The sequence below is a fragment of the Chiloscyllium plagiosum genome, unplaced genomic scaffold, assembly GCF_037043375.1.
Source record: "Chiloscyllium plagiosum isolate Xiang-an unplaced genomic scaffold, Cpla_swu_hap1 HiC_scaffold_21, whole genome shotgun sequence".
Lineage (NCBI taxonomy): Eukaryota > Metazoa > Chordata > Chondrichthyes > Orectolobiformes > Hemiscylliidae > Chiloscyllium > Chiloscyllium plagiosum.
Genome location: NW_028270159.1, coordinates 92,879,892 through 92,951,980, shown reverse-complemented (window position 1 = coordinate 92,951,980; position 72,089 = coordinate 92,879,892). Strand labels below are relative to the sequence as shown.

The 72,089-nt window shown below is 41.3% G+C and overlaps 1 long non-coding RNA gene and 1 gene segment (V, D, J or C); both read left to right on the top strand.

The window, feature by feature from the left end:
* The first annotated feature begins 18,068 nt into the window (after positions 1–18,068).
* LOC148146499 (uncharacterized) lies at positions 18,069–30,188 on the top strand. The gene is made up of 4 exons (XR_015760843.1): positions 18,069–18,159; positions 18,288–18,671; positions 19,761–19,851; positions 30,039–30,188. It is a non-coding gene; the product is annotated as an uncharacterized LOC148146499 (long non-coding RNA).
* A 143-nt stretch (positions 30,189–30,331) lies between these two features.
* Positions 30,332–39,745, top strand: LOC148146498 (Ig heavy chain C region, membrane-bound form-like). The segment is given in 6 exon segments: positions 30,332–30,344; positions 33,423–33,734; positions 35,060–35,368; positions 35,825–36,154; positions 39,319–39,446; positions 39,586–39,745. Coding segments are annotated over 6 exon segments (1,101 nt in total).
* The last annotated feature ends 32,344 nt before the right edge of the window (positions 39,746–72,089 follow it).

Sequence of the window (72,089 nt, the reverse complement as noted above, 5' to 3'; positions counted from 1 at the left end):
TCTATTGGTTTAATAATAATGATGAGAAAGGATAACATTGATTTAAAAATGAAAGTTTCAAATTATAGTGTGGCCAGTTTTGATGGTATTAGACTTTGAGAAGTTGGTTGGGGGAGGTTATTCACAGGTAAAGGGATGGCTGACAAGTGGGAGGCCTTTAAGAATGAGACAATGAGAGTTCAGTGATGGTATGTTTCTGTTTGTGTGAAGGGCAAGGCGTGGGAAAAGCTCAATGATGAGGGAAATTGCAACTCCTGTCCAGAAAAAGAAGGGAGCAGTCATCAGATATAGACAGCTGGGATTGAGTGAGAAGGGGATAAGGGCAGTAGGAGTATACTTAAACAGGAAATCATGAGGGAAAAAAAGGGACATAAAATTGCTTTGGCAAATAGAATTAAGGAGAATCCGAAAAGATTCTAAAATTATTTTAAGGTTAAAAGAATAACTAAGGAGAGAATACAGGCCTTAAAGATCAACATGGCTTTCCTGCATGTCACCACAGGAGATGGCAGAGACACTAAGGAAATATTTTGCATCAACATTTACAGTAGACAGGAGCATGGAAGCTAAGAAACTTGGGAAATAAATAATATGATCTTAAAATGAGTTTATTTTACAGAAAAGGAGGTGTCGGAGGTCTTAAAGTAGAAAAATGGAAATAAATCCTGGAGACCTGATTAGGTATTTCCCAGAACTTTGTGGGAAGCTAGGGAAGAGATTCATGGTCCCCTTGCTGAGATATTTATATCGTTGATAATCATAGATGAGATGCCAGAAGACTGGAGAGTGACTAATGTGGCAGCATTATTGAAGAAAGTTGTATGGAAAAGCAAGGGAGCCTTTCACACCAGAGATGCTGCCAGACCTTCTGAGCATTTCCAGCAGTTTCTGCTTTTGTTTCTGATACACAGCATCCACAGTTCTTTCCGTTTTTATTTAGTAGTTAGAGAACATTACTTTTTGAATTGGAGGCCTGTTAAAACATAACAACATCCTAACATAAGAAATATAATCAGGAGTAGGCCATCTGACGCCATGAGTCAGCTCTGCCTTTCAATAACATCATGGATCATCTTTCAATGGACTGAGACTCCACTTACCCACTGCTCACGATAACCCTTCATTCCTTTACTCTTCACAAATCTATCTTCACCTTTGAATCATTCAACAGGTTAGCCTCAGCTGCTTCACTAGGCAGGGGATTCCAGAGATTCACAACCCTTTGAGTGAAGACGTTGGCTTGACCAGCTATCCTTAGTAGCCACACACGCAGATGACAAGCAACATGAGTTCGACCGCGACAACACTACTATTGGGACAAGCCAAACAGAGAACAGCCAGGGAATTCCTAGAGGCATGGCATTCATCCACAGATTCAATCAATAAGCACATAGACCTGGACCCAATAGACCGGCCACTGCAGCGGACAGCTGGAACTGACAACCGGAAGCGGCAGATACAAACCACTATAAATGCCAGAGGAAACATCACAGAAGCGCTTCACAGGAGGCTCCCAAGCCCTGAGGATGTCACCTAGACAGGGGACGAAACGTCTGCAACACAAATTCCCAGCTCGGCGAACAGAACCACAACAACGAGCACCCGAGGTACAAATCTTCTCACAAACTTTGAGCCTCCCTGCTTCTGCCTTATCTATCGCATTTATAATTTTACAATCCCCTCCCCCATTCTTCTGAATTCCAATGAGTATAATCCCAGTCTGTTCATAAGCCAACCCCCTCATTTCCAGAATCAACGTAGTCAAACTCCTCTGCAAATCCCACCCCAGTGCCATCTCATGTAAAGCGATGAAAAGTGTACAGAGTACTCCAGGCGTGGCCACACCAGCGCCCAATACAGCTCCAGCAGAAAGTCCTAATTTTAAACTATATCCACTGCCAATGAAGGACATTATTCCATTTGCCTTCCTAATTAGCTACTGGACTTGCAAACCAGACTTTTGTGTTTCATGCACAGGAACACCCAGGTCCCCCTGCACAGCAGCATTCTGTAATTTTTCACCATTTTAAAGTAGACCACTTTGTTATTATTCCTACCAAAATGGATGACCTCATGTTTACTAACATTGTACTCCATCTGCCAGACCCTTGCCCACTCCCTTTACCTGTCTATAACCTTCTGCACACTTTGCTCCATCACTCATTTAAGTGGCTTCTGCGAACTACAACACACTACACTTGGTCTCTAACTCGAAGCAATCTCTCTGAATTGTAAACAATTGCAGTCCCAACAATTGTAAACAGTTGCATTCTCAACACTGATCCCTGAGACACATCACTAGCCACTGATTGTCAACCAGAAAAACACCCATTTATCCCCAGTTTTTGGGTTCTGTTAGTTAACCATTCTTCTTTCCATGCTAATGCATTGCCCGTAATACTGTGCATCTTTATCTTATGCAGCAGCCTTTTGTGCAGCACCTTGCTGAATGCCTTTTGGAAATCTACATACACCACGTTCACCAGTTGCCCATTGTCTACCACGCTCATTATAACCTCAAAGAATTCCAATAATTCAGTTAAAGATGACCTGCCTTTGATGAACCCATGATTCATTAAATAAATGTAGGTGTTGCATTTTTGTAAGGCAAACCAGGACAGGACTATTACAATTAATGGCTGGGCCTTGGGGGGGGGGGAGGGGGTTGTTGCTGAGCAAAGAAACCAAAGGGTGCAGATGCATCATTCCTTGAAAGTGGAGTTGCAGGGAGACAGGGTGGGGAAAAATGTGTTTGGCACGCTTTCATTCATTGGTCATAATGTTCAGTGTAGGAGTCGAGATGTCATGTCTCAGCTGTACAGAACATTTGTGAGGCCACATTTAGAATTATTATAGACAAATCTGGCTGACCGTTTCTATGAAGGATTTTGTGAAACTTAAGAGGGTGTAGAAAAGATTTCCAAGAATGATGCTGGAACTGGAGTGTTTAAGGTATAAGCTGAGGCTGAATAGGCTGGGGCTTCTCTTTTCCCTGCAGTGAGAGAAATGGAGGCTAAGGAGTGGTCTGAACAAGACTTATAAAATCATGCGGGGCATTGATATGGTGAACTGCCAAGGCCTTTTTCCTCGAGCGGGAGAGTCCAAAACGAGAGGACAGCGGTTTAACGTGAGAGGAGATACGTTTGAAAAGAACCTGAGGGGTAACCTTTTCACGTGTATGTGTGGGAAAAGCTGCCAGCGGTAGTGGTGGAGGTGGGTTCAATTACTGCATTTAAAAGGTACCTGGATGGGTGTATGAACAGGTCACATTTAGAGGAAGATTGGCCAAATGTTTGGCAAATGGTACTCAGTCAGATTGGGATATCTGGTCAGTGCAGTTGGACCGAAGGGTCTGTTTCTGTGCTGGATATCTGTATGACTATAATGTTTGTTAAAACTGAAAAGAAGCTGTATTCTTACCACAGCAGGAATACTGTGACCTGTTCTTGGGACTCATATCGTAAAGAAAAGGTACATTGGACAGAGAGACAATCCACACGAGGTTCAGTCGACTGATCCTAAAGATGGAGGGACTGTCTTGAGAGTAGAGATTGAGTCGTTTGGGCCTATACTCATTAGAACATAGAAGATTCAGTACTGACATTCTGAAACATCTATTATTTTCAGGAAACTTGATGGTGTAAATGCAGAAATGTTGTTTCCCCTTGTGGGAGAGTTTCGGACCAGGGAGTAGAATCTCTGAATTAGAGGTCACAAATTTCGGGCAGAAGAGAATTTTGTCTCCCAGAATGTAGAGAATTTGTGGAATTCTTTACCACAGAAAACTGTCGAGGTTTGGTCATTCAGTATTTTGAAGGTGGAAATGGACAGATTTTGATTGGTAATTGAATCAATGTTGACAGTTAAAACACTGGAAAGTGGAGGTGAGGATGATCAGCTCAGCCATGATGTCATTGTTTGGAAGACCAAACCCCATTGGCTGAACAGGCTGCTTGTGGTTCCCTATCATTCATCTTTGCTCTAAGTTAGTCTTTTCAGAATTATCTCAGCCTCATTTAAATTAACCTCCATTTCATGTTTGAAGCCCGGCTGCTTCAATGCCTCCTCATCATGAAAAAAGACAGGGATCGCCTTTCTCCCTGTTTGATGGCATTGCATTCTGCCTCTAATGCAGTGACTGCATTTATAGTCCTCCAGTTCTGTTGAATATTTGTCAAACACAACCACAGCTATCACAGAAAAGGTTAAAGACAGATCAAAACTACATTTAAACTACCATATCAAACGCATTGTCGGTATGCATTGCATGGAATAGACACATTGCATATTAAAGGTCTCTCTGCACTTATCCATTAAACACTGCAAGGGTTGTTCATAGATGATTTGCTTATGTGTGTATGTATGTCTGTGCCTGTAGATGATAATCTACTTGTATAACAAAGTTTCGATGCATCGTGTTGTTCCCTTTTTATCCTGGTATCAAGCATTTCAAAATCAGAATGACAGTGGGTAGAAGTTCAAGCCCCTTTACACGGCTACATCAAATGTTTTCTGTGATGGTACAGCTCATGTAATGTGCTGGGTAAATCTCCCTCTATATTGTGCTGTACAATGCAAACATGTCAAATACATTTTGGTTTAGACACAGTATAGATCCGCATCCAGGATTCCCTAAAAAAACCCTCCCAGAGCAGGTACAACACAGAGTCGACACAGAATAAATCACCCTCTACAATATTAAACATTCCATGAGATGTGCAGTAAAAGTTAATTATAGACTAAATATGCATTGCACTGAACCATTAAACATTCCTCAGCCAAGAATAATACTGCTGAGTTACAATGAAAACACTATCACAGTAAAGTCTTTCCGATCAAGCATTTCCAGATCACTCAATACTCAGACAGATTTTTGAGAAAATCTGGTTGTACTGACTCAAATCTCTCGAAAGAAATGGATGAATTTGGCTGAGAGCATATGTTGGTGAGGTGTTGGCTTCATGTTATTAAGGAAAACGTTGCCCGATTGTGGAGAGGCAAAACAAGGCATCAGATATAAAGGAAAATGGGGGGAGGCAGGAGGGGAAGAGAGAAAAAGAGAGACAGAAATATTAGCTGTGCCAATGTATCACTTAATTATAGTTTTTTGTTTACTAAACATGACAATTGATACCTCTGTCATTCAACAATTATACAAATTATGTATTAAAAAGTCCTAACATCAATTAGTATTGGAATCCATTGAGTTATTTGCATTTTTTCCACAATTCGTGTGCTGTGCTTGTGGGGAAATATAAATTGCGGTTTTGTTGTTCTGTAATTTATTCTGAGAATTCTATTTCTGTGTTTATTTACATAAATGCTTAATTGGTTTCAATGAAGTGATGGGGACAGCAAAGCCAGATGAAAGAAGAGATTTGTTGGTAAGATTCAAATCGAAACAAGTTTATTTTAAGAATGGTGACCATTTTTAGAAGTGAATACCAATTTATGAAGACGAATTGCAACAGATTTTATTTATTTCTGAATGATAAACACAATTTAAAACTTTTATTTAGGTTAAATATTCAGTGCTGAAAATTCTGCAATTAAACTTCAATGTTGAACGGGATCTACTCTGAATGTCGCTGCTGAAAATGTGTTGCATATGCCTGAAATGTCGATTCTCCTGCTCCTTGGATGCTGCCTGACCTGCTGCGCTTTTCCAGCAACACATTTTCAGCTCTGATCTCCAGCATCTGCAGTCCTCACTTTCTCCTACTCTGAATGTCCCACTAATTTATATTGTAGTCCGTTTAGACGGTGCAACATCACTCAAAGTGCATTTTAGAATATTCACATGAAATACTTGAAATGACATCAGGAAGTGCGCAACAATTACATTTAATTGATATAGTTGTTGTGAGGTTTTGTTACACGTATTACTTTCTAGTAAGGGTCAGCAATGAGTCCCTATCCCCAACTGCCCATTCAATAGCTTGCTAAAGCCACTTCAGAACACAGTGGGTCTGGAATCTCATGTCGGCCAGATCATGGAAAGGTGACAGATGCCTTGTCATTCGTGAACCAGCTGTTTTTGTATTTTCCCATTGACTCGGGTTACATGGTCACCATTGGCTTTCTTTCCGATTCCAGGCTTCCTTTGAATTCAAATTTCACCCTGGGCAAACGATGGTATTCCAAACGCCGTCCATTCAGCATCAAACTGGAGTTTGGGAATATTGGTGTCATGGTGTCACCGCTGTGATCCTAATATTGGGAATGCACAGAAAGCGGTCACAAACAGAAATGCAATAAATCTGACACTTTACCTCATGAACAAATATTGGAGTGCAATACTGGCAAGAACTCTCCTGCTGTTCACAGCAACGTCACAGGAGACTTTGCATCCAATCATCAATCTAAACTGTGTACAGGACTCTGTCTGAAAAGCCTGACTCACCATAATTTGCATTTTTTGAATTCTTCACTGACTTATGAAAAAGTTAGTCACATATCCCAAGAAGGTGGTCATCAGCTACCTTTTTGAAGGCCTGCCATCTTGCTCGGCTAATTATGGTTGATCTTTCTTAAGAAGCTTTATTCCAACCAAATGGCTTCTCAGTCGAGACTGTAGTGCTGGAAAAGTACAGCAGGTTAGGCAGCGTCCGAGGAGCAGGAGAATCGACGTTTCGGGCATGAGGCCTTCATTCGGATACCTGATGAAGGAGTTATGCCTGGAACGTTGATTTTCCTGCTCCTCGGATGCTGCCTCATCTGCTGTGCTTTTCCAGCACCATACTCTCAACTTGATCTCCAGCACCTGCAGTCATCACTTTCTCCTGATGGGTTTCTTAGTCAGGTTCGGCACAGGAAAGGACCATCACCTTATTGTTGAAAGGGTAGTGCAGGCCAGGTAGGAAGGTCAGACGACCTCCTCTGAAGGACAATATTGAACCATGTAACATGCTTCAAACCTTTGGTAGGTCTGTGATTATCGTTCATTATTCCAGCATTTTCATTTCATACTCTTTTATTAATTAAAGCTACCATGGTAGGGACTGATTCTGGAACTTTACTCCAAACCTTTTAATTGCTTATTACATACTCATAATGCCTCCTCAACCACTTTATCAAACTGTCATGTTAGCTTCAATGAGTTTTTTATTGACTCTTGGAACATGGTGGTTGCTTTTACTTGTCCATAGTTGTCCTTCAGCTGATGGCAGTAAGCTGCCTTTCTGAAATAACATGTTCCAAAATGGCCTGAGGAAGGGAACTCCAGATTTTGACCCAATTACAGTAAAGGATCGGTGACATATTTCCATGTCAGGATGCCGAGTGTTTTAGAGAGGAGCTTACAGTGGTGCTGTTCCCTTGTATCTGCTGCTCCTGTCCTTCGAGATGCAAGTGGTAGTGGGAAGGTACTGTCTCAGGAAGTGGCTAAGTTTCTGCAGTGTAGTATTTTAGATAGTGCATATGGCAGGTACTAAGAATCAGATTTGGAGGCAATGGACGCTTGTGGATGTGCTACTGATCAAGTGGGATGCTTTGTCCTGGACAATGCCAAGCTTCTTGAGTGCAGTTGAAGCTGTTCCTATCCAGTCAAGGGGTGAGCTGTGCTATTAGCCTCCTGACCTCTGTCTCTTAGACAGTCAATTGGCTTTGCGAGTCAGGAGGGTGAGTTACTCGCTGCAGTATTCCTAGCCTCCGGCCTGCTCGTACAACCATTGTATTTATATGGAGTGTCCAGCTCAATTTCTAATGAACAATAAAACCCAGGGTATCGATGGTGAGGGATTCAGTGATGGTAACACTATTGAATGTCAAGGGGTTTTGGTTATGTTGTCTCTTATTGTCAATGGTCATTGTCTCGCAGCTTTGTGGTGTGAATGCTATGTGCCACTTGTCAGCTCAAGTCTGGAAATTGTCCAAATTTTGTTGTGTTTGAATGTGGACTGAGGAGTCACAAAAAAGTGCGAGATTAATGCAGATTTCACTTCTGACCTTCTGATGGAGGAAAGGTCATTGCTGAAGCAGCTGAACAGGATCGTGCCAAGGACACTTTTTTCAGGAACTCCAACAGGGATTTGCTTTGGCTGAGACGACTGCCCTCTAACAAGCAGAGCTATCTTTCAATGTGTGACGTATGACTGCAGGCAGCAGGGAGGTTGTCACCTGATACCCATTGAACCCAGTTTTGCTAGGCTCCATAATATCACCCTCTGTCGAATGTGACCTTAATGTGAAGGGCTGTCACTCTCCCCTCATTTCTGGAATTCAGTTCTTTGTCCATGTTTAAATCAAGTCTGTAATTCAGACATGAGCTGAGGAGGCCTTGCGTAACCCACATTTACACAGGTTATTGCTGAGCTAGTGCTGCTTGATAGCACCTCCCTACATCTAACTCATGATTGAGCATGGACTGATGGGGCAGTAATTCGCCAGGGTGGTTTGACCTATTTTCTGTGCACAGGACGTGCCTGGCCTATTTTCCACATTGTCCATGCTCGTGTTTTAGCTGTACCGGGATTGCTTGGCTAGCACAAGTCATCAGTATTATTGCCAGAATTTTGTCAGGCTCCATAGCATTTGCAGTAACCCCTGCCCCCCTCCCCCTCCCCCCAACGGCCAACAGTGCCTTGATTTCACATGGAGAGAGGCGAATTCCTGCTGACAGGTATCTGTGATATTGGTGATCTATGGAAGATGCCGAGATGGATCACACAATTGGCACTTCTGGCTGAAGATTGCTGTGAATGCTTCAGCCTTAACTTTTGTGCTGATGTGTTGTGCTCTCCAAAGCAGAGCAAGGAAATATCTGTGGAGCTTATTCCTTCAATGAGTTGTTTAATTATCAACTTTAATTCACGACTTGATGTGGCAGCACTGTGGGCTCAGACCCCTGTTTCCTGAAAGAATGGTCTAGCCACAATATCTCCAGACTATAATTCCAACCCCCACTCCATAATGTGGATATTCACAACAGAAGATTGCATATCCTTTGTATTGTGTAGATTCCAACAATGCATCGTATATTCGCTTAAATTGTTAGTCTCGAAAATACTTTACTTCACAGACTTTAGGATATAATGTTCTGTTTTCAATTCGTCTCTCCGACAGACAAGGCCATCGATGTCACACTGGCTTTCCTCCTCACTAATTGCAAAACCAAACGTTTTTCACCTCATCTTTGAACGTACTGATGAAAATTGCTACATTCTTGACTAGACCGTTCATATACGCTGCAAACATCAAAGGATCCAGCAACCAGTCATGCAGTAGGCCACTGGACACAAGATGTCTTCTCAATGACTACCTTCGACCATTACCTTCTGCCAACAAATAAACCTTCGAATCATTTGCCAAACTGCACCAGATCCCATGAACCCTTACCATATTAAAGATGCAAGATCTGGTCAAAAACCTGATTGAAGTCAAGAAGCATTGCATCCACTTTTTACACCCGATGTTACATCTCATTGCCTCTCCGGAATACAGAATCAACCACTTCCGATATGATATCACTTCCACCAAAGCCATGCTGAATTTTATTGCTTAAACCTTACAATTCCAACTTTTAATGAATGCTGTCTCTTAGATTTACTTATTTACTTCCCCCAAGCTTTCTACTTTTAAACATAGGTTTATGAGTGAAACTACACATTGTCACTTAGCTCCTTTCACCCGATGACAACTATAGAACATAGAAGAATACAGCGCAGTACAGGCCCTTTGGCCCTCGATGTTGCGCCGATCCAAGCCCACCTAACCTATACTAACCCACTATCCTCCATATACCTATCCAATGCCCGCTTAAATGCCCATAAAGAGGGAGAGTCCACCACTGCTACTGGCAGGGCATTCCATGAACTTACGACTCGCTGAGTGAAGAACCTACCCCTAACTTCAGTCCTATATCTACCCCCCCTTAATTTAAAGCTATGCCCCCTTGTAATACCCGACTCCATGCGCGGGAAAAGGTTCACACTGTCAACCCTATCTAACCCCCTAATCATCTTGTACACCTCAATCAAGTCACCCCTAAACCTTCTTTTCTCTAATGAAAACAGCCCCAAGTGTCTCAGTCTTTCCTCATACGATCTTCCTTCCATACCAGGCAACATCCTGGTAAACCTCCTCTGCACCCGTTCCAGTGCCTCCACATCCTTCCTATAGTATGGCGACCAAAACTGCACACAATATTCCAGATGCGGCCGCACCAGAGTCTGATACAACTGCATCATGACCTCAGGACTCCGGAACTCAATTCCTCTACCAATAAAAGCCAGTACGCCATATGCCTTCCTCACCGCACTATTTACCTGGGTGGCAACTTTCAGAGATCTGTGTACATGGACACCAAGATCCCTCTGCTCATCCACACTACCAAGTATCCGACCATTAGCCCAGTACCCCATCTTTTTGTTATTCTTCCCAAAGTGAATCACCTCACACTTAGCTACATTGAATTCCATTTGCCACCTTTCTGCCCAGCTCTGCAGCTTCTCTATATCCTGCTGTAACCTGCCACATCCTTCCTCACTGTCAACAACTCCTCCGACTTTCGTATCATCCGCAAACTTGCTCACCCAACCTTCTAACCCCTCTTCCAGGTCATTTATAAAAATGACAAACAGCAATGGTCCCAAAACAGATCCTTGCAGAACACCGCTAGTGACGGCACTCCATGAAGAAACTTTGCCATCAACTACTACCCTCTGTCTTCTTCCATCCAACCAATTCCTAATCCAAACCTCCAACTCACCCTCAATGCCATATCTCCGTATTTTCTGCAGTAGCCAGTAGCCTACCATGGGGGGCTACTGGCTACTGTATACAACTCTTCTTATCTTTCTGACAGATAATTTACTCCAGCTGAAATAATCTTGTATCTCTTCTGTTTCATTCTGGGAAATGGGAATGGAATTGAATACAGTGTTGAAACCAACAGCAATCTGTCCGTTTGTTCTTGACACTGTCAGTGTGTGTTCCCCCTCAGAGGCAGGAAGACTTTGTGCTGATAATACGGAAAGTAACGCCTGATGTATCATTCTCAGCTGGCACACAACTTCCTGTTTCTATGTGCCAGCAGCAAGCCACACATCTCACTTCTGATCAGAAAATAAACCCAGGGGATGCAGTCTGGCGGAAACATCTGCCAATGGGGCCTATATCAGGACACAGAGTATGAAGCGATCACATTGAAGTGACATTTGCAAATTGACCTTTTGATCTCTGTTTCGCGGTCTGATTCCAGGACAATATTGGACGAGTCTCTCGACCATCTAACAAGCTCATTCGATTCACTAACGTCTGGGACATATCGACATGCACCTTGTCATGTCTTTGATCTTGTACTACTTGTTACTCTCTTTTCAGATTTAATGTTCCCAGTTTTTGATTCTGTCTTCTGTATCCATCACCTTCCCAGCCGAATACATTCTGTTTGATCTGTTTCCTAAATTTTGATCATCTAAACAAATAATACAGTTTTGTACAGACAGGTATGTCGGTGTGTCAGATTAACAGAACCAGTATATGGAGAGATCACCTTGGCTGTATCGAACTCTGACCGGCATTGAATTCAAATAAAGCACAGCACTGTATGGTTTCAATCTTTGCAAATCCTCTCTCTTTGAAAGAGCTTGTTCTAACGGTTAATTCTTTTCTTGATTATTCCAGAAACTATGACTAAAAATCCCTATTTTTAACAAAGTTTCAAATATTATTAGAAGTTGCAGCCCTGGCATTTCCTACAGTGAACTTTGTGGTGTTTAAATGTTCTGGTCAAAATGTGCTTCAAGCAGAAGACTGAAACATTGGTTTCTCCGAGTTCCCAGCCATTGCACTTGCAGTTCCATAATAACTACAAACTATTGCTCAGCCCCAGAGAGAAAAGAATGTCCAGGCCCCGTACACATCCAAGCGACATGATGTAGGCCTCGAAGCCTTCCGTTTCTTCCTGTCACGCCAAACCAAGCAGAACATGCTCAACCTCAACTACATTTCCTTTAAATCCTCCCACTTCCTCCAAACCAAAGGGGTAGCCATGGACACCTGTATGGACCCCAGCTATGCCTGCCTCTTCGTCAGATATGTGGAACAGTCAATCCTCCACAGCTACACCGGTATCATTGCCCATCTTTACCACTGCTACATTGATGACTGTATCAACGCCACCTATTGCTAGCACAAGGAGATTGAACAGTTCATCAACTTTACTAAAGCCTTCCACCCTGACCTAAACTTCACAGGGACCATCTCGGACACCTCCCTCCCTTTCCTAGACCTCTCCACCTCTATCTCCAGTGACCGACTAAACATTTACTGCAAGCCCACTGACTCCCACAGCTACCTGGGCTACACTCCTCCCACCCAACCTCCTGTAAAAATGCCATCCCTTATTGTCATTACCTCTGCCTCCACCGCACCTGCTCCCAGGAGGACCAGTTCCACCATAAAACATCCCGGATAACCTCCTTTTTCAAAGACTGCAATTTCCCCTCCCATGTGGTTGACGATGCCCTTGAACCCCAACCCTCCAATCGCAACAGGGAGCCCTCCTGGCCCTCATCATCCAACGCACCAACCTTGCATACGTCATATCATCCTCCGCTGCTTCCACCACCTGTAAACAGACCCCATCACTCGGGGTATATTTCCCTCCCTACCCCTATCTGCATTCCGGAGACACCATTCCCTCCGCGACTCCCTCGTCAGGTCCATGCCCCTTCACCAGCCCACACCTCCCCCCTCACCTCCGACAAGGCCCCGAATGATCCTACCACATCCCGGAGCAATTTATCTATACTTCCACAAATGTCATCCACTGTGTCTGTTCCACCTGCTGTGGTCTCCTCTACATCAGTGAGACAGGACACTAACTTGCGGATCATTTCAGAGAACATCTCTGGGACACCCGTGCCAACCAACCCCACGGCCCCGTGGCTGACCACTTTAACTCCCTCTCCCACTCCACTAAGAACAGGCCGGTCATATTCTGTTCATTTCCAATGAATAAATACAAAATAATCGAGCCTGAATTTGGGATGATATTAACAGGATTTATTTTGATCTAAGCATGAACAGATTATTTTGACAAAACAGGTGGAGATAATCACTTCCTGAAAAAGCAGCTCAAGTCGTATAAGCTGGCACCAAACCGAGTTTGGTCAATACTGAGGCAAAAATACAGCATACAGTCTTGAGTGAAATAAATAAAGAAACTGTGTTCGCTCCGGAACAAGATAGAGTGTATTAAATATGAACAAAGACACAAGTATTTTAGGTCTTAATAGAAAAGTAATTTATAGTATATTGAAATGCAAACAGAGATGTGAATTTGTGTCTCGACATTCTTCCTAGCTAAATTAATCATTTCAGAAATGCCTTTGTTAAATTTCATGAATCATTTGTTGGTCCATTCCACGAACCTTTCGAGGTCCTTGTTAAATTCTGAACCATCGCCTTCCAGGTTCACAGTGGTTGCGAGTTTCATGTTACAGCAAATTGTGAAGTTGTGCACTGTATGCCAATGTCTTAGTTCAAAATTTAAAGCAATCACAGGTTCAAACATTTACAAAATATCACTATGGATCTTCCTGGAATCCAAAAAAAATTGTCCCTTTGATTAATGATTTCTAAAATTTACTCACATATCTGTTGTGAAGGAAGTTTTCAAATAACTTGAAGTGCAAATGGTTCACATCAGTCGGAATACAGTAACATTTCATGTGTTACCCCACACAAAAAGAAATTAAGCAATATTCACGAGTTGCTCTCAGCAAGTCTATGATGGACTGTTTTATCAAACAAAATCATTTCCAATGTTGTGAGGGCCCGTCTATCTTCTGTGCAATGGTCTGAATTTTGTGTCTGACTGCAGATGAAACTGGCTGATCTGGGTAAAAGTACAGTTTGTGCCTTTCACATTGTTAATTTATATTGCTGACTTTAGTTGAATAAAGTGATGTTGTCCCAGGCATCATCTGGCACCATTAATTAGACCATTAATTTCCACATCACTAGCCAGACTATCAGGTGGGGTTTATTGATCTCATTGAAACGAATGCTTGGAATATTTCCGGTATGAATCATGTGAAGTGGAGCCTCTGAACGAGACATAGAACATAGAACAATACAGCACAGAACAGGCCCTTTGGCCCACGATGTTGTGCCGAACATTTGTCCTAGCTTAAGCACCTATCCATGTACCTATCCAATTGCCACTTAAAGGTCACCAATGATTCTGACTCTGCCACTCCCACAGGCAGCACATTCCATGCCCCCACCACTCTCTGGGTAAAGAACATACCCCTGACATCCCCCCTATACCTTCCACCCTTCACCTTAAATTTATGTCCCCTTGTAACACTCTGTTGTACTCGGGGAAAAACTCTCTGACTGTCTACTCTATCTATTCCCCTGATCATCTTATAAACCTCTATCAAGTCACCCCTCTTCCTTCGCCTTTCCAATGAGAAAAGGCCAAGCACTCTCAACCTATCCTCGTATGACCTATTCTCCATTCCAGGCAACATCCTGGAGACAAAGTAGGAAAGATGAATTTCGTGTAGTCGGAAGTTTTCACGACAGAGAGAGATCACTTCGCCCATCGCACCTGTATCGCGTGAAGACAAAGCCTTCCAGCCAACACCCACTTTATAGCATGTTGTCCATAACCGTGCAGGTGATAGCACTGCAAACATTCGGGAACATTGTGTAGGGTCTAATCCATTATCAACATAGATATGATCTCCAATACTGTAAATCCTGGCTTATGGGGAAAAAGTAGGGGCAGAACTGTATCAATATTCAAATAGTTGGTGCAGCCCTGAGGAGCTAATAGGCCCATTTCTAAACGTTGTTCCTCAGGATATTTTGACTATTCTTGACTTAATATCATTGTAAACTGACATGAAAAAAATGCAGACATGTTCCCCAGAAATGCTGACAGCAACATACCTTTATTCAGCCAAGATCAGCAACATGAATTAAGAAAGTTTTTAAAAAAACTTTCTTTTAACTGATTATTGACAACACGGATTTCACAAAGTGCAAAGTGTTTGAAGGCAACTAAAATTGAACAATATGGTGGGAGAAGTTCCTTTCATTTCTTTGAACTAGTAACAAGGGATACTGTCTGTGGATCTGGGGTGGCAGGAGGATCTTTCACAGCAGAATGTTAGGGAACAGAGTCACCGTTGGAAATCCAGATAGACTGTAACTTTTGTCACTGGAGGGCGAGAGTTCGGGGTGGGGGGTGACCTCATATAAGTTTATAAAACCATGAGTGGAAAGGTGAATGGCTCTAATTGACATGATTCATACTGGAAATGTACGAAGCTTTCGTTTCAAAAATATCACATATCAATAAACTACACCTGACCCTACGGTTAGTGATGTGGAAATTAATGGTCTAATTAATGGTGCCAGACGATGCTGGAACAACATCTCTTCATTCAACTAAAGTCAGCAATATACATTCACAATGTGAAAGGCACAAACTGTACTTTTACCCAGATCAGCCAGTTTCATCTGCAGTCAGACTCAACTTAAAATTCAGACCATTGCACAGAAGATAGACGAGCTCTCACAACATTGGAAATGATTTTGTTTGATAAAAGAATCCATCGTAGACTTCCTCAGAGCAATTCGTGTCAACAAACTTGTTTTTTTGTGTGTGGGGGTAGCGCACGAAATGTTACTTTAATCCGATTGATGTGAACCATATGCACTTAAGAAGTTGTTTGAAAACGTCTATCACAGTAGATACGCGAGTAAATTTTATAAATCATTGATCAAAGGGCAGAATCTTTTTTGGATTCGAGGAAGATCCACAGTGATATTTTGTAAATGTTTGGAACTGGGATTGTTTTCAATTTTTGACCAAGACATTGGTGTATTTTCCCTATGGTGGGGGATTTCAACAATAGGGAACATGCTTTTCCAATGAGAGGAGAAAATTTTTTAAAAGAGATCAGAGACAACCTTTTACACAGAGAATGGTTTGTGTGTGGGATGATTTGGTGGTGGATACTTACAACCTTTAGAAGACATTTGGATAAGTAAATGAATATCAAATGTTTGGATGGATATGGGCCAAGTACACACAGGTGGGATAAATTTAGTTTGGGATTAGGACTGGCATGGACTGGGTGGACCGAAGGGTCTGTTTCCATGCTGTATCACTACATGACTCTATGACTATTTATCAATTTTTCTCAATATTAAACAGTGCTGTAGTGATCCTTGAATGAACTGTTGATGTTAAGGTTGTGTCTGAGACTCTGCGAATATTTCCTTCAATGAGAGGAGGGACTAGTTCTCCAAGTTACACAACTGAAAATAAACTTTTCTCCAGCATTGTTGCTGAGTCGTTTTGTTTCTGCGGAGGCGGTGGTTATAGTTTGCAGTTGGCCTTCCACCAACTGGTCAACCGTGAGACAAAATATCTTTGATCCACTGCAGAAACTCCACCTGCTTCCAGTAAATGAAACTGGGAACTCAAGGACCTTTTCTGCAGTCAGCTTAATTGCTGCCAAATATTGGATCCGGCCGATTAAAGGGAAAATGAATCAACTAAAGTAAAATCCTACCAAACAAACTATATTTTCCCATTTACTCACAATGGGCACATTTCACTTGGTATTTCTCCCTTTAAAAGGAAAGTCACTGAATACAGCATTCACTGTATGACTATCAGAAAACAGGACATTGAATGCAGTGACGTTCTGGTTAGTTCAGCCTGTTTATTGAGTATCTTTAAAGCTCCTGAAAATGAAGTTAATGGATCCAAAATCCCACATTGCAGTAACATTTGTTATCATCTCAAAGTAAATTAACAAAATTCAATTGGTTCAAACTCACATCACTTGTTACACCATTCTCTGATTCATGTATCTCATTAAAACTGAGTGGGCCCTTTATACATGGTTAATACTGGTGTAGTGTAACCGTGAATTTTTGCTGATTTTTATGAGTTAACTGCCCTGTCAGAGCTATCAGTGAGCAGAGAAATGTACTGTTTATAACCTACATTCGTGGTAATTATTACTGTAATACTCTCTAATTTAACCAAACATTCCTGATGTACCCAGACTGTTACATGCAATGGTTTAGACGTTGAGGGTTTTAAAAAAAAAGTTATGGACTGTCTTGTTCTAGTTCATTAGATGCTCTTTTAAAAGTGTACCTCGGTGTTATGTATCACTGCGGACTCACATTTTGTTTCTCAGGCACACAGCTTTCCTTTACTGTGCATTTTAGTGTCGGAGCAATTTGAAAAAGAAAAATGCAGGGAGAGACATTCTGCAATGTAAGGAGGTGCTTCTAATCTCCGGGTCCAAACTGTTTAGTGACATACACTCACATTCTGAACATAATCACTTTAGACATGCTCTGTATTAGGTTGGCGAAACTGAATTTAGAAACGCAGATTAGAAATGGTATGTTATTTTGTAATGTGAGAGAGACTTTGAGTGACAGCAAAAATAAAGTCATTCATTTTTTTGGCTAATAATATTATTGAAGTTCTTTTTAGCTTTATCTGCTTGTGGTGGAATGTAGGATTAAAGGGAGTTAACTTCTAATTGAATATTCTAAATATAATCACTTTGGACACGCTCTGTATTCAGTTGCCTAAATTGAATTTTGAAATGTTTAGTATGAATTACATGTTATTTTTTAGTGCGACAGAGACTTGCAGTATCCAGGGAAGAAAAGCTCAACTGTTTTATTAGCTAGTTATATGTTTGAACTTTAATTTTAGTTTTATCTGCTTGTGAATGAATGTAGAAATAAAGGGAACTAACTTCCAGTTGAATTTGTTTTTTTTAAACAAAATACATGCAACTATCATGTGAAACAGACCTGAAGCTACTCAAATTTACTTCCAAAGAAGCTATTCAGCAAAACAAATATCCCAAGATGTGTATGTGAACATGTTTAAGCAGAACCTCATGTAAAGACATGACCCCATGTGTTCGGGCTGTACAAGCTGATACCAGGATCCGGTCTGAGCCTCCAGCAGGAAACCAACACGCGGAAGCTGTAAGCCTGCCCCTTACGATGGCCATATAAATCCTGGGCACTGGACCGTAATTCAACACTCCTGGGTCGGATCTGTAGAAAGATCTTAGCAGAACCGCTTCCCACAAGTTATCAGAATGATTGTGTCGACACTTTTTCTCAGTTTGTTACTGACTTTCTTATCATGTGAGTGTTTTTTGTTCAAGTCTCTCTTTGTGACTGTCTCAATGTTAGTCTACGGCAGGAATGTAAAAGACTCAGCCATCATTTCACCAACATTAATGCTCATGGTTTATTTGTTTTCTTTTTTAAAGGTGTCCAGTCGGAGGTTGTTTTGACCCAGCCAGAGGCAGAGACTGGCCGTCCCGTAGGCAGCCTGAAACTGACCTGTAAAACCAGCGGCTTCAATCTTGGCAGCTACTACATGTACTGGGTCCGACAGGTTCCCGGACAGGGTCTGGAGTGGCTGGTTAGCTACTATGATTCATCCAGCAATGACTATGCACCAGCGATTAAGGGTTGATTTACTGCGTCCAAAGACACTTCAAACAACATTTTCGCGTTGGACATGGGGAACCTGAGGATCGAAGACACCGCCATCTATTACTGTGCAAGATACCACAGCGAGAGGAGCCAGGGCTGGACCCGTTCAAAAACAGCTCGAGGGAACATTTTGTCAATTCCATCATAAACTGACGGTCAGTACGAGTTTTAAATGCAATTATACCAACTGCAATCTGAAGCAGACCTCAGGCTGCCTCTTACAAAACTATCAAAGAGGAAATGTACCATTTAAACTAGCAAACTGCTGAAACAATGGGACAATGTTTTGGGCATGTCATATGTACTGCTAACACTTCCATCAATTAAATGCTCGGACAAAATGTTCGTTTTAATATATCGGACAGCTCAGGAAATCACTGCTAATTGTTATGTCAACTATGGCATTCATTCTAAACATGATCAGTACTAAATGGCTCTTTCAAATGAAAATTGAGATCTCGAGTAAAGAACAGAGAACGAGTGTACTGGTCTACATCATTGTGATACTACAGTGGGTCACAGTGTTGTGCACAGCGACATCCTCATACTAAAACCACTGACAAGTGCTTATCTCAAATTGGTGATTTCTACCATGGCAGGAACGAGAAATAATGTGAGATGCAATTTAAACGCAATCCAGTAGTGCTAGTTTGTACAAATGTATATATTTTTTCTACCTTCTTCGTGTTGATTGTTAAGTTACATGCAGACCAAACATGGAAAAGTATTCCAAGCTTTCAAAATACAATGGATTGTAAAAGCTGGAATAACACACTGAATCATTTTTAGAGGAGTCTGAATCACTGCTTTCTCGGAAGTGAAGAAATTCTCTGCATTTTACAGTTTACAGTCTGTCATAGTGTTTGACACAACGTGTCTCACAGTGGGGTGACACTGCAATTATGACCAATACAAAAACCTATTCAGTCTCCATTGTTTGAAACTAGTCAGTGATTACTTCTACAAACCGTCTTAACTTGCAGAGCAGTATTAGTTCTGTGCGGTTTAATGCCAGTATCACTATTTAATTTGTAAAAGTGTTTGGGTAATTATTGATACACCAGTTGGGGATTTTGAGAATCAGCTCATGTGTTACTCTGTGAAGTATAAAACAGTATTAAAATTTATCAAGAATGATCAGAATTCACTAGTGCAATTATGTGATGAAGATTTATCGTGACTTTATTTTGCCTGTGGTTCTGAAAATTTAAAATGATGGTATATTTTTGATTTGTTTTATGCAGAGCTAGTTATTGTGTGACCCAGTCCAGAGAATGTAACACTGTGACGATCTTGGCTACTGGGGCCAAGGGACCATGGTGACAGTGACTTCAGGTAAGACCCTTGAACTTTCTTAGTGACTTTTTAAAAACTTTCTATTCATGTGACTAATTTCTGAATTAAATGAAACTCAGATTCTGTGCTGAGTTTGGTTTGGTTCGGATTGACTTTTGTTCAGACTGATTACAGACTTCAGTTAAGGCTCAGCAAATAGTTACAGTGGGGATGATGGAGTCAGTTACGCTGTGTATCTCTTTTTTTGATCAGATGGGCATTCTGTGTGGCTGGGTTACTTGAAACACCTAATGTCTCTTAAACAGTCAGCTATAAATAATGGTTAATGTCAGTGACACCCTGACTGTGAGTTTTATTATCAACAACAAACGCTAAGAATTCAAAGATGTTCGAGATATTACTAAACATGATTAAAATATGCTAAAATATCATTATTCACTTCGTGAATATATGTTCTTACCCTAATTATATTTTCTCATTTATTTTGTTAATTTTGTTGATGACAAGCAGGTTAGAAACTGTCATAAAATTTTCTTGCGGTGCTATATTGCATTCTGTTGATGAGATTCTGAGTTTGTTTTACTTGATTCTGTTGAATTGAGTTGATTGGATTTTGGTTTTGTTTTAGTTGGTTCGGTTTGAACTGTGTTGATTGGATTCTGACTTTGGTTTTACTTGGTTTTGTTGAATTGTGTTGATTGGCTTTTGAAATTGTTTATTTGATTCTGTTGAATTGAATTGTTTGGATTCTGATTATGTTTCATTCAAATCTGTTGTTTTGAGTTGATTGGATTCTTTTTTTATTTTCCTTGATTCTGTTGAATTGAGTTGATTGGATCTTATTCAGTTTGTGAAATTGATCAGCGTTTTCATGCTTTCTGTAATCGGTGTTTTCTTTTTGGTGAGGAGATTGACTCTCTGGATTACTTTTCATTACCAATATTTGTGAAGTTCTTTGGTTTTTCATGAATCATTTCTGCATTTGTTAAAATTATATGACACATTTTTCTCTGCTTGATTGAAAACATTACATCCATTTGTAACGGTCTGAAAAACAACTTAAGGCAGAAACCCGGAAGTGTGAGAAATGAAAAAAAAACGAGTTTTTAATGCATTGACTTTAAAAAAAAACTCAGTTCTAATTGTAAACTAACTGAATTTTGTTTTGAGTAGCCTCATTCAAAATAAAATTTGGGTCTAAAATCTGAAACTGCAGAATTGATCAGATTATATAATTGAAACTAACTTAAAATTATAATGTGGTAATATTTGTCCATTCAGTAATTTTGTTTTGACCATGAAGTGATTAATCAATATATGGCTTCAACCGCTCTACTGTGCGCTGCACAGGATTGTCACGATTAGGAAGGGTGTACAGGTTGGAAATAAATTGAACTGTTGCCAGAAACGTTACAGCTTTAAGTGTTAAGTCCCCTCACAAACAAGGCTGCTGTTATGACTTGTTATTTCTATTCAATTTAATCATTAGTTTGCTGGATTCTGAGCAGCTTTGTTAGACTTCAATTTGTTTTTTTTTTGTGAGGTTACATCATGTTCTTGGTTCTGTTGAAAATGTTTGCGGAGCTAGTTCTGCTGCAAACACACCGTGTTGTGATCTGGTGATCATTGATCTGTTGAGGAGGGACTGTGCTTGGGTAACATTAAATATGTTATATTTGGGAAACCGTTTCTGGTTTCTACATTGTTTTTGCAATGTTAACATGGTTGGTGACAGTGAACCGCTCCAGGTTCCTCATTCAATGCAATCAGCATGCGAGGTGAAATTTCATAAAGCCAATTATTAAGTGAAAGGCAAATCGCAAAGGTTTTAGAAATGAAGGGAAAACAGATACCTTCGGGCGCCATTTTTACTTAAAAGTAATAATTAAGGATTAATCTAATCCATGCTTTACAATCCAAATTCAGAACCCCACTATCTAGTTCAATCACAAGGTGTGTTTTTTAACAGTTTACAAGTCATAGAGAAATATAAATAGAATTCCAAAAGTCTAATGTTCTAATAGTTCTTGCTCTTGAGCAAAAATGCCATGACTGTGTTATAATTGATCAACACACACCTTTCAATTCCACTGTACACGACATACATATTTTTCTGGCTGGAAAAGATCATTGGCAAAGACCATTTGGAAATTCTGCTCAATTCTATGAAGAACAGGTCAGTTTCACTGCTTTGATCAGTTTCACACGTAACTTGAGTTAATTAATTGTTATGTCCCTGATTAAACTGGATTTACTGGATAAAATAAAACATTAACTGAATGATGTAATCTGCACAGTGCTTTAGGTGTTCCCAATCTGTGCATTTTAAATAAATAGTTACATTTTACAACAAAATATCAACTGAAGAGTCATTCTTTCGGAGCAACTGCTATAGTGAATTATGTGACCAAGGCCAAATTTCGAATTAATTAAAATAATCCATTCATGACCTCGCAGGGCAGCAAGGTGGCTCAGTGGTTGGCACTGCTGCCTCACAGTGCCAGGGTCCCAAATTCGATCCCACCCTCGGGTGACTGCCTGTGTGGAGTTTGCACATTCTCCCTGTGTCTGCGTGGGTTTCCTTCGGGCACTCTGGTTTCCTACCACAGTCCAAAAGATGTGCAGGTCAGGTGATTGGCTGTGCGAAATTGCACATAGTGTTCAGGGATGTGTCGGTTAGGGTGCATTAGTCAGGGGTAAATATAAATTAGGGGGAATGAGCCTGGCTGGACTACTTATTGTTCAGAGGGTCAGTGTGGAATTGTTGGGCCAAATGGCCTGTTTCTATACTGTAGGAACCCTACTCTTAAAACCATGGGAGTGCTTGCTGCAAACGCAGAGAATTCATTTTACATCGATGTGTTCAGACGGATGCAGTGTTCACAAATTTGCAGAAGACATGAACGAGAGGAGAACAGAGCACATGGTTTATTCAGACACTGAAAATAGAGTAATATTTATTTTAATTAATATACTTGACCGATTTATTGCAATGTCGCGATCGGAAGGAATCTGCTCACATTAGTTAAGTGTGACAATCATTTAGATTAGATTTCCTGCAGTATGTATCGGGCCATTTGGCCCAACAAGTCCACACCGACCCTCTGAAGAGTAACCCACCCAGACCCATTCCCCTTCCCTATATTTACCCCTGACTAATGCACCTAACACGATGGACGATACAGCATGACCAGTTCACCTGACATGCACATCTTTGGATTGTGGGAGGAAACACACACAGACACAGGGGAGATTGTGTAAACTCCACATAGGCAGTCACCCGAGGCTGGAACCGAGCCTGGGTACCTGGATCTGTGAGGCAGCAGTGCCCACATTTACTTAGACATCCGCTAAAGCGGGCAACTCCAGACAGAAGCATATTTTCAATTCATACCTTTTTAAACATTTTCGTTCATTAAAAGCAGTTAACAAAAAAATGACCTTGCCCTAATTCCTTCCAGAGAAATGCTTTCCACACTGGAATGCAGTCCTGACTTTATGCAGTGCATGCAAAATCTCCACAGTTCAAGGAACGTTTTAAGAATATGTAAAAACAATTTAGAGAATCATCCATTTCCTCCGGATCTGTGCTTTAATTGGCGATATTTCCCACCTCAATAATTTTGTTAAATACAATGACTTATTAAGTTTATTAACTCAGTGGTTATTTATGTTCATTGTGAACACATTCTCATTCACATTAATCCACTGGTTAGTTCCTCTGATGAATGTTCAATTACAGTGAATATATTTGACATGAGGAGTTGAGCAATGTATCCTCTAGGATTAAGTCTGTTGTGCAGTTTGTTTAAGTGCTATCTCTGACTAACTTGTCAATGGTCCTGACGATTTATAAATTGTCCAGTTCGGATACCTGAATCTCAGACAGTTCAATTTCATCTCGCGCTTCAAAACCACTTTTATCTGCCAGAAATACAATATTCGATTAGGTGCCTCAGAATGGAGAGCCCTGACTAAGTTGTTCCAATCAGGACGAACGTTTCAGGAACAAAAGGCAGATAGCAAGTGTTTTGAAATTGGTTGTTGGCAACAAGAGATATTTGATTGAGCGAGGCAGAGGGAAATATGCTGTATATTTTCTTTGTGCCTCAGTTATGCAGGACATGTTTCGTGGCACAATGTAGAATCAGAATTTTTTTGCATCTTATTATTTGAAAACCTATTATCAGCTTTTAATGTCACTGGAAACGGTCATATTACACTTCAAAACATTTTAATCTTTTCCAAACTAAGTAGACCGTCTGGTGCAGCAACATTCACAGGAGAAAGAGGAAGGGAGTTCTAGGTTGGAATCCATCCAGTGACATGCAATTCCTAGATTTATTCCTCTGTAGTTCCCATAGAGTTTGAACAATTTGGAGCTGCTGTCAAAGCATTCTTCGATAAATGTTGAAATGTTACTTTCATTGTACAAACATTCTGGAACAATCCCTGGTTGTTGGAAGGTGATAATAACTAACATGGTTTATGTACTGTCAAAACAGGTGGGCTGTGTTCTCCGTGATAGTGTCAAGCTCATTGTGTTCAGGTCTGTTGTGATGTTGTAGTAGAGTCCCTGATTCTGTGCCAGGTGGCCTGTGTTCACTTACAACCTGTTAGAGAGGTATGTAACACAATCTCTTATCAGGTTACTTCAGTGCAAGAAAGCAGATTGACATGTCTGGGTGTTTGTTGGAATTCCACTCACAGAGATCAATGAAATCTATTCAATCGCTGTCCTGACTTGTGTCTCTTAGATATTAAACAGAAGTTTGGTGGTTAGCAGCTTTTTCCAGATCAATATTTGTTCACAAGCTTTTGGGCATCGCCAGATGGGGTTAATGGAGTAAGTGCTCAAAGAAATCCCAGCTTTTGACTTGCTGTTATGACAATATCATTTATAACTAATCCAGAATGAATCATTTTCGAAGCATATTTGATGAGATTATGCTTAGGCTGTTTTACTTTATATTAAACCAGTGCTGGAGCTGAATTTGATTGTTCAGTACGGTGGGAGTTCCGCTGAATCCAACACTTGCAGCAGATGGTGAAAGCTTTTCAGTTGGTCTTCAATTGCTATCTCAGGCCATCTAGTATCTCTGCTAAGAATTCTTTTTCCAACAGGAGTCAAGCCAACGTAATCACTGTTTATCTCAACAGGTGTGAGCTCTTGTGCCAAAAACATGAAAACAATTTGGTGAAGGGGGGGAGGGGGTCTCTGGATGCGAAAGGTTAACCTTGCCTTCTCTCCCCAGGAGCTGCTAGACCTGCTGAGTTTCTTCAGAAATTTCTGTCTTTATTTTGGTTTTCTAGCATTTAAAGTTTGTTGTTTCATTGAAAAAAGTTGTGTTCGATGAAGCACGTTCTTCAGAGAAAAGATGCATTTGAACAAATTGCGAATGTTCAGAGATATTAAATATTAGAGAATCATTGAATTTGACCGCCCTGATCTCGAGCTGTAGTTTCACAAGAAACTATGATGAAGTAACAACACACTCCAGAGCGCAGTGGCTGCTGTAATTGGGTGGAAGTTATTTTGATCACTCAGATAGAGAATGTCAATGATCCCGTTCCAAATAATCAACAGAAGGTTTTTTTTTAAAGCATGTGTGAAACAATTAATTTGTTGAAATATTTTAATAAAAAGTGTTCGCCGCCAGTGCTAGCTTAATGAATGACACAATGATAGGAAGGTCGGAGCAAGAGGAGGGCACTCAGCCCCTCGAGCTGTTCCACCACTTACTTAGATCATGGAGCATCTGTGAGCTAAATCCACAGGTCTCCCTTTGGCTAAAACTCTTCAACACATTTTATTAACAAGCAAAAACTATCCCCGATTTACTGATTCGACTGCCCGTAACAAAGGGAGACACCATTTCTGAAAGACATTCCTGTGAGTACTGTGACACAATGAGGCTGGAATTAATTGCTCATTAAAGTAAACTTTCAATCTCTGACAATTTCCAATTGAAACATCCCAATCATCATATTTCATTAATTTAACACTATGCTTCCCTGGAATAAAGAAATATAATGTGTGATTGCCTTGCTAAAAATGAGGGAAGCTTCATTCCTATTACATGATTAAGAAATAGCTCTGTTCATTCAGTGAAAACACAGTCAAATCACACAAAAGGAAACCATGTCATCTTGTGTAGACACACAAGTGCCTCAAATAATTTTCAATTCTTCCAGTGGTTGTTTGAATCTCTAGACAGGTGTGGAAGTATCAGACTTTTTATATCGCCTTGAGAAACCAGTTATCATCAGCCTATTTGAATTGCTGAAGTTTATGTGGTATTAGCACACTCACAGCGCTGTTCGGAAGTGAGTCCCATGGCTGTGATTGAGGAAGAGGAAACGGCAGAGAAATAGTTGAGAGTCAAGTGAAGTCTAATTTGGAGGAGGGCTTTCAGGTGAAGCATTTACACGCATGTGCGCCCTTATCCTCAAGGATCACAGTTTTGGAACATGCTGCTGAAGGGACATGTCAGCATGCAAACTGGAAGCTGAAGAAGGCCCCTCGGCCCCTCTAGAATGCTATTCCATTCATGGGATCATCATTATTCTTGCTGCTCACCAGTCTTCCCAACACACCGATAATATTGAACCTGATTGTTTACTGTCCAGCAAAAGAATGGTGAAACTTTGGAATTCTCCACCAGATAAATTGATTCAGGACAAAACATTAAATGATTTCAAGAAGGAGATAGATTCCTTCAATCCTTAAAAAAAATGCTCCGGATATGTGGGAGAAAGGCAAACAGGGTACAATATTGGTTGAAAGCCATGAAAACATTGAATGGGGCATGGTTTGTAAGTTTGCACGTAACACCAACATCGGTGGTATAATTGGCAGTGAAAGTTATCCAAACGTACAATGAGATCTTGATTAGCTGGGCCAATGGGCTGAGGAGTGGCAGATGGAGTGTAATTTAAATGAATACGACGTGTTGCTTTTTGAGAAGACAAATCAGGTCACAACATACAGAGTTAATGGTAGGGCACTGGATAGTGATGTTGAACACAGGGCCCTGAGGGTCCAGACTCATTGAGTCTTACAGAGTTCATGGTAAGGCACTGGGTAATGATATTGAACACTGAGGACCCTGAGGGTTCAGACTCATAGATTCTTGAAAGCGTTGTCTCAAGTAGCTAGTGTGTTGAAGGCGTTTGGCACATGTACCTTCATTGGTCAGAGCACTGAGTGCAGGAGTTGGGGCTTCATGTTGTAACTGTCCAAAACATTGGAATGAACTGCCAGAGGAAGTGGTAAATGCAGAGATAGGTCCAACATTTAGAAGACATTTGAACAGCTCCAGGAACTGGATAGGTCGGGATGGATATGGGCCAAAGGCAGGCAAGTGGAATTAGTTTCATTTGGGAACTCTGGTCAGCATGGATGTGCTGGACCAAAGGAACTGTTTCTGTACTGTACGAGTTTTTGACTCACTGACTTTATGGTGGAGTAGGCTCAAAGTTGGAAGGTGGTGAGCAAGTGAGGGGCTAGATTGGGCATGTGGGAGAGTTTGGGCTGGTAGGCTGTGAGGTGTTGGCTGGCTGCTGAGTAAGCTTGCATGCACTCTGTCTGGCAAGGTGGCATCAAGGTAAATGGTAATGGTCACAGGATAATTTGGTCGAATTGTGCTTGGTAGGTGAAGGGTAGTTTGAGCAGAAATGCAGGAGGTCTGTCTTTGCCAGGCTGGTTAGTGTAGAGCTGGGCAGAGTGCCAGGGTGTTTCGGGGGTGGAAGGTCACTGTAATGAAGTGACAGGGGGACGTGTTGTCTAAATGCAAAGCTCGGAGTCTGGCAAAATGGTGGGTTGTAAAGGACAGATGCGAAAGGAGCTAGGATGCAATGTGCACAGGTTGACTTGGGTAAGATGAGAGGTCAGTGATCAAGGACTGAGGTCACGTCTTAGGTAGTAGGCTTTTGTCCGAGGTTGTGAAAATGATGGTGCCAGGTCCAGTCAGGGCCAGATTCACCATGGGCCAGGTGCAGGGCGGCAGGAGTGTAAATGAGTGAGAGGGATTGAGATCATATGTCCATCTGGAATATAGAATATAGAACATTACGGTGCAGTACAGGCCCTTCATCCCTCAATGTTGCGCTGACCTGTGGAACCAATCTGAAGCCTATCTATCCTACGCGATTCCATTTACATTCATATGTTTATCCAATGACCTTTTAAATGCCCTTAAAGTTGGCGAGTGTACTATTGTTGCAGGCAGTGTGTTCCATGGCCCTACTACTCTCTGAGTAAAGAAACAACCTCTGACATCTGTCATCTATGTCCTCTCCTGCTAGCCATCACTATTCAAGGAAAAAGACTTTCACTGTCCACCCTCTGTTTATCTTTTATGTCTCAATTAAGTAACCTCTCAACCTTCTTCTCTCAAATAAAACAGCCTCAAGACCCTCATCCTTTCGTCATTAAACCTTCCCGCCATACCAATGAACATCCTGGTAAACCTCCTCTGAACTATTCCAAAGCTTCCACATTCTTTCTATAATGTGCTGACCAGAACAGTACACAATACTCCCAAGTGCGGCCCCACCAGAGTTTTGTACAGCCGCAGCCTAACCTCGTGGTTCTGAAACTCATTTCCTCTATCGATGAAAGCCAACACAAAGTATGCCTTCTTAACAACTCTGTCAAACTGGCTGGCAACTTTTAGGGATCTATGTACATGGACACCGAGATCTCTCTGCTCAGCTACACTGTCAATATGGATTGTCTTGGATGTGTTTCGTGTGATAGGGGTTGTGTGTTCCGGGCATGAATGGGTGTATAGCAGGGTAGGGTTTGTCAATGTGAGTGGGAATTTAGGTCTGGACAGAGTAAGTGCAGTGGTTCGTCTGACAGATGAGGTTTGCTGGTGAACTGCGTGTCAGTTTGATACTTATTAAAGTTAAAGATTACTTGTTCATTTCTCAAATCATATTTACGTAAATACTCAGCTGTAACACTCCAAAGTCTCTGAACCTTCATGGTCCTCCATTTTTCAGAGGCCTCCAGAATTCAGATAATTGTAAATGAGATGTTTCAACTTCCAGCCAATTGGCATGAGTTCAGCCGTGACAGCCATCCTCCCAGTCCCAGTGCTCAGCTCCTGCCTGTGCTGCTGCTGCAGTGACCTTCCTCCCAGAGAGAACATTTTACCTTGCATTGATAAGTAAGGAAGGCTCACTGGACCTGATTTCCAAGTATGGGGACAGCAAACACGGGGGGACACAACTTTAAAGTGAGGGGAGATAGGTATAAGACAGATGTCAGAGGTAGTTTCTTTACTCATTGAGTAGTAAGGGTATGGAATGCTTTGCCTGCCACGGTAGTAGATTCGCCAAGTTTAAATACATTTAAGTCGTCATTGGACAAACATATGGACGTACATGGGATAGTGTAGGTGGGATGGGCTTCAGATTAATATGACAGGGCAGCGCAACATCGAGGGCCGAAGGGCCTGTACTGCGCTGTAATGGTCTATGTTCTATGATTCACTCTGATTTCTCTCCGGGGGTACTGCCAGCTGTTGGGTATTTCCAGCAGCACGACACCGAGTGGGCCAGCACGCTGGTTCCGTGGTTAGTGCTGCTGCCTCACAGTGCGAGGGACTCAGGTTCCATTCCAGCCTCGGGTGACTGTCTGTGTGGAGTTGGCACTTTCTCCCCATGTCTGTGAGCGTTTCCTCCCACAGTCCAAAGATGTGCAAGCTGGGGGAATTGCAAATGTTGTGTTCAGTGATTGGGAGTTTAGGTGCATTAGTCAGGGTTAACTGTAGCATAATAGGGTAGGGGAATGGGTCTGGATGCGTTATTTTTCAGAGGGTGGGTGTGGACTTGTTGGGCCAAATGGCCTGTTTGCACACACTGTAGAATTTCGATGAATCTGCATTTCCTTGGTTTGTATTTTGTGAAACGTCTCTGCTCTTCACAGCAATCCAGTGAAAGTGTCAGTTGGTGAGATCTTCAAACAGTTACTGGGGTGGGATCAGGATGTTCTTCTTCCTAAATTATATGGCAATGGACAAGGCCGAGGGCATGTTTCTAAAGAGGGAACCAATGATCATGATCAGCAACTGGTAGGAAACAAAAATAAACCCCAGTTATGCTGTCGACTTCAGCGGGAGCATACTGGCAAACGTTTACAGCTGAGGATACATTTGAGTAACTGATAAGGTCAATTTAACAGAAACTAACATGCTCAATTGGTCATTCTGTTGTAGAGACACCGTCTCCCCCCACGCTTTATGGCCTGGTCTCCTCCTGTCAGGAGCACAACACCGGTTCTGTGATCTTTGGTTGTTTGGCGATGGACTATTCCCCTGATGTCACCAAGGTAACCTGGAAGAAAGGTGGGGAACTAATCACGACTGGATTGAAGACTTACCCAGCAGTGAGAAATAAGAAGGAAACCTACACCCTGAGCAGCCAGTTAACCCTGCCCGGGTCAGCGGTAGATTGCCCCAGCAAAATCTCCTATGAGGTTCAACACAGCGGGACACACAAGAGCAAAGAAATGCCATGTCCAGGTACGTGTTGTAGGAACTGAGATAAACAGATCATCTGTGATTAACATGAATAAGGCATTATTTACAACCGTTTTCACAGACTCACCTTATACAGCACAGGAAAAAGGCCCTTTGATTCACCCAATTCACGCCTGTCAAGAACAGCCACCTAACTATTCCAGTCTCATGTGCCAACCTTGTGTGACTTGCAAGGATACTTCATACTTATAATGAGGGGCTCAGTCTCTACATGACTTATAGGTGCTGAGCTCCAGGATAACACCACCCTCTGTTTGATTTTGTTTTCCCCTGAGATCCACTTGGAACCTCCTGGCCTTACCTTCACCCTGTGCCCCTGAGGCATTGATCTCTCCATCAAGGGGAAAGGTTTCATCCAGTTTACCCTGTCTATGCCTAAAATAATTCTAGACATCATGATAATCTTCTCCCTGATTCTCCTCTGCTCCAAGGAAAACCCCTGTCTATCTAAACTAGTTTCATAACTAAAACCCTCCAACCCAGGCAAGACCCTGGCAAATCTCATCAATACTGCCTTCAGTGTAATCACATTCCTTCCATAACATGCACACAACGCTTCAGTATGGCCTAACCAGTGTTTTATTAAGTTCCAGTATCATCACACCACTCTTCATTGTCAATGTCTAGGCTAATAAAAGCAAATATCCTCCCACCTTCTTAGCCTCTTTATCCAGACGACACAGTACTATAGGGGATCGGTGGGTACATGCACCAAAGATCCTCAGGCCTTTCCAGGGTTCCACCATTCAAAACGTCATACCTCACAGATTCTTCTGCCGAATTACATCACCTTACATTTATTCAGAATAATTTCCATTTGCAACTTTTCTCTTCACATACAATCAACCCTTTTATATCCTCCTGCAATCTAAAGCCATCATGCTCATGACTTACCAACATGACGGTTTTCATTTCATCTGTGAATTCACTGGTTAATCCTCCTAAACTTGAGTCTCAATCATTGGTATGTAAGAGAAATAGCACGGAAATCAACACCAATCCCTACAGAACACCAGGAGACATAGATTTCCAGTCACGCAGACACCCGATGACTATTATCCCCTGCTCCCATCACTCAGCCAGTTCTAGATCCAATCTGTCAAATTAACTCGGATCCCATTGGCTCTGATTATTGCTATCATCTGGACATCGAGTTATCTGTATGAAAACTACTATCAAATTGTTACACGTGACTTCCTCTCAATAAAACCGTGCTGAAAATTGTTGAATTATCTTGCAAATGAAGACTAATTTCACTTCTCAATAGTTTCCTTACCACTGAGACTAGCTTGACAGATCTGTGTTTTCATTATTTATCCCTTCCTTCGTCCTGCATAACAGTGCAACGTTGGCTGATCTACACTCACTTGGCACAACTGCTGTGGCCAGACAGGAATTCTAAATTATTGTCAGCAACCCAACTAATTCATCTTTTGCATCGCTCAACCGCTTGGTATACTTTTCATCTGCCCTGGAAATATAACCACTTTTCATTCAGCAAGACAACACAGAACATCACGTCATGTGTCCTAATTTCAGAAAGTACATCACAACACCCCTCCATGATTTCTGTCCCCACACTGTCCCTCTTACTAGTGAACACTGTCACAACACATTAGTTTTGACCACAACCAAATCCTCCGGCTCCACTCCAATAATAACACTTAATGGGCATTATTGTTTCCCGAATAATTCTTTTATTATGAATGAGCCTGTAACTTTTAAAAATATTTTCCTTTATTTTGACTGCTATTATTTTCTCATGGTCCCTTTTGCTCTTCTAATTCCTTTGTCTTTCAAACTCCCCCTTGCACGTTCTGTACTCCATATTAGTTTCTATTGTTTTGAGATTTCAGTATAGACCGGAAGCCTCCCTTGTTTCTCTTTATCTCCCCCTCCATGCCCTTTGGTGTCCAGAGCCCGCTGCATTCTTGGTACCACGCAGTGGCTTCCTGGGAAATGTCCTCCCTGTGATTTTCCTATCTCTTTCTTAAATGTGTCACACTGCTCTGACCCAGATTTACCAATAAGTGTCAGCTTCCAGTCCACTCTGGTCAAGTCATTACCTGATCTTACTAAAATTGTCCTTCCCTTTTCAGAACTTTGGGCCAATTTCTATTCCTTTGCAGTACAATCTGAAATCCAACTGATTTACCATCACTGTCTGCAAAGTGCTCCACCATTGGTGTTTTACCCACTGGGTCCACTTCATTCCCTAAAGTTAAGTTCAGGTTCACCCCTCTCTTGCAAGGTCTGGATTAAAATTCTCTGTATTAAACACATACTTTGTTCAAATATTCTCCTGGGGGCATTTTCAGAATTGTGCTCCCTCTAAACTTTTGACAAAATGAATATCCAAGCCTATGCTGAGGAAGTTAAAAACCTCTTTTCTCATTCCCCTATTTAATTTACATGTCTCTGAAATTTGCCCATGTATTTGCACTTGGTCTTTTGGACCAATAGTAAGGTCTATCGTGCTCTCCCAGTAGTTATGTTTGCTGTGTTTTGGTTTTGAAGTACTGTCCATTTGCCCTTGTTCATGGAGGTATCCATGATTTCATTTCTCTTTACAGCCTAAAATACTCTTGTCAGAATTGCGACAGAAGCAACATTCTGTACCGCACACCCCTGCCCCCATCATTTTCTATCTTTCCCTGTCTCGCCTGAAGGCACTAAATCCTGGAATATTGAATAGCCACTCCTGCCCGGCTCTCAATATGTCTCCGTGATAGCAACGGCATCATATCTTCATTTATGCCAGTAATTCGTCTGCCTTGTTCATCAGACTCTGTCATTAAAACGAATACCATCCAACGTTGCTATCTCCCTTCTGATGTTACCAGCCTATAGTTTCTGTGCCTCCTTGACTCCCTTGCTGTGTCCTCTAAGTTTAGCCTTTCACATTGTCCTGCTGATCTTTCTGTGTGGATCCCAGCTTCTCCAGCACTCTGCACAATTATGATTCTTGTATACATTCACCACAAGAAACCTTGATATATGAGAACTGATTGTATTTGTTATGAAATTCGTCGGATAATGTATGCGATGTGTTTCCTAAAGGTCCAGACATTCTCCCACCAACTCTTCTCCTAACTGTGAACTCCAGTGAAGAAATTGCAAGCAGCAAGTTTGCAACCGTCGTCTGTTCAATCATCGAGTTCCATCCGAAGTCAATCTCCGTGAGTTGGTTGAAAAATGGCCGACGCTTGGATTCTGGCTTCTTCACGTCTCCCGTGTGTGAGGCGAACGGGAACTTCTCGGTGACGAGTCGGCTGATGGTCCCTTATGGTGAATGGTACAACAGTGCGGTCTATACCTGCCAGGTCACTCATGGAGAGAACACTCAAAGTAAAAACATCACCGCACTCCAGGGTAAGAGACACAGACTGAGAGAGCTACAAATCATTCTGAACTCTGATGTGACTCAAACACACGAATTCATCAGGCGTAGTAAACAGCACGGTACAGCTTCTCGTTTCCCAACATGCCACGTTTCTCATTTCAGTTTGAGTGTTACATTAGCATTGCTCATAATTCAACCTTTTGGCAAGTCAGAAAAGCATGTTTCCTCTCTGTTGAAGATAGATATATAGACAGTGAGCTTTGTTAACTAGTTTGTTGCCTGACCATGCTGGGAGAGGCATTCAGAGTGCTGAATCGTTGCCTGGTAGCCGCTTCAAGGATAGGTTTGGGGTGGAGGGGGGATATTGGAGAGATATCTGATTGAAACATAGAAAATACTGAGAGACTGAGGTCGAGTGATTGTGGAATAGATGCTTTGACTGTTAGGCGAGACTAGGACCAAGGGCACAGTCTCAGGGTCAAAGGGGCACCGTTTAGAACTGAGATGGGGAGGAATTTCTTCAGCCAGAGGGTAATGAGTCTGTGGAACATGTTGCTGCAGAGGGCTGTGGAGGCCAGGCCATTGTGTGTATTCAAGCCAGAGACAGATCGGCTCTTGTTTGGTACGGGGAGAAGGCAGGAGAATGGCTTTAGCCCGAAACGTCGATTTTCCTGCTCGTCGGATGCTGCCTGACCTGCTGTGCTTTTCCAGCATCATTCTAATCTAAACTCTGGATTGGCGGAACAGCCTTATTCTGAACCTCTATCAAATTGACGTGGTTAAAATATGCAGAGACCCTTACTTGAGAATAAATCAAAATGCGTTCAATGCTTCATTCCATGCTCAGGAATGACCTGTTGGTTGGACATTGTACGACATCGATTTTTATCTGGTACTGAGCTCTTTAACTTCATTTATGGGATCAGACCACAGACCAAGTGGGTATCACATTTGATGAACTGGGATAAATGTGATCTCACTGAGCTGCTTTTAGATGCTCTCTGTAATTAGTGGATGAGGCAGGAGAATAAATTCTGGTGGGAATGCTATAATAGGGATATAGGGATGAATGAACTAGGAACTCGAGACAGGCTGATTTAGCCTGATTTGGGGTGATGATGTTTCACGTGTTACAAAGCCAGTGTTCTTTAGGAATAATTACACAGGGTATGTTATAGGTAATCACAAATGTTTCACAGATCAAAATACATCAACAATAGTAAGCAACGTTTCAGCAATATTTGGAGTTGCCATTTTGAAGTTGGTGTCTTCACCCTCTGAAGGAGTAATCTGAAGATTGGCTGTTTGTATCAGAAAGGGGCATTTTTCATTGACTTTGATTTTTGTTTCATAGAAGATACCGAGTGCCACCCTAACACCGTTAAAATCCTCCCAGCGCCAGTAGAACAAGTCTTACTGGAGGCGACGGTGACGTTAACCTGCGTTGTGTCCAATCTTCCTTCTGGAGTCAATGTGACCTGGAAACAAGAAAAGAAGCCTCTGAAATCAGAGATTGCTGACCAGCCTGGACAGAATCCCGACAGCGTGATCAGCAAATTAGACATTTCTACTGAAGCCTGGCTGACTGGTGTTACTTTTGAATGTGTGGTGTACCATCAGAATCTACCGACTCCGCTGAGAGACTCCATCCACAAGGAGAAAGGTGAGCGGTGAGATTAAAGCACAAAGGATCCCATGTGTAATCCAGATGCAGTTCCATCAATGACAGGCTTTGATTGGAAATGAACCAACACCGTTAGGAGCATTAATGATGCATCTGAAGGCAGGATAGCTAAGTAGCTGATTCAGAAAAAGATGGACCAAAGGATATTATATTCTGATTAAGTCAGATAAGGTGGGAAGAAGCCTGGGTTGTGACGTCACCATCAGCAATGACAAATGGCCAGAATGTCCTCGTTGTGGGCTGGAAACATGGAGACAACTTTCACATTAAACTTTCCTTGTTTTACTGAACAATATGTGTACCATACTGCTCCTTTAAAAAAACGAAAGTGAATAAATCCCAAATTTAAAATGGCGTATTTTAATATTTAGCGAAATTGTGATATCGGTTCAGGATTTTTTTGGTTGATTTATATTTGTCTCAAATATTCTGCAGTGATTAATCCGCTGGAGCCATCAGTGTCGGTCCTCCTGCCACCAACAGAAGAAATCTCCGCTCAGAGGTTTCTCTCCCTCACCTGTTTCGTGAGAGGTTTCTCCCCCCGAGAGATCTTCGTCAAGTGGACAAACAATGACAAGCCGGTGAATCCCAGTAACTACAAGAACACCGGGGTGATGGCGGAGAGTGACAACACCTCCTTCTTCATCTACAGCCTGTTATCCATTACAGCGGAGGAGTGGGCCAGCGGTGCTTCTTACTCCTGTGTGGTGGGACATGAAGCGATTCCATTGAAGATCATCAACAGAACAGTCGATAAATCCAGCGGTAAACCGAGTTTTGTAAACATTTCACTTGCACTGATGGACACTGTTAATTCATGTCAATAAAAATCTCAAAGTTGCATTTAATAATTCAACAGAAGTAATGAAGTTTTTTTTTCCTCCAGTTGTGAGTTAAATACTGAATTAGTTGTTTCTCACTCTGACTTACATTCCATCTGTGTCGTTAAAGTGGATTATTAACAGGTCTAGGACGAGTGTCTTGTGCAGTTAATGTTCTGTGCTCAGATACACCCTGGGTCAGAGACAGAGTAAAGCTCACTCATTGCAGGATTCCACCAAGTACCTCATTCATCCTAAATCCCTCTGTGACAAAATCTGACAATGTCCATTTTATGTCAAGGGTAGGGCACGAGTTTTGAACTTGGTGTTTTTGATTCCCCCGATTGGACATTCTTACAAAATTCATGTCAGTTTTAAACTGCCAAATTGCACCAATTGGAAATGTAAATTTAAGACACTTTAAAATTAAATTTGATTGGAACATACCAATCATAAATAGTGCCGAACAGTTTGAATGTAACCTTTGTTTCTGGGGAACTGCCAGGGATCTTGCGCCAGTGCATGAGTTGACAGAATGTATCTTCACTTTCACACCAAAGAGAATCAACAGATAAGTTGTTGTGGAGCAGAGGGGAGGGGAACGATGAATGGTCTGTCCTCTTGTTCCCTGTGCAGAGTTTTCATGGTGGATGTCCTCTGTAATGTAACCCAGTTACTAACAGGAACAGTCAGCTTCTTGCTTACTGTCCAAAGATTTAACATTTCCATGCAAAACAATACCTTTGAAGCATGTTAGACACGCTTGGCTCTGTTAACAAATGATAACATTGATTCCCATAATCCAAAACTGGTGTTTGCATCGTCCCAGTTCGAATTCCATAGTTTTGTCTCAGTTTTCTGGAGCACATAGGATCAATTCTGGTATTCGAATACCTGATATCATTTTGTTTCACATACAGAACACAAGTAGACATTTTCTAATAAACATATTCAGAAATGTTATCTCTGGAGCAGTGGGGATTTGAACTGACGCCTTTTCTCCTAGAGACAGAAGTTCTATCACTGCAACAGAAGAGTTGCTCATAAAACGCTTATCTCTCCACGACGATGGGAAATGTTTCCTGCAACACCAAGGTCAAATCTAATTATGGGCAATGCATTAAAATTAAAACAATAAATTAGAATAATAAAAATTGCAGTCTGGTATAAGAACAGATGCAGAGAGATGATCGCAAATACACACGTAATGACAAATATATGGGCTCTCACCTAAAGACACATATTTATGTGCACACTCAAATGTGCATATAGATAAGATGTCACACACGCATACTCGCACAGAGCCACACATGCAAGTGGTACTTGAACACTCACCTAAGCTCATACAAAAACTCACATACACCGAAAGAAAATCATTTGCACAAATGAACAGGAGTACTCACACATAACCATGAGAAACATAGACACACGGTAACACACAAATGGGCATGAATACATATACAATCATACAGCACAATGCGTACAGACATACACACATGAACACGCAGATACAAATTCCGAAAAATGTCCTCCCACATGTCAACTCACACAGGCACGTAAGTGCACAGAGATAAACATTAATATCATTATTTTCCCATTTTCAGAATCACAAACATACGATGACAGAGGCAGCTGAATTAGTTATTTTTAAACCACATTGATCAGCATGTATACAATATCACACACACACACAAATTCAGAGTCTCACATGCAGACACACAAGTGCATAGATGAACAAATAGAGGGGCGTTTATTAAATAAGGATAATGGGCACAAGGATCAGCAAGCATCCACAAACAATAACACAAACAAGCTGATCAGGAGATGGTTTGGGAAAGATTGCCACACAAGTAATCATCATCAGATAAATATAAACATCCATCAAAACATAACATTGCATGCTAACATTTATTAAGCATAAACATGAAAATAACCCAGTGTAGGTAGGATCTGAAACAGACACATAATCACACATTTTAGATAGCACTAATGAAAAGTGAACACTCACAAAGACATGACAAGAGAAGCATAGGCAGCAACGAAGTGGCATATTAGCATGATGATGCTTACACAATGTGAAAAGACCAAACTTTAGGTGCACAAACACATGAGCACACCAGCAGTAAAGGAACAGGAATATGTTTATTCATGCACAGACTCCAACATGGGCAAGAGTGAAGTAAGAGACTCCCATAACCACATACACAAACATTAAAGGGAAACCAAACACACCAAGCAGTAGATCAAATAAATTAAGGGACACACGTACAAAAACTTATTCCTAAATATACAGATCCTACAAACTAAAATATGAAGCAATGTCCTGACTGTGATGTCACTTATTAAATTAGATAAGATTACATTACAGTGTGGAAACAGGCCCTTCGGCCCAACAAGTCCACACCGACCCGCCGAAGCGCAACCCACCCATATCCCTACATTTACCCTTTACCTAATACTATAGGCAATTTAGTATGGCCAATTCACCTGACCTGAACATCTTGGGACTGTGGGAGGAAACCGGAGCACCCGCAGGAAACCTGCGCAGACACGGGGAGAACGTGCAAACTCCACAGAGTGAGGCGGGAATTGAACCCGGGTCTCTGGCGCTGTAAGGTAGCAGTGCTAACCACTGCGCCACCGTGCCGCCCCAAATCATGCAAGAAGAAAATTATATTCATGATTTGCCAAGCAATTGGTCACCAATACAAAAAGATGCGAATCACATTTGAACTTTTATTCAGTGATGGCCACAATTTTCAACTAAAGTGCTGTCACAGCCTATATTTAAAATATAATTATATAATTAAAATCATCATTCGTAATAAGCATTCCTCAAATAATAATATCCTTAAATAATAGATGAAAAGAAAAATAATTTAAAACGTTCTGACATGGACAATGAAGAAAGAACATGTGCAGTTAGTATTTGTAATTTCTTGCTGAGAGTCAATAATGCACTAATAGATACAGATAAGAGTCACACTTGAGAAATCCCTGACTGCTTTATGAAGATGTAATGGTCTCCAATTACATGACTTGGATGCAGATAGATCGATCTGGATCAATAAACAATCTCCATGCGTTCTCTCGGCTTTATATTCATAGATTCAATAGATCGCACTTGGATTGAAGACTATGAGGATGATAACAGCAACATCTGGACAACTGCTTCCATGTTCATCACCTTGTTCTTCCTGAGTATTTTCTACAGCGCTGCCGTCACTCTGGTGAAGGTGAGAATAATCACATCTTTCTCACGCCAAGCAGCCCAATATGTTTTGTGAAATCTCTAAGTGTGCCATTGAATAAACATTAAATCTGAAAGTCCCTGATCATAAATATCTGCATCATTGCTTTCTCTCTCTTTTCCAGGTTAAGTGAATGAGTTGTGGACCCCTTTGATTTTCCTGATCTGCTTATCAAGGTCTCTGAATTCCCAATCTCCAATCTGTCCTGTTGCTGACTCTAACAGTTTATCAGCGTGTAACTGAGACAATTATTGATGGATTTTCCTTCTTACTTTGATATCTTTGAGATGGTTGTGGTTGGAAGAATTTGTAGCTTCCCAGTTGTTTGAAGCCCATTTGTTTTGTTTTTATTTGTTCCTAACTCAGAATGGTTGCCTACCCTTTCTGATGAGCCTTTGTATTCCCTTTCTTGTGACTGTTACTGATGTACAGAAAATTCCCAGCTCACAGCTCATGTGTTCTCGTCTCAATGTGGCATCCAGCCATTATATTCACTTCTGTTAGCTATTACTGTTAGCTTAATTCTTTCTTCAAGGCCAGTCAGTAATAATACATTTTCCCACATCCTACTCCTTTCCCAGCCAAATACTTTCACTTGTTCTGTTTGATTGTATTTTATCCAGTCATTTAGTTTAATGCTGCGCTACCATGCAGCTCACTGATGTAAATACATCTTTCTCTCGATATGCCTGATGGAACACTCCAGAGGCAGAATGATTAGAGAACATTTCCGCTTATGCACCAAGGGTCACGGCCTCGGGTCACCAAATGATAATTTTATAGGCTCCACCAGAAGCCGAAAAAAGGCAGACAACGGAGTTTGACAGTTTACTCTACACTGTCTAAACTAAAAGTACTCCCAATGTCAGGACAGCCTGGGTTAGTAATGCAGAAATCGCCACCTAAAGCGCTCAACGAAACATTCATCAGCCAAAAATGTCAACGTTCAGTCAAGTATTCAGACACAACACGTGCACAATCCAAGGGCGGATTCTCAGAACTGGAGTTTTTCTCACACATAAATCTCATGGAGCACAAATCCTGGGATCTACTTGACACACCACACCTGTCAAATCCCAGAGAATGAGACTGAGATCTGTCTGATACAGGGATATTACTGAACAGCAACTCTCAAAAATAATAAATCAGAGGGCGCTGTGATCAGGCAAGGCACAGCTCTTGAGTACCTGAAATATTCAGCCATTGAGATCCATATGACGCAAGACGGAATTGAGAACCAATCACAGCAACTGGTCACAGAGTCTGGAAACTATCAGCAGAGGAGAACAGTCCCAATTTCTCAGAGTTGGTGAGGTGTATCATCCCGGGAATACTGTTGTGAATCAGTCACGCACCCAATCTCATAACTTTGCATTTTTTTCAAAAACGTGGCACCTGAAACTAGATGCAACATTTCAGGTGAGACAAGAGACTGTTTTATTTCAGTTTAACATAATTGCTGTGTGTTTGTTCTCTACAGCGTAGGGTGATGAAGTAGGGTTTATTTGCTCTTCTGTCCATGTATCATGGCACATTCCCTGATTTGTGCACATACACACGGGGGATCCTCTGCTCCTTCACTCCTTTGGGTTTACCCCCTTACTATTGTATGTTCCCCTGAGTTCATCACAAAACAAAGAAGCAGGTCACCCCTCCCTGAGACTGAGATCTATCTGACACACCGATATTAATGAATAACAATCCTCAACAATTATAAATCACAGATTGATTTCGATCAGGGAAGGCAGAGATGAGAAGTTCTGGAAACCCTGCTGCTTTCCATGCCCTTTCCCACAAGCCGTCTGTCAAGCTTTGAAGCTCTTAGCTGTTCTTCCAATATCCTCACATTTTATTTTAAATTGCTTTTAATATTTTTCTGTAATTTTGCATTTTCGACCAAAGCACAGGTTGAACCAACAAGGACTCCAAACACTGAACTCTGAGAAAGTACACGATAAGACAATCTACATTCTGAAACGGCAAACACCCGTTAACAAATGGTTAACAAGTACAAAACAGCGGCTGAGATTAACTTGAACTCATCAAAATAAAAGGAAAGTACTCTGGAGGTACAGAGGTGTAGGCAAGGTCTGGACAGACAGAATGGAGTTCGTTTTTTAAAATTCTTGTTTCTATCCAGAATTTTCCTTCCACACAATGTAACCTTTTATTTCCCATCACCCAAGTCACCCATAGTATCTTTATTTTCAGCTACTAACCATCACTAGTAAATTGAATAATTTATGTTCAAAGCCCCTCCCATCATCAAAGGTACGGCAGAAGTAGGAAGAGCTAGAAGGAAATTGGAGTCAATTTTTCTTGTGATGAAACATTACTACTGTTCTAACACAAGGGATTTCTGAGGGATGGTCTAGTGAAGCTATGTGGATGGAACTCAGAAATAAGAAAAGCATGATTACTTTGATGCGATGGTAATAGTCCCCCCAGTAGTCAGAGTGAAATTGAGTAGCAAATATGTCGAAAGATCTTATTTATACGTGAGAATAATGGGATTGTAATGATAGCAAATTGTAACCTTCCAAACATAAAGTGGGACAGCCATGGTCTTAAGAGCTTGGATGGTGAGGAATTTGGTAAGTGCTAAAGTCAAATTTCTTCATTAATATCCAGATGCAACTATCACAGAAGGAGCAAACCTGACCTACTCTTGTGATATAAGGCAGGGGAAGTGACTGAATGGTTAGTAGGGGAGCTTTTTGGGGCCGGGTCATAATTCGACTAGTTGTAAAATATTTATGGAAAGGATTGGAATTATATATAAGTTAAAGTTCTTAATTGGACGAGGGCAAATTTTGATAGTATGAGACAAAAAGCTTTCAAGGGTTGATTGGAGTAGACTTTTTGCAGCTCAAGGGACGGGCGGCAAAAGTGAGGCTTTCAGAAGTGAGATAACGAGAGTTCGGAGGCGTGATGTTCCTGTTGGTGTGAAGATAAGGCTGGTAAGTGGAGGGAACACTGGAGGAATAAAGATATTGAGGCTCTGGTTCATATTAAGAATGAATCGTATATTAGATATAGAGAAATGAGATCAAGTGAATCCCGAAGAGTACAAAAGGTGCAGGGACATTGTAAAGAGGGAAATGAGGAGGGCAAGAAAGGAAAATGAGATAACCTTGGGAGATAATGTTAGAGATAATCCAAAGAGATTCGACTAGTAAATTAAGAGCAAAGGGGTAGATCATAGAGTCATAGAGATGTACAACTTGGAAACAGATCTTTCAGTCTCACTTGCCCATGCTGACCAGATATCCTAAACTAATCTAGTCCCATTTGCCAGTACTTGGCCCATATCCCTCTAAACCCTCCTATTCGTCTACACACTCAGATGCCTTTTAAATGTTGAAATTGCACCACTGCTTCCTGTGGCAGTTCATTCCATACACACCATCCCCTGCATGAAAAAGTTACTCCTTAGGTACTTTCAACCTTTTCCCGTCTCACTCGAAACCTATACTCACGAGTACAGGTTTAGATTAGACTCCACCCACCCCAGGGAAAAAGACCTTGTCTATTCACTGTATCAATGCCTCTGATGATTTTATAAACCTTTCTAAAGTCACCCCTCAGCCTCCAAAGCTCCAGGGAAATCAGCCCCAGCTCATTCAGCCTCTCCCTATATAACTCTACATGGCTGCGAATATGTATAAGCCTAGAGGGATGGTTTCATAAATCATGTTACATTTTATATAAACGCTGTTTTTTTATTATCATTTAGTTTAAAATGGAGGATGGGTGCCTTTTCAATTTCATACCAGTAGCACAGAAAGACCTGGGGAAATAAACTGCAACAAAAAAGAAATGGACAAAAGTGATTGCACTACGGATAATCTCACCATATCATTCGTGTAAAAAATAATTCCCTGTTTTGACCTTGAAGTTAATAGAGTCTATTAATTAGTCCTGTGTGTGTAATAATTTTCATCTATCTGTCATTCTACATTTAGTTGTTATAGTTACCGTGTGGATTACTGCACCTCTCTAAAAATTCAAAACAAAATAAAGTAAAACTGCAAATTAATATTGTATCTAATTACAACAAAAAAAAATTAGCAATTCAATGACACCAAATTGGAAAGGAATGTTGAAATGTAGCCAATTCTGAGGAGTATAAGAAGTTGCAAGAGATCATTAATTAATTTACGGCATGTTCAAATAATTAGCAAATGAAGATCCACACAGATAAACGTAAGGTGTTACATCTTGGTCGGAATAATGTGCAGGTCATTTATTCAAAGATGCACGTCTAAGTGAGGGAGACAAACAAAGGGATTTCAGACAATTACATCAGTCACTAACAATTTCACCACAGGTTCCAAAGGCCATAAAAATGCAAACAAGGCTCTAAGCTTTATCTCTAAAGGGATAGATTTGAAAGTAGGGTCACTATAGAAATTTGGTTCACTATAATTAAGAGTATTGCCTGCAGTTCGAGTTGACATATTATAGAATGTATGAGAGAGAGTGAAGAGAAGATTTATAAGAATGCTACACAAGTTTCTGGCTGTGTATATCAAGGAAGAATTGTTGTGCTGTTCACTTCTCTCTTGAAAAGAAGCATGACAGTTCTAAAATTATGAAAGGTTTTGAAAAGAGAAGGTACAGAGAAAACATTTCACTACGGGGTAGAACATAACTAGAGGCTGTCAATATAAGACGGTATCTCAAGAAATCCAAAAGGGAATTCAGAAGAAACCTCTTCACTGAAAGAATGATGAGAATGGGGAATATGTGACCAGACAGAATACTTGAAATCAATAGTTGAGATGTATTTCAAGGAAACTAGGCAAGCACTTGGAAGGGATGGGAATAGAGAATTACAATGGGCGATTTAGATGAGGAAAGATGTGAAACACCTTGAGTGGAACATAAGCGCTGGCATGAACTGATTGTGCCAAATGGTCTGTTTTTCCTCTGTAATCCTATGTAGAAAATCACCATTGTATGAAACAAAAAGTGTATTAAGAACATCGAGAAGAACTATAAAGTTTCTCACAATAAAATGTCTCAAGTATTAAGCACTGAATGTAAATGATTTTATCACATGGTCACACTTCACTATTTGCTTGATAGTACTGAAACAGCAGTAATCACAGTACTCTTACTAGGAGTAGGAGTAACCCAGTGTCCATGCACCAATTGGGGGATCTTAATGACTTATTAATGGTCTCAGTAGGACCTGCCAACTTGGTCCTGGCAATGTTGTGAACACTCCAGCCCTCACGGCTTCTTTCACTCACTTACTCTGATTTCCAGTTCCCGTAATGATCGCCACCATGGACAGGAGACTGTTCCAGTATGCAGATGGGATACCCTGTTATGAGCCATAAGGTACTTCATTAGGAGGGACATCCTGCAAGCGTGTCTCTCGGATGCAGCAGGAGGTCTCCCACACAATGGAGGACCCACCTACTGCTAACAAACTGCCAGCATTGGCGGGAACGGACTCCACATTGACCCCCTGTGTGGCCATCCTTTCCCTAATATGGGATCAATAAAATACTACGGAGGTGGAAATATGAGAGCCACTGAAACTCCTTCCTTCCCTTATTATTATCCACCTAATGACCTGCAGCCTGTCCCTAGAGGGCTGATCGAACCCAGTCCCATTCCAATATTCAAGAACATGAAGAGCTGGCAAACTGGTCAAAACTGATAAAGCTTAACACAAACAGTGTTGTCCTGAGTGTTAAATTCTAAAGTGTAACTTGAGATGAGTTCGATAAAAATGGCAGAAGTACCGAAACAACCACTTCCGTCCATTAGAAACAAATTTCTATGAATGGGAACGGGTGGTCCGCTATTTGGAATGGAACAGTGCATTTGAAAAGTTAATATGGAGCAGCAATATTATGTGATGGATGTGTGCACAGTTTGAAGCTGTTTGCTGATTCAGTTTTGCTAAAGCTTTGGCAAATACATTCCAATTAGAATCAATTAAATCTGCCAAAGTGGACATTAAATACTCACATTTATGAGATGCTTTAACATAGAACATAGAAAAGTACAGCACAGAACAGGCCCATTGGCCCACGATGGTGTGCCGATGTTTAATCCTAATGTAAAATATAATAACAACCTACACACCCCTCAACTCACTGCTAAACATGTGGCATGTCCAGCAGTCACTTATAAGTCCCTAATGACTCTGCTTCCACCATCACCACCACTGGCAATGCATTCCATGCATTCACAACTCTCCACGTAAAGAACCTACCTCTGACGTCTCCTCTATACCTTTCTACTAATATCTTAAAAATATGACCCCTTGTACCAGTCAATCCTGCCCTGGGGAAAAGTTAGCTATTGACTTTATCTATTCCTCTCATTATCTTGTATACCTCAATCAGGTCTCCTCTTTTCCTCCTTCTCTCCAGAGAGAAACGTCTGAGCTTATTCAACCTATCTTCATAAGGCAAGCCCTCCAGTCCAGACAGCATTCTGGTAAACCTTCTTTGAATGCTCTCCAAAGCCTCCACATCTTTCTTACAGTAGGGCGACCAGAACTGGACACAATATTCCAAGTGTGGTCTCACCAGGGACTTGTAGAGCAGTCGCAAAACCTCGCGGCTCTCAAACTCGATCCCCCTGTTAATGAAAGCCAAAACACCAAATGCTTTCTTAACAACCCTATTCATTTGTGTGGCAATTTTGAGGGATCTATGTACTGCACACCCAGATCCCTCTGTTCCTCCACACTGCCAAGAATCCTGTCTTTAACCCTATATTTATTCGAGTTCGACCTTCCAAACTAGAAAAGGATGCACCAAATGCCAAACAGGGGAAGTTTATTGGCATGTATCAGAAGAGTTAGGACCAAGACCAAAAACATGAAACCGGCTTTTAAGCAAACTTACAAAGAGAGAATGAATACCAGAGGGCATCTGAGGAAGTTTATCAGTAAAGTACAGCTAATTAAGGGGGCTTGGCCATACTCATGGACAAAAAGATATAAAGCAATCAGAGAACCAAAGAACAAAGTGTGTATATAAGGGGTACAAGAGACAGCGTGGATCAAGGTTTTGAAGAATTTAGAGATAGACATAAGTTTAAACTCAATACATTAGATGATAATGAGCCAGTTAAGGTCTCAGTCCTTTCGCTATAAGCACAAGTTTCAGTTTACCAGTCTTGTCCAGGCCAGCAGTAAATTGGATTTTTATTTGCACTGTGCACATCTCCTGATTTCACAAGATATCTTAGTTTTGTAAATGCAAAACTAAGCAATTCATTAAATAGAAATTGACCAAAGTAAACAACTTTCCAAAGCTGTCTTTCAACAGCCAGACTGATACAATATTCAAAGAGGATCTTCATGAACAAAGTGGGCTTGTCAGGGGGTTAAATCATTTCAAATTCGAAAACTAGATTCCATTTTAATCATATCAGCTGGATGTTGGATACTCCGTTAACAAAAGGTTCCCAAATTCAAACGATTGTTTGCAAATACAGAAATATTTTGACATAAAGGGAAACAACATTTTATACTGAACAAGAAAAGAGTTCTGATGCGTTGGAAAGTGCACAATGATTGATCGAGATGTTCCCAATGGAAAAATGGACTGGTCAGCTGGTGATGGACAGTTGACAACTGAACTTTGTTCTGCTTTCAATTGGCAGGTTACCTGAGTGGTCAAGGTATTGTCATGCCAAATGAGGCAGAGAATGGCCATCACCAATTTAGTCGAATCACAACAAGCATTGGCAGTTAACTGTCAACCATCACCTGGTCCACTCTCCTTGCCTTTACCAATCAGCACTCATTACCCAGACAGATTAAATGCTTTCTCCCTTTCCATTGGAATTCTTGAGAGTGTCCTGATAAGTACAATATTAAAGACTTAAATAAAAAAACGTTATTTTCATCAATACTCAAATTTCCATGTTGTACCAGCTGGCAGAGGTGAAACTTAACTATAATGTATCAGGCCTACAATGAACTGGTAAAGTTCGGCACTGGTCTCAGAGGAAAACAAGCAACAATGTCCTTGTGGATACATTACTTTGCCTTTGATCCTATACAACAACAATTTCAAAGCCATTGAGGAACAGAAATAAATAGAAACAAACCACATGCACATACACACAGCACACTATTATTTAATGTAATAGAGAGAAATTCTGCACTAACAGAAAACCTAATTGTCATTCTGAATACTGAATGTGGCACCAAAAGCACCTTTGTGATAATGACAGTTTGAAAATCTAGCCCATATTGGTTTGCAGCAGTTGAAGAATTAGTCATTCTATTATGAATCCCGGTTAGTTCCGACACCAGCATGTGACTATAGATTCAGATTGTTTTTAAAGGCAGATATCAATATGAAGTTGCACAGTGGCAGCAGCACGGCGATCCTATGGACAGCACTAAAGAGATCTCACACACATTGGCCCTTTAACAAAGAAATGGGGCAAACCTCAGAGATAGGGAAATGTAAATAAAGGAATCACTATCAAGATTTCATCCAATTTGATAGTAACTGATACCTGATCACCAAATTCAGCTGCCACTTGAAAGGATGAAAGAAGCCCCATAAGGAGAATTCCAAATTTCACTTGATTCTGTGTCACATTATCGCAAGAAAGGTTTGTAGTTGTCTTCTAGCAGACATCACTTTTTTCCACAAACCACAGAGATCAGAACCGAATAGTGCAGAACCACATCAAAACTCATCTCCAGAAGCTGTGTCAATGGGTGTTTGGGTTTGCAGTGCCTCTGTATTCTGAGCTTCGGCCTCAACCTCTTGCTGATCCCTAGTTTTCTTGATAACTTGCAGTTCCAGTCAGTTTCTATTTCATCATTGTCCCAGATTATAGAGGTTTCAGTATCAGTGAGTTCACCAGTATAGCGCATTGGTTAAATCAGCAGTGGCTCCACTGAAAAGGCTTTTAAATCTTGAGGTTCATAGAACAGCACATAGTTATCCATGTTAAAAGATGTAATAACATTTAACAACATTATATTTGATCTGCTATATTTCCCATTACTGACTGCAATGAATCTACCTCATGGGATACAGAAACTCACCAATGTGAGTAAAAACCTCTTAAACTTTGGGCAAAGCCCAGACTATTGACTTAAGAGAATAAACGCCATACAATAATGCAACAAAGAAAAGCAGATTGAAGTCAAATGATGCACACGTTTGATAGAGAGCAAAATCCTCTCTACCCTAGCAGAGTAGAAAAGTTGCCCATTTATATAACATCTTAATGCCACCTCAGAGTATCCTAAACATCTCTTTCCAGATCTCTGAAAAAAGTGCAGAACCCCTGGGGCCACTGTCAACTACATACTATCAAACCCAGGGAATCATAGACGGAAATATCAGCATGTGCCCATGTAACAGTTTAAAATGTGTTTAATACCTCCGCTCGAGTAAATAGCAAAATGTTTTCGAGGTATGAACAGTAAATGAGAATATGTCACTTGGCGCTTCGAGCCTGTTCCACCATTCAATAAGATCCTGACTGACCCGATATTAACAAGCTTATAAAACATTCCGCTGACAATATCCCACTTTAGCTTCTCTCATTCTATCATTTTAGTATATTCTACTACATATCTATTCTAATCTGAAGAATAATTTTCCTGCTGTTAGTCACTGTTCCACACTGTACTCCTTTCCTCATTCTCGAATTTTCAGAGCCTGCAATGATTTTCCTCAGCCTATTCTTTAGACAAGATAAAATAGATTGCAACAGACTCCACTGTTTGCTTGTACTTGACACAATGAGAACAATTGAAATATTTCAATACACTCCTTTGGTGAAAAATATAATTTGTTTTAATCCTTTAAAACTGGTTCAGTTCGTTTTATATTTGCATTGAATGGTATTTCAGTGTGATCCATATGTTAGTATAAAGTGAAATGTTACAGCACTGAGCTTTGTCTCATTCTTCTTAGGTGGAAGATGGAAAGGAGTGCTTTCTTACAACAGAGAGTCAAGAGAGTGAAAAATGAACGGCCAAGATGAGTAATAATGCATGCAGGTTCTGACAAAGCCAATTTTCAGTCAGAGATGCTCTATACAACAACCGAAGTACTTTTGATCATGTAGTCACATGTCAGAAATGTGATATCTAATTTGTGTACCGTGAGGAAAGCAGGAAGGAGATGATGACCAGATCATCTGCTCATCGGGATTGAGCGCTAAATATTGGCCGGGACTCCAGATATAATCTCACTTTAATTCAAAGTGATAAGGGTCCCTTTAGAGGGCAGTGTGGCTTTGGTTTAATGCCTCATACACGTCTGATGTGCAGGATTATCTCAGGATTGCACTGCCGTGGCAGTATCAATTAGTGTATTCTAACCCGGAGGGTAGATCTTGAACTCTCCGACTCAACGATCAGCATTATACTCAGTGGCACCTGAGCAACACACAATACTCTGACAAGTGGCTTATTATTTACATCCCCAGGGATTAATGAAGCAATTAAGGGCAATTGCATCAATTCTGTATGAGATACAACACAGACCTCTGATGATAGAATGATAGTCTCCCTACCCTTGGTCAGTAGGCTTAAATTCCTAAATTAGATTTAGTAGACTTGGATTCCTGTCCCACCTACTCCAGAGGTGTGTCATACATCGCTGAACATTTTAATTTTAAAAAAAGGAAAACCTCTCAACCAATGGGCTGTTGTCATTTGGAAAGTGCAACATGTGTAATTAGGAATCAGCACTTTGGGTCACCTTTGCTGATTCCCTGTGTGTTCTACGGGAGTCAGTAATTTCTATCAGTGTCCACCGTTAAAACGACAAAAAGTTCTCTAATATCTCTCCTCAGTAGGTCATTCTTCCCTTTTGAATATGGGCAGTGAGCACTCAGTCCTATCTCTTTTTTAGCAACAAATGGCTACCTTGCTTCCAGCCTGCTATCAGCAAGAGGTTAACTTGCATTGTCAAAGTGTGGCAATACAGAGAACCACCCTCCCCATACATGACCCAGGCGAAGATCACAAGATGCAGCACAGGCCAGTGTTTATGCCCAGATTTAGATAACCAGGAAGGATGATCTCCACGGCTGGGGAGTCCCGAACCAGGGCTCACGGACTAAGGAGTCTGTCTCGGGCATTTTGGACTAAAATGAGGAAACTTTTCTTCACCCTGACAGTGGTGACACTTTAGAATTCAGTGTCATAGAAATTGATTAAATCCAAAATATTATAGTTTTTTTTCGGACTAAAGGGATCAAAGAATGATAGAACAGAATACTGAGTTGGATAATCAGCCATCATCATTTTGAACAGCAGCGCATGCTTAAGGGGCTGAATGGCTTACTGCTCCACCTATTTCTGTGACCATTCTGTGGCTTGAAGAGATGGATTTTGTTCAAAAGCTCATCAAGATGATTGTGAATTAGACATTCCTCAAATTAAATTGAACAATGAGAAAAATCTGGAAAACTGGGATAAACTGTTGAGTTACCTTCCAGATGAAAATCGAAATGACCTGAAAGAGTTGGTATAATCCCATGGGGAGATATGTGGGAATAACCTGGGAATTACTAATCTCACTACACATAATATTGATTGAGGAAATGTTGTTCCAATCAAGCAACATCCTATAGACCTAATCTTTGAAGATTGGCACAGGTTCAGAAAGAGACTGAACACATGCTGAAGCATAACATGGTCGTACATTGGATCAAACTTACTTTTTGACTGTCACTTTCTTTTCTCGTGAACTCGAATTGTCAACTTCCTCAGAATTTGGACAGAGTTTGGACTCCTTGTTTGTTTCACAGCTTCAATTGAACGCAAGGACAAATTAAGACATTTCAAGCAAACACTTACAACTACAATTAAAGAGGCAGTTTCCTCCTGCTCCTATTTTCTATGTTTCTAAACCGGCTTAAATATCCAATAAAACTGAACATTCAGAATTATATGCCTTCATCAGAAGATTTAGGTAAACAGGTTACACATTAGATTTTCTAGTCAGCGTATAAAGTTAGTCCATATGATCTCCCAGTATTGTTGCTTGAGGCTGAGATTACAGTTCATTAGAAGCTTTCCCACCACTAAGATGAATCTATTTGCTGGATTGAATAAAAATATTTTAAATGTTGTGATTCGCCAGTCTCTGATTCCATGTCTGTATTTGAACAGGATTAGGGTGTTGTGGATATTACCACTGCAGCTTCAATGTTACTTTTCTCTGTATCCTCAGGTGTCTCCAATTCAGTTGTTATCAGTTACCAACACTCAATGACAATCTGCCTTTCTAATTGAAACAGAAATTGCTGGAGAATCTCAATAGGTTACAGGACTCAAAAACATTAACTCTGCTTTCCCGCCACAGATGTTGCCAGACATCTGCTGAGATTCTCCAGCAGTTTCATTTTTGTTTCAGATTTCCAGCATCTGCAATTTTGTTTTGTTTTAGCCTTTCTAAAATTCTGTCAAACTTCATCTCATCCAAGTCCCAATTACATTTTGTTTCACCATGAACTGGACATCAAATTCCTCTTCATAATACCAAAGCCAGTCCCCTGCCCCGCTGAAGTTTAAACAGGGGATTTATGATCATTGGCCCCACTCATTCTTTTGCTACCCTTTCACTGTTTGTGACTAATGATGACTTTTGGATTCCCTTTTAATGTTAGCTGCCAGTCTCCCTTACTCTTTATTTCCCCTCTGAACAGTCTATATTTAGCATGGTTCTCACTGGGGTGAACAATAATCCATATCCTTTGCAACATCATGCAGGGAATTGTTTTTGCCACCATTTCCTGCTTGTGGAAATGTTAAGCTGTACTGTACAGCTGAAGCTGAACATTGCCCAGATTTGTGCTCAAGAATCTTTGCTCAAATGCCCTCTTGGCCCATTGAATTCAGCCCTCCTCCACCTCAGAATTATTCTGGATTGTTCCTTGTTCATTTTATACACAAGCTAAACTATTTTGATACAATGACCGATGCTTTCTTAAATGATCCCAGGCTAATATTTAATGCATTTTATACATATTGTGTGTATGCACGCAAATTATGAAGTTGGCAGTGCAGATTGAAGATATCATTAGGATTCTGAACATTATAAATAGGACCATCACATGCAAAATAAGGAAATTATGACAAATGGTTATAAACAGTCCTGCTTTTCCCTCATGTCTAGTATTTATGCTGCACGCTTCAGGAAGGGATTTGAGAAGGTGCACAAAAGGTACACAAGAATGGTACCAGAGATGAGCAACTGGACAACTATGTGGATAGTTTGAAGAAGCTCGGGCTGCTCATTATGGAGGACAGAAGATGAAGAAGATATTTTACACGTGTTCAAAATCATGAGGGATTTGGATAGAGTAGAGTAAAAGGGTAGGAGAATGCATCTGGATTGGTTACTCTGTGGAGGGTTGGTGTGGACTTATTGGGCCAAGAGGCCTGTTTCCATACTGTACCGATTCTATTTTTAAAAAGGCTTGAGAAGAAAAGGACACTGACTTAAGATGATCAGCAAAAGAAAACAATGGTTACAAGGAATTTTTTTTAAAATAGCATAGTTCGGAAACTGGAATGTTCTGCCTAATAGTGTAGTGGTGGAGGCAGCTTCAACTGAGGTCTTCAAAAGGAATCTACAGTTTTCACCAGGAGAGGTTTTGCAGTATCACATAGTAAAAGGACTTGGGAGTGAACATAGGCAGGTTTCTCTTTGAGAGCTGATCAAATCATTGCCTCCGAGTTGTTACCATTGATCATTGTATAACATTGCACAAACTACAGCTCACCAGTATTTCCTAATGGTTTGTTATATTCTGGTATAATGACAAACTTATTCATGCCTGCAACTAAACTTACTTTGCAATTACTTCACTTGATCCAGGAGAACCTGCATTCCCATTTCCCTCACTGTTTGCACTGACAATGTTTCCAGAACTGCAATTCATTAAAGAACACATATTAAGTCATTTAACATCAGTAAACTTATCCAGAATTAAGTCCAAAGCAATTTAACAAAAAAGAAAAAATCGCAGACTTGAGATTCAATATTCCAAACCTGGTCGACTAGTTTTCTTAAGTTAGTCAATAACTACAATTTTAATAAATCGCATTATTAGCCATAGTGATAAAAAAGAACAGAGATATCCATGCAAAGTGAGAATCAGGTGTAACAGACCTTTCGCTGATCGTTGTTCTCATCAGAAATAGAGATTATAGACAGGAAAGGTCCTTTCAGTGTAAGTGTAATGAGATTCTGTAGTCCATTCCGTGGAGTGTAAGTGCTAGGTGGCCCAACATCGTAGCTCAGTGATGGTGAAGGAAGTGGCAATTAGGTCCGTTAGTTCTTTTGCCAGTCAATCAAACTGCTCTCTCTTTGATCATATTGAGCTTCTTGACTATTTTTGCAATTAAACCAATCACTAGGTGAGCAGTGAAGATTCCAATGCTCCCGATTTTACCCTTGTAATGATGAAGTTAATGAGGGGGTAATGACCAAGCAGTTTATTTTGAATCCCAGTCTTGTAATCTTGCTAATGTTATTCGTTATTGATGCCTTCACCACCTATCCCCCTGGAGTGTATTGACAATGCTCTCCTATGATCTGGCAAATGTTGCTGGGACTTTGTTTTCAAGATGCATCATTAACCATCTTGGTCGTGATGGTATGGGGTTCTTTTGACTTCCACAGGATGTCTACAGTACACCACAATGAGGGAATGCTGGGGTTGGGGTGTGGAAGAGACAGTACAGGGTGAAAAGAAGAGAACACCATTTCTTTAGTATGTCACCATTGTTTATAGCCATTCCTGAATACTGAAAGACAAGCAAAATTCAACCGACCATCGAAAAACTTTGGATGTTTTATGCTGATTCAAGATTGGGCTCTCAAAATAAGCCAAGCATTTCTGAACCAGTCAAGTAGTTGTTATCTGTGATTGTTCTCATCTCTGTTGGTGTTCACCACACTGCCATGGGATCTCTTCGTGAGGCAACCCTGATATAATCTTACAACAGCAGCCAGCACTCCCCTTTCACATTATTGGATCTCTAGCATAGCAGATTTAAATCTGACATTAGATCAAACTTACTTGCCAATTTGTTCCCTTTAGTTTCTGACAAACTTAGGTTTCTGCCTAATTCACAGTTTGAGGTGTCAACATTTTCGCAGCTGCAACTGGTCATAAAGTACCAGTTAAATCATTTTAATAATGTGCATGATCACCAAGTTAATATTTGGCACTTCTTACCAACATCGAGAGTTTTGGCTGTGAGGGCAGGAGCTGGTGGGTGGGGAGTAAAGAGGTCAAATAAAGACTTGTCTGCACTGGGTCAGAGGGAAAACATCCAAAATGCAAGGATTCAAGTTTAACTGCCTTATCTCTGAAAAAAAACTTAAGGTCTTCATACACTATTGCTAATGTAACCCTTGCAAGCACAATTTGCAACTCAATGTTTGATTCAGAATCCGAATATAGTAATTTCTCATTATTCAAATTCACTGAAGGTTCATGTAATATTAGTTAGTATTGGCTGTTTTGTTGAAAAAGTAATTTTATTCCTTTTCCTTTCCTGCTCCTTCATCCGTTCGGAGTTTACTGAAAGATCTGACCAGAATAACCCTAGGAGTAATTACAGGCCTCTGACCAAGAGCAGTGTAATGACCTCAGTATTTAGGATTTTATTAATTGATGACATCAGTGAAACGGTGTGGATGTGATGCTGCCTGTATTGAATTCACCATGAAAGCACTTTATAAGCTTGATTCAAACAAATAACTATTACTCGGGAAAGCGCCTGACTCTGTGGATACACATGGCCTCTGTCCAACATAAATTATAAAAAGTGCGAAGCATTCAATGGCGACATTGTATGGGAGATAGACCAAGGTGAGAAGGCCAGGAGCCGGTCCCAATCCATAGCCATGTTTCTTCAAATATGTAGCCATATTTCATCAAATGTCACCAAACTTTGGAGACCATGCAATGATTTTGGAGGGAATGTGGAATGGTGGGTGGGGAGTGAGGATGAGCAGGAAAGAGAAACAAAGAGAAGCGATGAGGTGGGGTGAAGAAGAGGAACCCAATTCCTCACTATTTTCACAATAGCTCCAATGTCCAGAAACAGAACCTCATTATCGATCAGCAAGCAATTTCCCGTCTCAGCATTTAGGGTGGTGGCACTACTGTTTAAGACAATTCTGTCATTAATATTAAATTCCATGGGAGGCAGTCTAGCAGCCTCTTTAATGTAGCTGTTGTTATCTGAACTGGCATTCGTCGCATTGCACAAAACATTTCAAAGGAATCAATGGTTCTTCAACATTCCCTTTTCACATTGTTGCATTCCAAATGAAGCATAATTAAACCACATCAAAATCAGATCATATTCAAACTTGCTTCCTCATGTCTGGCAAACTTTGATTCCCATCCTCCTGACAATCTGGTCTGTCAAAATGTCCCCAGCCACAAGTCATTGTGAAACACAAATTAAACAAAAGGCTTACACCTATAAATGACTTGCAAACATTTGAAAATAAACCCTGAAGATCAAAAGGCTCTATTGAGCTGATAGAGCACTTTTTAAAAAAAAAGAGTAATCACTCTAATCACCAGGAGTAATGCAAATATTGGGATGGGCTGTGGTCTGGAATGGTGGTGTTTGCTATAACACCGAGAGATGTTGTCAAGAGGAAGTTCCTCCAGAAATCTTACAGAAACTCCTGCTCTGTAGAATTTCCTTTTCACATTACATTCTCTTAAAAAAGGCCACTTTCAAAAGCTATGACTGCAATATATGTTGATTTTTTTTCAACTTTCACAGAGGTTTGCAGGACACCATGGTCTGTTCTTTTTGAATCGATAGGGATGAGGGGAGGTGGCCGATGTCATAGTATTGGGAAGCAGAGTGTTTGGTAGTCAATGTGTTTTCAATATGTTTAGCCTCATTGCACAGTCCAGTGCTTTGAAGTGAATAACTGAAGGCCTGAACATTGAAGGGCTGGAAATGATTATTGAAAGACTTTGTGTTAATGCATGCTCAATTATTCACTGGCTTTTAACTGGGAGGTGGTAGGATTTGGAAAATGGCTTGGAGGGAGTCTGGCACCTTCTCATTGCTAAGCCATGCTGACATAGACCAGTTCTCTTTGACATCCTGACTCTCCATGATCTCTCAGGCCTGCCTCCATCATTTCCCTGATTGTGCCCACCTTTGCAGCCTCAGCAATGATCAGTATGAACAGTAGGGCTCAGAAATGTGTTGATCTGTCCTCCCTCTTACTGGAGTAGCATCTCTTGAAACTAAGCTGCACCGTCAACTGATGAGTAACCCTGGCAAGAATCTCTTCATTTTAGATTAGAATGGAGCTGGAAAAGTACAGCAGGTCAGGCAGCATCTGAGGAGCAGGAAAATCGCTGTTTCGGGCAAAAGCCCTTCATCGATGAAGAATCTCTTCATTGGTCACTGCTGGCAATATACCATCCTTAGCATACGCCAAAACCTCCAGGTTTCAGTCCCAGCATCAGGTCTGCAGCATTCACTGCAAGCTTCACCTAAAATGTTTTTTTACAAGACTAACGATAGAGCAAAGATTATATGCCAGTCAATAATTTCTTTAATGTAAAATAACAAACTGTGGAAGTTGGCAATCTGAAAGAAATACAGAAGTTGCTGGAGAAACTCAACATATTTTGCAGCATCTGTGGAGAGAAAGCAGAGTTCACCTTGAGACAAGTGACCCTTCTTCAGAGAGATCTGAAGTTGTGAACATGAGTCATTCAACGAAAAACATTAACTCTGCTTTCACTCCACAAATGCAGCCAGATCTGCTAGCTGTTAGTAGACAGTCACACATTGTGTTCAGCTTACTTTTCAATGACCTTCTTAGTTTCTGGAGAAGCAGAAAGACCAGCTCCCTTGCACTTTCAGCAGTTGATGTTTTCAGAGCTGCAAATGGTCTTCAAGTGCCATTAAGTCAATTGAAGCAAACGTTTACGTTCAGAATAAAAACATTTTTAGAAACTTGAATAGGAGTGTCAGGATTTCAAGCCACTGACAGTGAGGCTGGAACATGGAAATGAAGGATGTGACAAACCCATTTCTTCAATACTTTACACGTGTTGCACAGTCTAGAAAAGTCTCAAATAAGGAGACAAGGGCAATTAGAGAAGGGCAACTAACTGTCCAATTTCTCCATTTAAGAGCTTTGGATTCTGGTTCTACATACAGGATTGACTTTTCCTCATCAATGGGTATTGGCTCAGCAATTGCAAACATTAATAGTGACACAGAAAGGTTTGCCACTCTGCTATTGCTCCAATTGATCCATCAGCTCTTTAGATTTGGCCGGTTCCTTCTTGGGATAGTGACCCCGCAACAGCTTCTTGATCAGACCACATCAGCAGCATGCCAACATTAGTGGTACCATCATTCACAGCAGCGCTGGGTCCAGCTCTCAGTCCAAGCAGCAGGGCTCCACCACAATTCACAACATTATTACTGCAAATGGCTTGCTTTTTTAGAAAGACCACCACAATCTAACTTCTAGAAAAAATACACACTTGGGAGGCAGAGCCCAGCAGTTTCCGTCATGTGCTAACTATGGCCTGGAATAGCGTATTTGACATTGTTCTCGCATGTATGCAGAAGGAAATATCTACATAACTTCACGGGAATTGCTGGTTCTCCAGCAATAACCTTTATTCCAAATACAATATTAATCAGGAATTAAATTGCTCTTTGGATCAAACTGACTCTTTAATTTCTTCAGTTGTTCCTGACGGACTATTCGTTTCATTTCCAGCGCAGTTTGGATTGTCGCACTTACCATGTCTGCAATTGGTCATAAAAGATAAATGAAGTTATTTAAATAAGCATTTGCCTCCATCCCACAATTGTGTGCCAGCTGTTTGAAAGACTGAAGATTCTGGATTCAGGACTGCAGCCTGCATTCAGCCGTTTGAGTGAAACTGGTCACACTCCAGATGGGTGACTGCAATAGATGGTGAATTTGTTCTTCAAAACCTTTGTTGCTGGTGGTAACGATTAGCGACAGAAAGGGGATAGCAAGTTCTTGAATGTATTCATATTCAGAGTTTAGAAACTTCAATTACAAAATGCAAGCAAACTTACAATGAAGTGTCTTTGATGTCCTCTCCGAATACAATATTCTTGAACCAATATTCTGAAGCCCTAATTCTAATGCAGATAACAGAGAGACAGTAATGCAAATGCTCTTGCCTGGAGTGGTGTTCCCTGCGCTGCTGTGTGATGTTTCCTGAAAAGTACCTAGAAAGTAATTTCCTTTCTATTTTGTGTACTTTGAATGAAACAAAACATTAATCACATATTGTTTTCAAACTTACTTTTTTCATGATAGATTTTGGAGTGTACAGTTTTCCATCGACCTTGTACTATGGACTGTCAGGTGGTCTGCTAATAGTCAGAAAAGTGCTATTCAGTCATTTTAAGCGTACATCTACATCCACAATAAAATCATCATTATTAACCTGAAACATTGAGTAAGTATTTCAAGCCATGGACAGCTAGTTTTGTAAAACTAGTTCAAGGCACAATTACAGTAGATGGTGATTTATTACCCCAAAACACTCATTGGCTGTTTGCAAGACAAGGTAATGAGGCTGGAGTGTGGGAGCAAAGAAAGGGAGATACGATGCAACCAATTCATTTCTTCAATACTTTATACTTGTTGAAACGTCTCAAAATATCTCAACTAAAGAGCTCCAGGCCCAAATGGAGACGAGGCAACCAATTTTCCAATGTCTCCAATGAGGACCTTTGGTACTGTCTCGACATATAGGGCTGAATTTTCCACGTCAACTTGCTCTTGACAAGATTCGGATGAGTCAGGCCAAGTAGAGGGGAGTTCAGGAGCAAAGCCCAATCCCTTCTGCACCATTATATTATCTTGTCAGTGGTGGGCAAATGGAGGCACCATTTGAGAGCCACTCATGTCTGTCTGTGTTTTGAACAATAGAGCTCCTCAACTCCCACAGTGAGCTTTTGCCTACAAATCTCTTTAGTACAGGCTCAGCAATACCCATCACTAATGGCAGCAAAGGAAACGTCGTTGCCCTGCCTTCACTCTGTTATTGCTGTTACCTCCTGGGATCATGCCATTTCAATAATGGTTTGTGACCTGGCAGCAACTTCTGTTTTCGCTACTGTCAGTACCATGCCACCCTTGGCACTGCCAACCATCGCGTTATAATCCAGCTCTCAGTCCAACCAGCAGCTTCACCAGAAATCATAAAATTATGACTGCAAAGGTCTTGTGTAAGAAAGAACACAATCTTCCAACTTCTGGATGTAATACATATTTTGCGGGTTAAGCTGAGTGTGGTAACGAGGGCCTGCTACATGGTTCCTGGATGCAGAAGGAAATATCTACATAACTTCACAGGAACTGCTTGTTCTCCAGTAATTGCCTTGGAGAATGTAATATCACATGAAGCACGAATTACATAAAAGATCAAACATATTTTGTAGTTATTGCAAACAATCCTGGAGAACTACATTTTCCATATCCCAAGCAGTTTGGATTGTCATCTTGCCATGCCTGTAACTGGTCAGGCAAGTTACATTAAGTCCTTATGTTAGCATTTGCCTCCAGCTACTATTGAGTGTCAGCTATTGAGTATTATTGATGTGCGGAACGTGGCACAGTGGTGAGCACTGCTGCCTCACAGCGCTAGAGACCCAGGTTCAATTCTCGCCTCAGGAGACTGTGTGGAGTTTGCACGTTCTCCCCGTGTCTGCGTGGGTTTCCTCCGGGTGCTCCGGTTTCCTCCCACAGTCCAAAGATGTGCAGGTCAAGTGAATTGGCCATCCTAAATTGCCCGTTGTGTTAGGTTCGGGGTGTGGCGCTTCGGTGGGGCGGTGTGGACTTGTTGGGCCGAAGGGCCTGTTTCCACACTGTAAGTAATCTAATCTAGTTGCTTGAATGGCTGAAGACTCTGGATTCAATCGTGCAACTTGAGTTCAGTTGCTTTTGTTAAACTTCTTACAATCCAGACGGATACTGAAATCAATACTGATTTTATTCTTCAACCCCTTTCATAGCACACTATAGCTGGTGATAAGGGTGAGTGTGTGATGGGATACATATTTCTTGAATATATTCATTTTAAGAGACTAAAATGATCAGGAATAAGTATCCCAAATTTGCAAGCAATTTTGAATTCAAGCTTCCTTGATGTCCTCTCCTGAAACTGTTTGTTTTGAAAAGTACTCTCCGACCCAAAGAACAATGTGCATAATGGAGAGGCAGTATGTGATTGCTATGGTCGGGAATTGTAATCTCTGCACTGCAGTGTGGTGTTTTCATGAGGGGTCTGTACGTTATCTTACCATAACTGCCTGCCCACCAGCAACTTACTTTCACTTTCTTGTACTCTGAATGAAGCAAAATCATGGTCACATATCGTATCAAACATACTTTTTCGAGACCGCCTTAGATTTGGAAGGCATGGTTTCCCAGCTCCATCGCAGTTTAGGCTGTCACGTTTACCAGGCTTGCAATTGAACAGGCACGTTTAGTCACTGAAATCAGCATTTGTCTGCATATACAATTGTGTGCCAGCTGCTGGAATGGCTGAAGGATCTGGATTCAGTATTACAGCACTTATTCAGCAGTTTTTTGAAAAAAACTGCTCACACTGCAGAAGGATGACTGCATGAGTTGGTGATTTTTTTGTCAAACTTACATAACTGGTTGGCAAGAAGTCAGAGCACAGGTAGGGGGAGAGGCAGAGAATGTCGGGGAGATGGAATTTTTCCTTGCAGTATAGACCAGAGAGGTCAATGGGAGGTAAAACGTTCAGGAACGGGCTGATGAAGGGGAAACGTTTCACTGAAGAGATTGGGATGTTTTAGAGCAACTCTGTTTTTCTTTCTGATTTACAGCATTTACAGTATTTGGATGCTTTCTGTTGTTCTAGTTAAATAAGAGCTTCAATCAGTAGGAACAAAGCCAGCATTAGGGATGCAAATTTAGTGCGATTGCTGTGGTCTGGTCTGCTTAGGTGTTTGTTGCACTGCTGTCACATGCTTGCAAGAGGAAGCCCCTGAACAATCTAAACAACAGCTCTCAAGCAATTTCCTTTCACGTCTTTGAATTCTGAATCAGGGATCATTTATACACAAACTGGAGCAAACTTACTTCCTGATCATTGCAACTGTCCCTGGCGAAATTAGATTTCCCGGTTCTTCACAGTATACGCAGCTGAAATTAGTCATGAAAGATAACATTTTAAGCTAGGTCTTGTATGCACAATTGGCTGATGGTTGGTATAAAATTGCTGGCTGCTCAGGGATTCAGTATTATATTCTTTGATCAACTGTATTTATTAAGTAGATCAACTTCCAGAGGTAGTGGGATAATGGAAAACAGTAGGTTTTTTTCTTTAAAACTTTCATAGGGACTTTGAAAGACATCACAGGCAGAATGAGGGGAGCAGAGGATATAGGAAGCCTAATTGTTCAATATATTTATTCTTTCTTCAGAGTTCAGCTATCTAAATGTTCGAATACAAATTGAGATCTGAATATTGAATGGGCAAGCAATTTTCCACTGAACACTTTTGAAGGTTTTGTATTGATGCAACTATTTTTAAGCAAACAAAATCTCTAATCTCTCAGAAAAATGCAAACATTATAGACATATTAAAGCAACTTTGTTAATGTGACTGCCGTAGGTCGGTGTTTGTTGCATTGCTGTGGCATTCCTCAGACAGAAGCCCCTCCATAGAACTTACAGGAAGTGGCACTCATTTTCTTTCACATTGCTGTGTTCTAGATGAATCTTAATTAAGTCACACATTGGACTAAAACTTTCTTTGTGATCACTGCATTCATTACTGGAATCTCTTCTGCCTTGGAAGTGTCACAGTTTCCATATCGGCAATTAGTGTTACAGCACGAATTAAGTGATTTTAAACAAACACTTGAAAAATTCAACCATTGAAAAAGCTCTGAAGATGAAGGATTTCAGCATTATAAACTTGTTTGTTGGATCTTTACATTGAAACTCCAATTTCGAGAGAAAACAAATCATCTGGATGTGTTTTAAAAGGGCAACCACTGACATTTAGGCAGCAATCCTTCATTCCCGTCTCTTCTGTCAGAGGAAACATCTTGTTTCAATTAATTTGCCTCTTCCCCTCCTAACCACAAACTGACAAGAAGCCTAGACTATCCGAATTCCCTTTGTATGACAAGTCATTCTGTAAGTATTATTCTGGTAAGCATTCACCGAATTGCCTCCAACGTATTTACTTCCTTCCATAAACAGGGTGACCGATAAGAATTAGAGCATTCAAGATACAAGCTCAACAGTGCTCTCTACTTTTGTGTTTAAATTCCCCCATGATAAAAGGAAAACATTTATTCACTGTCCTAATTACGTACTGCTAGCACTTTGTGTTTCAGGTATTGTTACACTCTGATCCCACTGCATGTCAGAGAAATGGAATCACCCTCTATCAAAACAAAATGCTTTTCTTCCAGTCAAAATGGACAACTTCACTTTTATCCACGTAAAGCTCTATTTGTCAGGCCTTTGACTAATCACTTAACCTATATTTCTCTATAGCGCCCCAATGTCCTCTGAAGTTATTTTTTAGCCTTTCTTTGTCATGTCAGCTTTATATTAATTCCTTCCTGAGTCATAGACTGTGAGTCAATACTTGGAAGATTTGAGCAGATACAGATTTGTTTTAAATAGCTGCTCAAGTTACATTATCCTAACCATTCTGAACTCCGGTTAATTCTCAGTTCCAAACAAACACCGAAGTAATGAACATTCATGTAAGAAAGGCTGAACCCCTGAATATAATTAGAGTATACCAAAATAACAATAGGATTCTTGTCAACACCCCTCTCTCTCTGTCACTCTCTCTCACACACGCAAACACACACACCATGGATAAGGGAAAATCATGAAATGTAAGATGTCTGTAAGGCAAATGGATACTATAAACTTCCACTGTATTATGTCATCCTTTTAGCAAAACAACAATGGTTGACTCAGACCCGTGGCCTGTGCCTCTTGCTTGATGTGGGAGCTTAGGAACGTGGCTGACGCTCCAGACTCTTACACTTGCAAGAAGTGTGTCTAGCTGCAGCTCTTGTTTGACCGCATGATGACTCTGGAGCTGCGGATGGACTCAATGTGGAGCATCTGTAATGCTGAGGATGCCGCGGATAGCACGTTTAGTGAGCTGGTCACAACACAGTTTAGAATTGCTGAGGGAGACAGTGAATGGGTGACCAAAAGACAGAAAAAGAGTAAGAAGACAGTGCAGGTGTCCCCTGCCGTCATCTCCCTCCAAAACAGGTATACCGTTTTGCATGCTGTTGGGTGAGATTACTTACCAGGGGAGGGCAGCAGTTGCATGGTTCATGGCATCGTGGCAGGCACTGCTGTTCAGAAGGGCGGTAAAACGACTCGTAGGACCATTGTCACAGGGAATTCTCTTGTGAAGGGAGCAGATAGGCGGTTCTGTGCTGGAATGGGACTTCTGGATGGTATGTTGCCTCACAGGTGCTCAGGTCAGGTATGCCACCGATCAGCTGCAGAACGTTCTAAAAGGGGAGGGTGAACAGCCAGTTGTCTTGGTGCTTATGGACACCAACGATATAAGTAGAAAATGAGATGAGGAACTCAAAGAAGAATTCAGTGAGCGAGGAGAGAAGTTAAAGAGGAGGACCTGAAAGGTAGTGATCTCGGGATTACTACCAGTGCCACGTGCTAGCCAGCGTAGAAATAAAAAAAAAGACAGGTTGAACACATGGCTTGAGAGATGATGTAGAAGGGAGGGGTCAATTTCTTGGACATTGGGACCAGTTCTGGTGCAGGTGGGACTATTACAAAATCGACGGTCTACATCTGAACCAGACTGGAACCAATGTCCTTAGTGGTTTTTTTACTACTGCTTTTGGGAATATTTAAACTAATGTGGCAGGAGACTGGGAACCAGAAGAGAAAACAAGTAGGCAGTGATGTGGAGACCGGAGACTGTAAGAATTATGAAGATTGCATTCATAAATGGAAGAGTAGACAGAGAGTAGATGAGCACAAATGCGTCTACATTACTTCAAGGAGTATAGCGTGAAAGGCAGATGAACATAGGGCTTGGATTGGCGCCTGGGAATATCATGTCATTGCAATCACAGAGGTTTGGTTGAAGTAAGGGCATGAAGATTGGCAATTAAACATCCCTGGATACAGACGCTTCAGACAGGACAGGGAGGAAAGTAAAAGGGAGGGGTGGAGTTGCATTGCTGGTCAAGGACGATATCACGGCTGTGCTAAAGGAGCACACTGTGGAGGTCTTGGTTAGTGAGGCATTATGGGTGGAGCAGAGAAATTAGAAGAGTGCAGTTACACTGTCGGGGCTGTATTACAGGCCTCCCAACAGTGAGCATGTGGTAGAAGAACAAATAGGTAAACAGATTTTGGAAATATGTAGAGGCAACAGGATAGTGGTGATGAGAGATTTTAATTTTCCCAACATTGACTGGGATATACTTAGTGTCAGAGGTCTGGATGGGGTGGAATTTGTAAGAAATGTCCAGGAGAGTTTTCTACTGCAGTATGTCAATAGTCCGACGAGGGAAGGGTCATATTGGACCTGTTACTGAGGAACAAGACAGGACAGGTGGTAGAGGTTGCGGTGGGGGATTTCTTTGGGAACAGTGACCACAATTCTGTAAGTTTTAGAATACTCATGGATAAAGAAGAGAGTGGTCCTAAGGGAAGAGTACTAAACTGAGCTAAGACCAATTATATCAACATTCGACAGAAACTTGGAAATGTGGAATGGACACAGCTATTTGAAGGGAAGTCCACATTTGAGACGTGGGATGCTTTGAAAGGTAGGTTAAGGATAGTGCAGGATAGGCATGTCCCGTTGAAAGCAAAGAATAGGAAGTGCAACATTCGTGAACCGTGGATGGCAGGAGAAATTCTCCTACTAGCCAAGAGGAAAAGGGAAGCATACATAAGGTCTAGGCAGCTAAGAACAGAACGGGCCCTGGAAGAATATTGGAAATGTAGGACAAGTCTTAAACGAGGAATCAAGCGGGCTTAAACGGGTTATGAAATAACTTTAGCGAGCATAATTAAGGAGAATCACTAAGCATTTTATTTTTTATACAAGAAGTAAGAGGGTAACTAGAGAAAGGATCGGTCCACTAAAGGATAACGAAGGAAGGCTGTGTGTCGAACCTGAGAGAGTGGGTGAGATTCTGAATGATTACTTTGCATCAGTGTTCACTGAGGAGAGGAACATGATGAATGTTGAGATTGGAGATAGAAGTTTGATTCGTCTTCATCATGCTGACATAAGTAGCGAAGATGTGTTGGGTAGGCTAGTGGTTATTAAGGTGGACAAATCCCCAGGACCGGATGGGATCTATCCCAAGTTGCTGAGGGAGGCGAGAGGGGAAATACCTGTGGCCCTGACAGATATCTTTGTGGAATCCTTAAATACAGGTGAGGTGCCGGAGGATTGGAGGGTAGCTTATGTTGTCCCCCTGTACAAGAAGGGTAGTAGGAATATTCTGGGTAACCAAAGACAAGTGTGCATGACGTCAGTGGTGGGAAAGTTGCTGGAGGAGGTACTGAGGGATAGGATCTACTTATATTTAGAAAAGAATGGGTTTACAGTGATAGGCAAAATGTTTTTGTGCAGGGGAGATCGTGCCTTACCAACTTAATTGAGCTCTTTGAGGAAGTGAGCAATTTGCTAGATGAAAGAAGGGCTGTACATGTCATATACATGGACTTTAGTAAGGCGTTTGAGAAGATTCCCCATGGTAGACGAATGGAGAAATTGAAGTCATATCGTGTGCAGGGTGTTCCAGCTAGGTGGATAAAGAACTGGTTGAGAAACAGGAGACAGAGAGGAGTATTTGAAGGGAGTTTCTCGAAATGGTGAAAGGTGACCAGTGGTGATCCACAGGGGTCAGTGTTGGGGCAACTGTTGTTTGTAATATAAATAAATGATCTGGAAGAGGACACTGTTGGTATGATCAGCAAGATTGCAGATGACACGAAGATTGTTGGAGTAGCAGAAAGCATAAGGGATTGTCAGAGAATGCAGGAGGATATAGAGGGACTGGAGATCTGGGCGGAAGGTGGCAGATGGTTTTCAATCCAGACAAATATGAGGTAATGCATGTAGGCAAGACTAATTCTAGAGCGAATTATACAATGAACGGAAGAGCCTTGAGAAAAGGTATTGGGCAGAGAGATCTGGGAGTGCAGATCCATTGTACCCTGAAGGTTGCTGCACAGGTGGATAGAGTAGTCAAGAAGGCATATGATTTGCTTGCCTTCATTGGACGGCGTATTGAGTATACGAACTGGCAAGTCATGTTAACATTGTACAAGACATTGGTTCAGCCGCACTTAGAATTCTGTATACAGTTCTGGTCGCCACATTATCAAAAGGATATAGACGCCTTTTGGAGGGTGCAAAGAAGGTTTACGAGGATGGAAGTGCTGACTAGGAAGAAAGATTGAGTAGGTTAGGTTTATTTTCATTAATAAAAAGGAGATTGAGGGGGGACCTGATTGAGGTTTCCAAAATCATGAAGGGTATAGACAGGGTGGATAGAGACAAGCTTTTTCCCAGGGTGAAGAATTCAATAACGAGAGGTCACGCTTTCAAGGTGAGAGGTGAAAAGTTTAAGGGGGATAGACGCAGCAAGTACTTCACACAGAGGGTGATGGCCGTTTGGAAGGCGTTGCCAGCAGAGGTGGTAGAGGCAGGTACAGGAGATTCATTTAAGATGCGTGTGGACAGATGTAGTAGATGGAGAGCAGAGGGATACAGATGCTTCAGAATTGACCGACAGGTTCAGACAGTACATTTGGATCTGTCCAGACTTGGAGGCCGAAGGGCCTGTTGCTGGGCTGTAAATTTCCTTTGTTCTTTTTTGTTAACTTATACATTCCTTTTCATGTTGTATTTATTAGAAGGTGAGAGGTTGGGAAGTGCTTTTGCCAAAAAGGACCGGAATGTCCTTGGTCACACATCACAAACAGAATTCATGCAGGGCATCCATTAACCAGGACAGGAAATGAAATGTCAGCCTTCATTACAAAATGAATCATGTGTAGGAGTTGTGGAGTGTTGTTGAGGCAGTATTTCGGCTGTTGTGGACAGACTTTCTGACCTTTATAAATCAATGGTCTCCTTGTCACAGAGGCAGAGCAAAGCTGTTTTATCAGAATAATATCTGGGATGATGGTAAAATGAAGAGAGTGTGAAGGAATGGACTTCCATATGAAAAGAGTGTGTTTGTGGCTGTCCATATGATAGTGACAGGTGTTGCCCTCGCTCTAACTACCATCCTTGATAGTGCAGGGCTTGGTATCCTCACCTTGCACGCGGAAGTTGAGGGTGCAATTCTCTGCGGCAGAAAACCATAGAGTTTTGGAGCAGAAAGATGTGAAGCTCCAGTCCTCGGAGTTGTTGTTGGAATTTTCAGCGGAGCTGTGAAAAAGGTTTCCAGCCTTTTCCTCCCCTTTCTCGATGACATTCTCAGCGCTGCTGAAGCTCATGTGAAACGCTGCGGTCCTGTGAGTGTTATGAATTGAATTAGTTTCAATCAATAGTTTTCACTTCCGATTGTTGGAAGTGCAGGACAAAGTATTTGACGAGATTCCACCAAGGGACTGCAAGAAACAATATATAGGAGAAAGAGGCTGACAACGAGCGAGCTGCATTCATAAAGTTCATCTAGCCCGTAAATGCCACAGACAGCTGTTCCTCATATCGATATGCAGGACACTGAGTATCTCTGATCCCGGGAGTTGGAATCGGGATTATATGACCGTCTGCAGCACTGGTTACTTCCTTGTGTGAAGTACCTCCTGATGGAATACATGTAAAAGTCTATTGCTCATTGAGAAATACATACAAAATAGTAGCCCAGAGCAGTATTTCTGTTATGTTATGACATGCCCTACAACACTGTACTTTTTCTGTGCTTCCTGAAGATTAAATGAGTGCTTCTATGATCGTATTGTGGGCAGTAATCTGCGTTTTAACTTCAAAAACGCGCGTCTGAAGCCCAGGTCCACCAATGTCTTTTTTGTCTTTCTCTTATCATGTGCAATTACAATACAGTAAAGAATCAATTCATATTGGAAGATGACATTCAGAGGCGTGCGAAATGCCGAGATTTTAGTGATATTTATGCAATGATTAGAGATTGCCTTGATTCAGGAAATAAGGATGTAAAATGTGTTTTGTGTCGAGATAAGGAACAGTGAGAAAAGAAGTCAGCAGCAGGTGAAGTTGACAAGCCCACTCGCAGTAACCAGAGTGAGAAATAAGACGGACAAGAAAGAGTACTGTGTGTGAGTGTTAAAAGATGGCAGTAATCATGAGTGATCTTAATTTCCCCTCTCCCACTCCCGGTTCTATTGTAAAGAATGTTTGGAGAAAAATAATCAATAAAATACGTATGGCCCATAGACCAAGACAAGCCATATCTTGGTCATCGATTACTTTACAGGCGACTTAGTTTCCGTCTTTTCTTGGAAACCATCTGAACCACACTTTTATTGGGTTTCTTTCCATATTAATATTAGTCTGTCTTTTGATTATTCCTAACAAAGTGCATGACCTCACACTCACAACATGAAACTGCAAGATTTCTCCATTCACTCATACTATCATTATCTTTTTGCAGTTTTGCACGTCCTCATCAAAATAAGCCCGCTCACTGATTGCGTATCGGCAGCAGAACTGGACACATTTCACTCTGCCACTTCCTTCAAGTCATTAAGACAGATAAATCATTGAAGCCCGATGACTGACCATTCTGGATTTCACTAATTATATGTTTTCAACTTGAAAACTGTTCAATAATCCCGATTCGGTGACTTCTTGTGAGTAGACAGTGGACAGTTAATGCTGATTTGTTACCCAACACCGTGAACCCTCTCAGTGTGCAATGATATGGCTCCTAATTGAGTATTTGACAGAAATTCGAAAGGACTATACCGAACAGCTCCCTTGATCAGCTCCGCTGGTCATGTTTGCAAAGAAATCTGGCAAATTGGCAAGTGTGATTTTCCTTTCAATAAATAATGTTGACTCAGTTTGAGTGCGAAAATCTCTTCCTAATGTTGTGTTTTACTCATTTTAAATGGTGTCTAGCATTTTGCAAATGACAGCAAAGACATTAGAGCAGATAGCAGCAATTTAGTCCATCAAGTCAGTGACAGCTTTCAATGATATCTCGGCTTATTTGTATTATCCTCAACTCTACTTTTCAGCCTTATCTCCGTGGCCCTTGATTGCGGACTAACTAAATAACTATCTATCTCAGCCTTGAATGTAGCCATTCTTGACAGACCTCTGTTGGATGCATTTCCACAGACTTGCTATCCTCCAAAAGAGAGAATATTTTCCTCACGTCAGTCTTTCATGTTTGACCCCATCCGCTGTGATAAGGCCCACTGGTCCCACATCTTCCATATCTTTAAATCAGGGCAGTATAAACATCCGAAGGTCGGTCTTAACTCTGCAGAGCCAGCTGTGAGTATTTGAAACTTTTTCATATCTTGACCACAAACAGACATGAATTGCACATTAGATTTGCCAAAAGCGAATTTTGTTCAAGATCACATAGAATCATAGAGTCACAGAGATACACAGCATGGAAACAGACACTTCGGTCCAACCTGTCTATGCCGACCCAGATATCCCAACCCAATCTAGTCACACCTGCCAGCACCCGGCCCATTTCCCTCCAAACCCTTTCCATTCATTTGCCCATCAAAATGCCTCTTAAATGTTGCAATTGTACCGGCCTCCACCACATCCTCTGGCAGCTCATTCCATACACGTACCATCCTCTGCGTGAAAACATTGTTGCATAGGTCTCTTTAATATCTTTCACCTCTAACCCTAAACCTATGCCCTCGAGTTCTGGACTCTCCGACCCCAGGAAAAAGACTTTGTCTATTAATCCTATCCATGCCCCTCATAATTTTGTAAATCTCGAGAAGGTCACCCCTCAACCTCCGACGCAGCCGGGAAAATAGCCCCAGCCTGATCAGCCTCTCCCTGCAGCTCAGATCCTCCAACCCTGGGAGCATCCTTGTAAATCTATTCTGAACCCTTTCAATATTCACAACATCTTTCCGATAGGAAAGTGAACAAAATTGCACGCAATATTCCAACAGTGGCTTCAGCAATGTCCTTTACAGCCGCAACATGACCTCCCAACTCCTGTACTCAGGACTCTGACCAATAAAGGAAAGCAGACCAAACGCCTTGTTCACTATTCTACCTACCTGCGACTCCACTTTCAAGGAGCTATGAACCTGCATTCGAAGGTCTCCTTGTTCAGCAACACTCCCAAGGATCTTACCATTAATGGCATAAGTCCTGATAAGATTTGCTTTCCCAAAATGCAGCACCTCGAATTTATATCAATTAAATTCCTGCTGCCACTTCTCAGCCAATTGACCCATCTGGTACAGATCCTGTTGTAATCTGAGGTAACCCTCTGTAACTCAGCGGCGATGCCAGAACTGGACCAATACAACAATGTTTTTATTTTCTCGATCCATTGCTATGTTTATTAATGTCCCTGCACATGAAAATGGATCCTTCTCATCCACTTTAATGGATTAAATTCCCTCCAGTGTGGCCCCCTTCGGCCCTACCAGTCCACACCGACCCTCTGAAGATTAACACACCCAGACTCATTTCCCTGTGAGTAATGCACCAAACACTATGGGCAAATTACCACGGCAAATTCATGTGACGAACACATGTTTGGACTGTGGAAGGAAACCCACGCAGACAAGGGGAGAATGTGCAAACAGCACACAGACAGTGGCCCGACGTTGGAAGCAAACTTGGGACCATGGTGATGTGAGGCAGCAGTGCTAACTGCTGAGCCACAATTATCTCTCATCAACGCGTGTAATTAAACTGGATCTCCCAGCATCCTACTCCGTTCTGAACCAAGAGAGGGGGACAGCGAATGCTGGGGTCAGGCTGCGTACAGGGCAAGCCAAATACTGGTGTTTCAGGTTAGAAACATTCATTTCATAAGATGTATTAAGCACGGGAGTTAAATGTGTAGTCGTGTCCGAGTGGGAAAGGTGATGGGTTAGATATCCATTGGGAATCCCCACGCAGTTTCGAATTCTGCCGACTACTTTTTCAATGATTTCCAAAAGGACGATTTCGAGCTCAAACTTGAAAAAAGAACAATCTCAACAAACCATGCCAGTTGTTCGATTTGATTTTGTAACCTCGAGTTCTTAATCAGAACTGTGCCACTATCAAAACCTTGACCGTTTCTCTTCCCACGGATACTGTTGGACACACCGAGTTTCTGCAGTATTCTCTGAATGTACTGTGCAAAAGTGCAACTTTACATTCGATTCCGTAAATCACAGTCCTCCATGTCCTGACCCTGGACGGTGGCAAGTTTTCTTCCTGTTCGTCAAAGGGCCCATCCCCACCGCTCCCTCCCACATCATTATAAACTGCCGCAGGAAATCTCTGGTTCACCTTCTTCGCTCCAAAGTGAAACTTTCCAGCCTTTGGACTCTCTCCTCATAAAGGGAATTCTCATCCCCGGACACGGTGAAAGACAGAGGA